Genomic DNA, 69759 nt, shown 5'->3' on the forward strand with positions numbered 1-69759 from the left:
GCCGGCCCCCTCCCCTGGCCTGCCCCACCCACTGGGGCATCAGCCACTCCCTGGAGAGGAGGGAGGAGGGAGAGGGGAGGGAGGGAGGGAAGGAGGAAGGGAGCCTCAAAGGCCAAGGCCAGCCAGGACACCCCCCGGGATCACATTGAGCTCGTCACATCCCCAAAGCAGCTGAACCCTCCGCACCAACCAGCCCAGGTCAGTCTCAGCCCCCTAAGAGCCCCCCAGCAAGGCAGACCCTGGGCCTGCTGCCCCTTACTTCAAGGCTACTCCCCAAGCCTGCTCTAGGCTCCCCAACCCACCACTGGTCCCCAAAGTGTCTACCACCCTGAATCCCCTGACAGCTCTTCCAGACCACCTCTATCTTTCTAACCCCCATCTGTACCCCAAATCTGCCCCCTAAACCCAATTCTCTCTGCCCTGACTCCCATCCACTGCTTCCAAGATATTTATGCTCTCCTGCTCCCTTAACTCTGCCCACCATACTCCCATCTCTGACCCGAAATATGCTTTCATCCCACCAAATCCTAACCTCTGCCCCAAATATGACTTTCACTAACCCAAACTTGTCCCTGAATTCACCACAAAGGCTCACTTTTGTGCCCCCCACCACACACACCTATTTCTGCTCTGAAGCCCCTGCCTACTCCACAACACCCCTGTCTCTGCCCCCAATTCTCTCTCTAACCTCCCAAACCTGTCTCTGGATTGCCAAACCCTAGCTCCATGCTCTTGACCCATCGCTGCCTCTCAAATCCCATACTTGTTCCCTGTAACTTCTCTCTGATGCCCTAAAACCATTTCTCTCTCTCAACTCCTTGCCTATGCTCAAAAATGTCTTCATCATTCCAAACACCAAGTCCACCCCTTCAATCTGTTCTGTCACATGAATCCTCCTGTCTGCCTTCTCTAAACCCCATCTTAGCTTCCCAATATTTCTCTGTCCCTCTAGGTGCCCTCTCTGGCCCCCAATCTTTATTCACTCCAATTGTATCTCTATTCTCAAACTCTTCCTGTGCTCCCATAAGCCATCTCTAGTCATCAGACACACCTCTGCCTGCCTATCATAACTCCATCTCTGCTCCAGCAAAACCGTTGGACCCTCACACTTTTCCATGACTCTCAGAATCCACCCCGAGCCCTAAACTATAGCTCCAACTTCTCAACTTTCTCTCTCTCTCTCAAACTTTGCTTCTGATCCCCAACCCTGTTTCTGCCTTCCCAACTTATTTCTGATCCCAAAATGTGACTTTTCAAGCAAACCTTTCACTGCTTCTTAAACTCGCATTTGTTTACCCCAAACTCCACAGTTGTTCCCCAAACCCCTGACTCCTTAACCCCATATCTAATCCTCAAACTCCATCTCAGACTCTCCCAAGATTCATCTGCCCCCAGATCCCATCTGTACTCCCTTCAGTCCCAAGGGACCCTCCCTTGAGGGCTGGGGTGGGGATGTTACCTGGGGTGAGGGGCTGGACTGAGGGAAAGCTGAGGGCCAGCCAGCTGCCTGCCACCCGTTGGGGCAGCACTTACTCTAGTGGGGCAGCTGATAAGGAGTTTTCATATCCCCCAGCCTCGAGATAAACTTTATCTCTGTCCAGAGAGTGATAACTGGGAGTTGGGCCCCCTGCCACAGAGGGGTGGACAGTCTTGGACCTGCCAAGGTACAAGGTGTAGGGACGGGGCAGTGGGGTTGGAAGGAGACTGGGGGGGTGCTTGTGAGGACAGAATGAGGGGATAAAAGAACAGTGGTTAACAGAGACAAAAAGAGTAAGAAACAAATCGAGACAGAGAAAAAGGAGGAAAAAAAAAACAAAGAGAGATGGAGAGGGAGAAAAGGAGCAAAATACAGAGACATGAAGAGAAAGAAGAAAAAGAGAGACTCAAAGGAAGAGTAAGAGAGACGGAGAGACAGGAAAGAGGGAGAGACTCAGGAGCAGAAAAGGAGAGTAAGACAGAAATGCAGAGAGACTCACAGATAGAATCATGGCGAGACAGACAGGAAAGAGATGGAGTTGGAGATGAGGAGGCAAGACACTGTCCCCAGAGAAGACAGAATGTGCCCCAGGGCCTAGAGAAGGTTGATGGTGGGTACACTGACAGGCCCGTCTCTTTCCCAGCACAACCCCAACCCAGGGCCTAGCTGTGAGCCTGTCTACGTAGGCAATACAATGGGTCGCTTAGGCAGGGGAAGGTGGTCTTCTTTATCTCTGTCACTTCACCCTACAGACAGGGAGACCAAGGCCTTCAGATTCACAGGGCAAGTCAAGTAAGGGGGTAGGTTTCCTGACTCCTCAACTGGGGTTGTGTGCAGAAGGGTATGATCAGGGGTGTGGGAACACTGAGAAAGACATTAGGCCAGAGGACCCAGAGAGAAACACGAAGGAAGAGACAAACAAGCAGAAAGTGACAGAGCGGGAGAGATATACAGACATTCAAAGAGATGAGTGGAGAGGGAAAAAGAGAAACAGAAAAATATAGAGAGAGCAAAGAAAGATAAAAGAGAGATAAAGATGGAAAGAGAATCAGAGACATGGGAAGACAGACAAGGGAAGGAGGAAAAACAGACATTTATAAAAGCACAGAGAGAGCATAGAAAATGGGAGGGAAATACAGAGAGCCAGACTTGACAAGAAGCAGGGTAGGGGAAAAGAGACACAAGAAGACAAGAGATACGCACAGAGAAGAATAGAAGCAAAGGGGCAAGGACCCCTGTCACCACCTTCTATCCAGCAGACGGGGAAACTAAGGCCTGAGGATGGTGGGGACTGAAGGAGCTGGAAAGCAGAACTATGGCAGACCTCTCCAGAGGGCACGGTACAGGCTGAGGGAACACCTCCCACCTGTCCCCCTCCTCAGAGGAAGCCACAGGCCTTGGGGTGATTTCAAAAGTTGGGCGGGGATGGCAGAGATAAGCAGTGGGGGTACTGACCCCCCCATGAAACAGGGAGGAACTGAGGGGGCCCTCTGTCTGCACACCCAACGGAGGTGGAGGAGGGGAGAGTCAAGCCGGAAACCATGGGGTTTCTGAGAAAGTCAGAAGGCAAGATGCAACAGATAGGGATGAAGTTGGGGAGACAGGAGGCTGAACCCCAAGGTCTGGGGAATGACCAAGGAGTTCAAGGGACTCTGGTTCTGCAGCTCAGCCCACCCCACCTACAAACTCCTAGGAGGGTGAGGGGGTGGAGGTAGAGGGAGAAGAGAAAGTGGAGGAGGAGGAGAGGAGAAAATGAGAAGGAGAAAGAGATGAGCAGAAAGGGGGGCAAAGGAGAATGATGAAGACAAAAGAAGGGAGGGGAGGACAAAGGAGGAGAAGGAAAGAGGAGTGAAGCAGTTGTTGAATGGGGAAGGGGGGAAAGCTAAGAAAAGGGGAGGGAGAGGAGGAAGAGACAGAAGGAGAAAAGAGATAGGGGACCAGGGAGAAAAGACAGACAGGGAGAGGAAGAGGAAGAAGGGAAAAAGAGAGCAGGGAGGAAGGAAGGCGGAGGAAGAGTAGAAAGTGAAGGAAGAGGGGGAGAGGAAGAGAAAGAAGAGATGGGGAGAGAAAATGAAGAGGAGACAAAACAGAAGAGGAGTAAAAGGGGGGTGTGGAGGAGAGAAAAGGAGGAGAGGAAAGATAAGAGGAAGAAGGGAAAAGGGGCAGGATAGGGAGTAAGAGAACTGAATGGAAGATAAGGGAAGATGAGGGTGGACAGAGGAGGCAAGAGGAGGGTACTAGGGAGGTGGAAAAGCGGGGTAAGAGGATTGAGGGAATGGAGTGGGAGGAGGGAGAAGGGAGGAAGAGAGGGGAGGGGGGGTTCTGTGTCTGAGGACCCCTCCTGTCCTCACAGGTCAAACCCCAGAGGCCCCATGGAGTTCCCTGGCCTCGGGGCCTTGGGGACCTCTGAGCCCCTACCCCAGTTTATGGACCCTGCCTTGGTATCTTCACCACCAGAATCGGGGGTCTTCTTTCCCCCCGGGTCTGAGGGCTTGGATACAGCAGCCTCCTCCACTGCAGCCAGCACCGCCACGGCTGCAGCTGCCGCACTGGCCTACTACAGGGATGCGGAGGCCTACAGACACTCCCCAGGTAACTTCTTTGGGTGGCTATCTTGGCACTGGCTCTGTGCTGTCAAGGTTGCCATGGAGACCCAGAATCCTTCAAAGAGTCAATTCTGGAAAATGGGATAAGGCTTCACATCTCTGTGCTGACTCCTAGTCAAGTCCAGAACTGGGAATGCCATTGCTCCCCAACCTGTCCTCTTGGGGTAGCCATACTGGGAAGCAATGATGGAAGTAGACAGTGGCTGGAGTTGCCAGGTAATATATGGGGCTCCAAATCCCAACAAGTCATCCTCAAAGCTCATTTGGAAATGTTGGAGGTCAGGGGACAGAGCAACCACTAGGGCTCAGAACACTGGAGTCACTCAAATGCCAGCAGTTCTTCTGGTCACCAGTTCAAAGCACGGAAACTTGGTCACCATACTGGGGCTCTTGGGCATCATTAGACCCTGAAAGTAAGATGAATTTAGACTGATTGTTTCTCTTCTTTCCTCTTTCTTTACCATACCCCCATAGTCTTTCAGGTGTACCCACTGATCAACTGTATGGAGGGGATCCCCGGGGGCTCACCATATGCTAGCTGGGCCTATGGCAAGACCGGGCTCTACCCTGCCTCAACTGTGTGCCCCACCCGTGAGGACTCCTCTCCCCAGGCCTCAGAAGATCTGGATGGGAAAGGGGGAAGCAGCTTCCTGGAGACCTTAAAGACGGAGCGGATGAGTCCAGACCTCTTGACACTGGGGACTGCACCACCTTCATCAATTCCAGTCCCTAGCAGTGCCTACGGGGGTCCTGACTTTTCTAGTACCTACTTTTCTCCCACTGGGAGCCCCCTCAATCCAGCACCTTATTCCTCCCCAAAGCTTCGTGGAACTCTGCCCCTAACCCCCTGCGGTGAGGTTCTCAAAAAGGGACTGGGAGGTTGAGGTTGGTGGGGGTGACCAAGGGAGAGCTGGTCTGAGACTAACTCCTTCTTCCCCTCTGTCTACTCCACCAGAGGCCAGAGAATGCGTGAACTGTGGAGCAACGGCGACACCATTGTGGCGGCGGGACAGGACAGGCCACTACCTGTGCAATGCCTGTGGCCTCTATCACAAGATGAATGGGCAGAACAGGCCCCTCATCCGGCCCAAGAAGCGCCTGGTAACACCAAGCCCTCCCATCCCTGCTGTTCTCAACCTTCACAGAAATCCCAGTCCTGATGATCTATAAGAACCCACACGTTCCGCTCCTTCCCCATCCACCCAGGAAACCAGCTGTGTACAGTATCTCTTATCCTTGACCAAACAACATAGGTGCCAGCAGGAATTCTATTCTCTCCCTGCACTTTTCTTCCTTTGTGTCACACTGGGATCACCTTGGGGCACTTTGAAGCACTAGGGATTGATTGAGACCCTCCTCAGATGTGTTGGTTGAACTGGCTGGAATGTGGGGGAATCATGATTACTTCTAATTCCCATAATGATTTCAGTGGATGGCCAAAGTTACATGCAAATTGTGTAGTGCCCTATAAAACACCCCAAATGCCTATCCTGGCAGGGAGGCCCTGTCCTCACCCACACAGAAACCCTAGCCCTCGTCCTGAAGCAAACCCTGCCCTCAACCTGACCCTCACCTCTTTGGTCCTCCACCCAGCAGCGTGTCCATACTTACTTGCTCTCTCCCCTAGATTGTCAGCAAAAGGGCAGGGACCCAGTGTACCAACTGCCAGACAACCACCACGACACTGTGGCGGAGAAACGCCAGCGGGGACCCTGTGTGCAACGCCTGCGGCCTCTACTACAAACTACACCAGGTGACCCGGGGCTCGTGGAGCCTCCCTCCTCTCCTTCCTCCCATTTCCCTTCCTTCCCCTCCACCCTTCCCCCTTCCTTTATCCACTAGCTATTTTCTTCCTTCCTTCTCCTTCACCCTTCCTCCACCCCCCCATTCCCTCTCACCCCTCCACCCTCTCTCCTGATTCCCACCTGTCACCTCCTCCCTAGGCCATCAGCTAATTTCCACTCCCCTGCCCTGCCCTAGACCAGGGGCAGCTCCCATCAACCTGAGAGGCTTTCCCAAACGCACAGCCTGAAAACTTCAGGATTCTTGTCATATCAGGGGCACATTCCCTAATCCTTGAATAAGTTCTCTATTCTTAAAAGTGGCGTGAATTGGTCATCCCTGGAGGAGTCATAGAGCAAGATGTGGAGCTGGGAAACAGCCATGGCCTCCCTCTTGGCAGGTGAACCGACCACTGACCATGAGGAAGGATGGTATCCAGACTCGAAACCGCAAGGCATCTGGGAAAGGGAAAAAGAAACGGGGATCCAGCCTAGGAGCTACAGGAGCAGCAGAAGGACCATCTGGCGGCTTCATGGTGGTGGCTGGGGGCAGCAGTAGCGGGAATTGCGGGGAGGTGACCTCAGGCTTGACATTGGGCCCACCTGGTACTGCCCATGTCTACCAAGGCCTGGGGCCCGTAGTGCTGTCAGGGCCTGTTAGCCATATCATGCCATTTCCAGGACCCCTGTTGGGCTCACCCACAGGCTCCTTCCCCACAGGCCCTGTGCCTCCCACCACCACCACCACTGTGGTGGCCCCACTCAGCTCATGAGGGTACCGAGCACGGCCTCAGGGCAGGGTCTGGTGTTCCCTCCCCATTTCTAGCCAGCAGTGTGTCCCACCCAACCTCCTGGGACCCAGAAAAACCTTGGGCTGGACCTTCAAAGCTTCCGTAAAATAAAACCACCAGAGTCCTGAAAATGGAGGTGTGAGTCTATGTGGGACTGGGGTGTGTGTATGTATCTGTGTCCATGATTATTTCATGACACTGTGAGCTGCCATGTGTGACCATGGGAGATAGCACATGGGGTTTCACAATTGTAATGGTACATGTGAAACCAAGTGTGACAGCGTCCAGGTGGAATGAGATAGCATGTGCACTGACACATCATGGTGGGAGCCAGTGTGCAACAGGCAATAGGGATGAGGCTGTGTGACATGACGTGCGTGACTCCAGGTTCCCCTGAAAGGCTGGGCAGGGGTGAATGTGTGAAGTATGTGGAAGTGTGTCAGCGGCAGCATGTGCTGAGTAAATGTGTGGGGTTGTGCACCAGTGGGGTGATCTTTGAGACAGCACGACGGCACGTGCACTGGGCACAGAAGTGGATCCAGACACATTTTGGAACATTGAACAAGAACTGTTATATGATGGTGTGTGAGGCACAGCAGTGGGACCGTGAGGGTCTGAGTCTTAGAATGTCTTTAAGGGTCTGGTGACAACAGTATTTCTGTGCAAGTCTGTATGTGTGTGAGCATATCATGTGGTGTGGCCCATGTCCCAGTGTCTCCGAGTGGTTGACAATGTTTGTTAGTTGTTCAGCTGTGTCTGACTCTTTGCGGCCCCATGGACTGTAGCCCGCCAGGCTCCTCTGTCCATGGAATTCTCCAGGAAAGAATACTGGAGTGGGTTGCCATTTCTTTCTCCAGGGGATCTTCCCAACCCAGGGGTTGAACCCGGCTGTCCTGCATTGCAGGCAGATTCTTTACCGTCTGAGCCACCAGTTTCAGTTGGTGTAAGCTAGGAACCCTATTCTAAGGGACATCAGACATCTGAGGACAGGAAAGGGAGGAAGGGGGGGGAATAGTAGCCATCAAGTAGGTCAAAAGGCCAGTGGAGGACTGTGAGGCTGTCTATGGGCCTTTCTGTCACTTATCTCTTACCTCTCTCAACCCAGATAGGCCTGCAGCCCTGTGGGAAATGGTAGAGAATGAGCGGGGGAGATTAGGAAGACAAAGTGCCCTCTGGGAGTGATATTTAGACCCTGAAGGTCGGGGAGCTCCCCACAGTACTAGCTCCCGCCCCAACACACCTACCTACTCAACAGGGTGAACTGCTTCCCCGAACGTGGAACCTGTACTTCCATTTAACAAACCCTTACACAGGAGCAGTCAGGTGACATCCTAAACCAGACAGGTTAAGTGGCTCGCCACAGCTGGCCGAGGCTTTCCAGCAGCTCTTAACAGCAAGCAGCACCTTTAACTGAGTGCTCACTGTGGGTCAGCAACAGCTGAGAGACTTCAGCTGCCTTAGTTCATGAACACCTGAAAAAAAAAAAAACCTGAGGAAACTGTATTCATGCTCATTTGACTAATGAAAAGCTAGGGTCAGAACTCGCCCTGACCACACTGAGTTTAAGGAGTGGATTTTAGATGGGTGACCCCTCACCATAGTGAGTCTTCAGTTCAGTTCACTCACTCAGTCATGTCCGACTCTGCCACCCCATGAATCGCAGCACGCCAGGCCTCCCTGTCCATCACCAACTCCCAGAGTTCACTCAAACTCATGTCCATCGAGTCGGTGATGCCATCCAGCCATCTCATCCTCTGTCGTTCCCCTTCTCCTCCTGCCCCCCAATCCCTCCCAGCATCAGAGTCTTTTCCAATGAGTCAACTCTTCGCATGAGGTGGCCAAAGTACTGGAGTTTCAGCTTCAGCATCAGTCCTTTCAAAGAACACCCAGGACTGATCTCTTTTAGAATGAACTGGTTGGACCTCCTTGCAGTCCAAGGGACTCTCAAGAGTCTTCTCCAACACCACAGTTCAAAAGCATCAATTCTTCGGCGCTTAGCTTTCTTCACAGTCCAACTCTCACATCCATACATGACTACTGGAAAAACCATAGCCTTGACTACATGGACCTTTGTTGGCAAAGTAATGTCTCTGCTTTTGAATATGCTATCTAGGTTGGTCATAACTTTCCTTCCAAGAAGTAAGCGTCTTTTAATTTCATGGCTGCAATCACCATCTGCAGTGATTTTGGAGCCCAAAAACCTCACACTTAATTGGTCTGGTTCTCTGTACAGCTTCTCCCCTGGAGCCCCAAGGTGAGGACTGTGGGCCCACATATCTTGAACACAGCAGGGGTGAGTAGCTGTTCTGAACAGAGCAGCATCCCTTCAGAGCAGTCACCACACTAGCCCATGTGAGAATCATGGTGGTCCACACACTCCTTACAGGAACTGTCCACAAGGGCCCTGGCCCTGTAAAAGCCTGGTTGTCCCCACAGGACCCCAGCCCTCTCAGCCTAGAGGAGGCCTAGTCTTCATCTTGAACAGAAACCCCTCTCAGAACCTGTGTGGAAATGTGCCTGGCCCCACATTGCTCAGGAATCTGGGTCTACACCTGGTATAAGAATGGCTGCCCAAGCCCAGTACAGAAACCTAGTTCTGGGACTCTAAGGGAATCCCTTTTTCTAATTATCAACAGGAAAACCAGCCTGACTCTGGACAGGAACACGAGCCCTCACCTTGCACTGGAGGAACCCCTGGCCTCCCATGGCACAAGAACCTCTGCCTTACTCCTGCTGGCAATCTGGAACTCCCACTGAAAGAAAGTCCCTGTACCACCCCTAACAGAAATGCCTGTCCTGACCCTCTTCCCAAGCCTCACTCTCTTTATAGGAATCCTATCTTGCCCTTGGACAGGACACCTCTGTCCTCACAATGTACTGGAGCCCTGCCCTTCAGGTAGCATTTTCAAAATACCTCACTCACTAGAAAATCTAGTGAGTTCAGAAAATCCAGACTGAGTTTAGAAGCCCTTGCCTCCATGATGGACAACAACTCCTGACGTCACTCTGCACAACAAGCCTGATTTCACAACCCACCACGCAGAGCATGCAGGAACTCATGCTCTAACTCTCAACAAGAACTTCATTCTTGAGCTTACACAGGAAGCCCTGCGTTAGGGACACCTGTCCTAACCCTCAACTTTAAGCCCATATCTCATCCTATGCAGCCACCTATGGTCTCACTTGGCACAGGATCCCCCTCCCAGACACTGTACAGGGCTTCCCCTCCTCACCCCATGTTTGCACCAGGGCCACGACTCTCTTACAGGAGGCCTTGACTATAACTGTCCTGGAACTTCTAACCAGACTTTAAGCAGAAAACCTTTATCCTGACTCTCCACAGAAATCCTTAACTTGACTCATTTATAGGAAACTCTGACCTGATCCTTTACAGGAACTCCTAACCTTCCCCCATGGAAACACCCCCGTGACCCTGCACAGGAAGCCCTGTGACACTCTACAACAGCCCCTTCCCCGGCCTTGTCCCAGAAGCCCCACTTTTGCCCTTTACAGGAGCCACTGTCCTGACCCAACAGAAGAAACCCTCACCTGAATCTGTGAAGGTGACTATGTCCTACCTCTGCACAGGATCCCTGTCCTAATGCTGTGTGGGACCACCCTGAGTCCTTCAGGAACTTGTGTCCTGAGCTGGTACAGAAAACCCTGCTCTCATACTCAAAGGGAACCTCTGACTTGAGAGACATCCAAGAAATGAACCAGTATAAAAACATCTATCCTGCACAGGAACTTCTGCTCTGACCTTGTTAAACAATCCAGAATCTGAATCACCATGATCACCTGTCCTGAGTCTGTACAAGAACCCTGGCCTCCTGGAGTAGAAAATGGCAAGTCACTCCAGTATTCTTGCCTGCAAAATCCAATGGACAGTGGAGCCTGGTGGGCAACAGTCCACTTGGTCACAAACAGTCGGACAACACTGAAGTGACTTACCATGCACACTGCTACATTTAAAATGGATGACCATCAAGGACGTACTGTAGCACGGAGAATTCTGTTCAGTGTCATATGGCAACTTGGATGGGAGGGGTGTTGGGAGGAGAATGGATACGTGTATATGTATGGGTGAGTCCCTTTGCTGTTCACCTGAAACTATCATAATATTGTCTGTTAATTGGCTATACCCCCAACAAAATGAAAAACAAGCAAGCAAACAAACAAACCCTGGCCTAACCCCTAAAAGAGTCTCGATCTGCGTCTCTGATTCTCCAGGCAAGAACACTGGAGTGGGTTGCCATTTCCTTCTCCAATGCATGAAAGTGAAAAGTGAAAGTGAAGTCACTGAGTCGTGTCTGACTCTTAGCGACCCCATGGACTGCAGCCTACCAGGCTCCTCCATCCATGGGATTTTCCAGGCAAGAGTACTGGAGTGGGGTGCCATTGCCTTCTCCGAGAGAAACCTCTACAGGTGGAGAAACCTCCACCTCCACCCTTGTCCTGATACATTAAAGAGAATTCTTAATAGCAGTGCTGTCCAAAAGAAATACAATTCTAGTCACATGTGTAATTTTAAATTTTCATGCAGCTGCATTAAAAAGAGAGAAAAACAGGTGATGTTAATTTAAATGATAGATTTTATACTTTACCCACTATAATTGAGTACAGTTGACACTTTAACAACAAGGGGGGAGAGGCACTGACACCTCCGAGCAGTGAAAATCATGTATAACTTTATTAGTCAGTCCTCTATATTTGGTTTCTCCACATCAGCAGTTTCACATCTGTAGACTCGCAAAGAGTCACACAAGACTGAGTGACTAAGCACAGATTCGACCAACCTCAGATCATGTAGCAGTAATATGTATTGAAAAAAAAGTTGCATACAAGTGAACCCACAAATTGAAATCCATTTTGTTCAAGGACCAACAGTATTTCATTTCAATATGTAATCGATATGGTGGCTTCCCTGGTGGCCCAGTGGTAAAGAACCCACCTGACAATGCAGGAGACATGGGTTCAATCTCTGATCCAGGACGATCCCACATGCTGCGGAGCAACTGAACCCGAGCACCACAACCATTAAGCCTGTGCTCTAGAGCCCAGGAACCATAACTACTGGGCCCATGCACCCTAGAGCCTGTGCTTTGCAACAAGAGAAGCCACTGCAATGAGAAGCCCAAGCACCACAACTAGAGTTACTCCTGCTCTCCACAATAAGAGGAATGCCCACACAGCAATGAAGACTGAGCACAGTCAGGAATAAATAAAATTATTTTAATCAATTTAAAAGTTACTGCTGGGACTTCCCTGGCGGTCCAGTGGTTAGAACTCCACACTTCCACTATAGGGGGCCTTCCCCCATAGTTTTGTCGGTAAAGTATGTGCCTGCACCGCAGGAAACCCAGGTTCGATCCCTGGGTCAGGATGATCCCCTGGCAAAGGAAATGGTAACCCACTCCAGTATCCTTTCCTGAAATATCCCACGGACAGAGGAGCCTGGTGGGCTGCAGTACATTGGATGGCAAAGAATCGGGCACGACTGAGTGACTAACTCTTTCTCCACATTATGGGTCTCAGGTTTGATCCCTGATCAGGGAATTAATCGGAGAAGGCAATGACGCCCCACTCCAGTACTCTCACCTGGAAAATCCCATGGACGGAGGAGCCTGGAAGGCTGCAGTCCAAGGGGGTCACTGAGGGTCGGACACAACTGAGCGACTTCACTTTCACTTTTCACTTTCATGCATTGGAGAAGGAAATGGCAACCCACTCCAGTGTTCTTGCCTGGAGAATCCCAGGGACAGGGGAGCCTGTGGGCTGCCGTCTATGGGATCACACAGAGTCGGACACGACTAAAGTGACTTAGCAGTAGCAGCAGGGAACTAATATCCCCCATGACACAGCTCACTCCCCCAAAAATATTATTGATATATTTATTTATACCAATTCAAAAACAAAAAAAAACAAAAACTCAGTGTGTATTCTACACTTACAGTACGTCTCAAGTTGGACTAGTCACATTTCATGGGCTCAGTGTGAGGCTAGGAACTACCACATTGGACAGCATAGCCCTGTGGAGTCTATAGAATCCTGTGTGTAGGTTCTGAAATCTGTTCCTTTTCTTCCTAGGCTCACCCACTTTTCCCACCTCCCTTATAATTAGATATGGGCATGTGACAGAGCTCTGACCAATGGAATGTGGGCAGATTGACATACTACACTTTCAGACCTCTTCCATAAAATTCTCTCATAGAATCTTCGACTCTCTCTTTCCCCATCTACTAGCTGAATAGTGAGGACTCCAAGGGCTCAGAGGAGAGCAGAGCTGCAAAATGGAAGTTGCCTCGGTCCATGAATGACCAGTAATAAATATTGGCAATGGATTTTATATGAGTAAGAAATAAACATGCATCTGTGAAGCCTCTGAGATTCTGGGTTTTACAGCAGCTAACATAATTTAGCACAATTAATAATAATCTAGACTGAATCTGGACATGAACACCTAATCCTAAATTTGTATGAACACGGCTCTGAACCTTTACAGAAACACCTGTGCTGACCCTAAATTGGGCTACATAATCTCTTTTTGAGGAGAAGGCAGTGGCACCCCCACTCCAGTACTCTTGCCTGGAAAATCCCATGGATGGAGGAGCCTGGTGGGCTGTAGTCCATGGCGTCGCTAAGGGTCAGACACAACTAGCAACTTCACTTTCACTTTTCACTTTCATGCATTGGAAAAGGAAATGACAACCCACTCCAGTGTTCTTGCCTGGAGAATCCCAGGGATGGGAGACCTGGTGGGTTGCCGTCTATGGGGTCACACAGAGTCGGACATGATTGGGGCGACTTAGCAGCAGCAGCAATCTCTTTCTGGGGTTCCCTGGTGGCTCAGCAGTAAAGAATCCACCTGGAATGCAGGAAACCAGGGTTCGATCCCTGGGTTGGGAAGATCCCCTGGAGGAGGACATGGCAACCCACTTCAGTATTCTTGCCTGGAGAATTCCATGGACAGAGTTGCCTGGTGGGCTACAGTCCATATGGTCACACAGAGTCAGACACGAGTGAAGCAACTAAGCAGCAGCAGCAGCAGGGGAAGATCCCCTGGAGAATGAAATGGCAAGCCACTCCAGTATTCTTTTCTGGGAAATCCCATGGACAGAGGAGCCTGGTGGGCTATAGTCCATGGGGCTGCAAGAGTTGGACACAACTTTGCAACTAAACAACCACAACCACCTCTTTATAGGAACCTGTCATAATGCAGTCTATGGAGCCTCATCCTGAATTTGTATGGGAATGCATAGCCTGGAGTTCCCTAGAAACAACTGGTTATTTCCTGTATAGAAACCCCTGCCTAGTTCCGTAGAAGAACACCACTACAGAAACTATAGGAATCCCTATCCCCATTCTGTCCAGGAACATTTGCTTGACCCAATACAAGAACACCAGAAATAACCTGACCTTTTCTATGAATCCCTATCCTCACACCTCACACAAAAGGAATACCACTCTTCAGGAAACATGGAACCTCCTGTAAACATGGAACTCATCCTGTAAAAGAATCCCAGCCAGATAAAGGAAACCGAAGACTGACACTGTACAGCAGGGATCCACAAACCGTGACCGTCAGGCCAAAGCCAGACTGCAACCTGTTTTTACACTTTTAAAGAGACAAAAAGAACATAAAGGAGAGAAAAGGAGGGGAAGGGACGAAGAGAAGAAGGAAAAGAAAGAAAGGGAACCAAAAGAAAGGAAAAGGAAGGAAGAGAGGGAAGGAGAACAGGAAGGAAGACAATGCCACAGTGGCCATATGTGACCTGCAAAGCCTAAAATATTTGTTATCAGGCCCTTTATAGAGAAAGTTTGCCAACGTCAGCTCTAGAGAAATCTCTCTTTTTACTATTCAGAAAAATATGGGCCTTGGCCTTTACAAGACTCCTACTCTTTTACCCTGCATAACAGTCTCAAAATGTTCCTCAGGGTGTATCACTGTCTTCATGCTTTCTTTGGTCTATGCAGAGGTTTAAAGGTCTTAAAGCTGTAACCCTCTTCCACTGGGACAAAAGACATGGTCAGGTAGGAAAAGACTGTAAGGGACAAGAAGGCTTGAACCGGGGTTTGCAAGGTCAGAGGACCCAGCTACTGGGCAATGGGGCTGTCAATCTGTTTGTTAGTAAGTGATGTTGAACCCCAGACCGCTTATCTCTCCCACCCCAGCCTACAGCCCAGTAGGAAATGGTGAAGAATGAGACAGGGAGATTAGGACAAACCGGCTTACTGTGGGGCTGACATTTAGACACGTGATGTGAGGTAGCTGGGGATGGGGTGCACAGGGGCAACTTCCCCTACCTGCTAGGCACACACTTTGTATTACAGCATGGGAGCAGAAGTGACCCTGTGGAGGGCCACCGCCCAAATAAAAACTCCCCTCCTGAGGTCCATTCTGTCTCTGGGCATTATCGTTATCACAATTTTCCAGATGAGGAAACTGAAGCACAGAGATGTTCAGGAACTTGCCCAAGGTCACATGCTTAAGTCACGTAACCTTAGTTTCCTCATCTGCAAAGCAGCCTCAAGGAACTACCTCATAGTATTTTGTCTTACGACAATGCCTGTCACACAATACTTGCTATTATCACCATTATTTGCCCCTACCAAGACTCATTCCGCTCCACCATTTTCGTGGCAGAATATTAATATCTAACATTTGGTGAATGTTTCTTGTGTACTACCTTAGTGAACATGAACTCAGAAAATCCCCACATTTATCATCATCACCACTCCCATTTTGGCCGCCACCAGCCTTGTCCAGGTTCCAACGCTCTCCAGGCACAACCACCAGCCCGCCTGGGCTACGTCATTACGGCGCGTCGCGCGGGAAGCCACGGGGAGGTGAGAAAGGGCCCCTTCCTAACGCCCTTGTTTGCTTGCTTCCACTCTTGAGTCATCGCACGGTAAGGTGGCGCGGGTCTGGAGGGGCCCTAAGGTAAATGGACAGGGAATAAGGGACGGCGGCCATGGCCGATAGGACGACAGCTGTGGTGGTTGGGAGAGGGTCGGGCTTGAGCCCGGGCGCTTGGTCGCGCCTCCGGCACGCGCCTCACGCAGGCGCAGTACGGCCAGCGTCGCGCGCAGAGAAGAGGAGTAGCCGTTAGAGAATCCACGGGAGGTGTGGCCCGCACTACGGGTGTGGCCCGCACTACGGGCGCGGCGGCGCGGCACGGTCCCCTGTGTGGGCGGAATCGGGGCGGTCTATAGAGAGACTCGGCCCAATGTAAAAGGGGGGATCACGCACCTGCGGTCGTCAGGAATTTGGAGGCTCCAGACAAGGGCGGAGTTTGAGAAAGGGGCTGCACCCGGTGAGTGGCGCGGAAGGGATTGGTCCGTGCCAATGGCGGGGTGAGAAGGAGGAGGGGCCAGCCGAAGGCGGCTCGAACTGGCTGAAGGGGCTTGGTGAAGCGCTAGGGGTTGGACTTGGGTAGGGGGTGGGGCCTGTTGGAGGGAAAGAGGCAGTCCCCTGAGGAGCCGGGCTTGTCGAAACGTTAGGGTCAGGATCTAGCCAAGTGGAAGGTGCTGGGCTGGCCCGATAAGGGGTGGAGTTAAGTGGATCGTTAAGGGTGGAGTCGGGGCCGGGGCCGGGGCTGGGTCTGGCTGAGTGAAAGGGTGGCTGATTATCTTGGGAGATTGGCTGGAAGGGGCAGGTTTGCGAAGGGGTGGGGTCTGCGCGAGGCTTTGAGGAATGAAAGGGTTGATAGAGCGGAAGGGGCGGTGAGAACGGATTGAGCTTGGGGGTTAACTGCTCTGTTAAAGGGCAAGACTTTGAAAGGAGAAATAATAGTATTAAAGGGATGGAGCCTAGTGGAATGGGCGGGACCAGGTAGGATGGACACCCGGTTGGAGGGAGAGCGCCTTGAGAGGCGGAGTTTAAAAGGCGGTGGGCAAGAGCCAGCATAAGGGAAGGAGACTACCCTAGGGGGCGGGGTCTGGAAGGGGCTGGTATGTGGGGTCTTCAGGGCGTTCGGGCCCCTTCACCGTCACCTCCACCCCACCCCCCAGGACCGCGTCAGGGGTGAAGTCTCCCCAGCCATGACCTCCACCGGTCAGGATTCCACCACACCCAAGGAGCGAAGGAGTAGGCACAATCCCCACTCTCCCACCCACGACTCCAGCATCACCTCGGTGAGGCCCCCCAACCGGCGATGAGGGGGAGGGGGAGCAGCGGGCTGTGCATTGGACTCTGACCCTTCTCTCTGTTTGGCAGAAGCGAGGTGTTAAAAAGAGTGCCATACTCCGCTCCAGCCCCAGTCTAGCGGAGGTAAAGAAGAAAGGCAGAATGAAGAAGCTTAGCCAAACAGCCGAGCAAGACCTAATCATGGGGCTACAAGGGCTGGTGAGAGGCTCCTGGGACAATCAAAACCCTAAGGTTCTCCATCCTGGACAGTGTGGAATGTTCCTTCTGATTCAGGCCCTCAATCCATTAGTGTCTCCCATTTTTTTCCTCGCAGAATCTGAACCTGGAGTCCAGGACACTGTCTGGCACTGGCTTGGTGTTCGATGAACAGCTAAATGAATTCCACTGCCTCTGGGATGACAGGTGAGGCTGGCTTCTCCAGGCCATACCCAAACCATACAAATATATGCACTTAGAGCCCATTAGCAAGAATGAACCCTTTCTTACTCTAGACTAGAGACTGGAAGCAAATGATTTAGGGAGATGGGGATCAGGCTCGAATGGATTCTTTTCATTTAGCCAACGAACATTTATTGAGTGCCTACTGTGTGCCAGAAATGATACAAATGAGTCAGACAAGACAGACAGGGAGCTGACAGGTAAGTAGAAGAACAGGTCGCTAAATAGCCATCAGCAACGTGAGGTGTTTAATGAAGGAGGACCTAAGACCAGGGCTTTCAATAGTGTTTACTAGAGGATCTTAGACTAGTAACCAGGGTTCTCAGGAGGCTTCCTTGAAGAAGGGACCTTTGTGCTGAAATGGAAGAATAACACTTCCCATTCAGTCACATGTTGCAATCCATCAGCAAATTCTTCTGGCTCTGTTTGAAATGTATTCAGAATCTGACCTCTCCTTGCTGCCTCCACTGCCACCACCATTATGACTCACCTAGACTTGCAGAGGCCTCCTTGCTTCCACCCTTACTCCTACTGCCTGTTCTCCATACAACAGCCTAAAAGAATACATACAATGATGTTCTCTCTCTTAAAGTCCTTCAAGGACAGACTGTTTCCCTGAAGGTAAAGTTTAAATTCTTCATCCTGGCCTTCAGCGTTCCATGTGACCTGGTTCCATATCGCCTCCATGACCTCGTCAGCCAGTCCTACCCCTCATTTGCTTCGCTTCACTTCATGCACACTGATCCCCTTGCTGTTCTTCCAACATGCCTGGCATTCTCTCATCTCAGCCTCCTCTCCCAGTTAACATTCAGATCTCAAGGAAACCCTTGGAGAGGTCTGGCCTGGCCACTCCCCTTTCCCCACACCTGAGATATGTCATTGTTTTGTCCATTATTATTCTTATGTGGAGAATGAAATGGCAACCCACTCCAGTATTCTTGCCTGGGAAATCCCATGGACAGAGGAGCCTGGTGGGCTACAGTCTATGGAGTCGCAGAGTCGGACATGACTTAGCGACTAAAAACAACACGCTTAAGTGTTTACCAGTTTAATTTCTATTGCCCCTCTTCCAGTGGAAGACAAAGATGGCAAAAGGCTTCATTACGGAATACATATCTATCTCCTGAGGCACTAGGGACAGGCAGTAGACAAAACAAACAAAACTCCTGCCTTTGTGGAGATTACATTGTAGAGGAGAAAGTGAAGTCGCTCAGTCGTGACCGACTCTTTGCGACCCCATGGACTGTAGCCTACCAGGCTTCTCTGTTCATGGGATTTTCCAGGCAAGAATACTGGAGTGGGTTGCCATTTCCTTCTCCAGGAGATCTTCCCGACCCAGGGATTGAACTCGGGTCTCTCGCATTGTAGGCAGATGCTTTACCGTCTGAGCCACCAGGGAGGGAGAAACAGTAAACAAACAAAAAACAAGGGATAAAGTGTGTTAGAAGGAGAAGTGCTATGGAGAAATGCTAAAGCAGGAGGAAGAGTAGCAGAAAGTGCAGTGGCGGGGACTCTTCAGTTTTAAATATGATGATCAGGTAAGGCCTCACTATCTGAGCGGAGATCTGAAGGAGGTCAGGGAGTGAACTAGAAAGACATCTGGGAGAAGGTTGTCCTGGGCAGGAAGGAAAGCAAGTGGAAACGTACTTGGTTTGATTAAGGAATAGGGAGGAGCCCAGTGTAGAAGCAAGCAGTAGGAGATGGGGGTCAGAGAGGTGATGGAAGCAGGTGGTCACAGGACTTCTGGGGCGTGGGGAGGACTTTGGCTTTTACCCTGAATGAAATGGGAGCCAGGAGAAGGTTTTGAGTAGAGGAAGGACGTGACCTGATTTGAGTTTTAACCAATGTCTAGGCTGCTGTGCCAGAGAAGGCAATGGCACCCCACTCCAGTACTCTCACCTGGAAAATCCTATGAACGGGGGAGCCTGGTAGGCTGCAGTCCACGGGGTCGCTGGGAGTCGGATACGACTGAGCGACTTCACTTTCAGTTTTCACTTTCATGCATTGAAGAAGGAAATGGCAACCCACTCCAGTGTTCTTGCCTGGAGAATCCCAGGGATGGAAGAGCCTGGTGGGCTGCCGTCTATGGGGTCGCACAGAGTCGGACATGACTGAAGTGACTTAGCAGCAGCAGGCTGCTGTGCAGAGAAAGGACTGCTGGGGGAGCAAAGGCAGAAGCCAGGAGGCCAGCTGAGTTCAATAACCCAGGCCAGAGGTTGTGGTAGCAGCAGTGGAGGTGATAGGAGAGGGTCAGGCTCTGAATATGTTGTGAGAACAGAGCCACCAGGTGCCGGAGGTGACTCCCAAGTTTCACGCATCAGCAGCCATGGAAGGGCAGATGGGGCAGATGTGGTGCTCACCAGTGTCATATGTCTGTATCTCTGTTAACCCAGCTTCCCGGAACGCCCAGAGCGGCTCCATGCCATCAAGGAACAACTGATCCAGGAGGGCCTCCTGGACCGCTGCGTATCCTTTCAGGTGAGTCCCCCAGCCAACATCCTGAGCAGAAGGCAGTGGCTGAGGGAGAGACCCAGGCACAGCCAGAGCAGAGCCTTAGCCCTTTGTCTCTCTCTTGTCTCACCAGGCCCGATTCGCTGAAAAGGAGGAGCTGATGTTGGTTCACAGGTGAAGGTTTAGGAGCCTTGTAGGGGATGGGGAGGAGGCTGCCCCTGGGCCAATGCTTTGAGAAGGAATGTCACTTGGGCAAGTCACTGAGCCTCTCTGAATCTCAGTGTCATGCCTGTAACCTGAGAGCTAGTAAACATAAGGAGGATGTGATATGTACTTAGAATGGTGCCTGGCATATCATCAGTCCCTGGTGAGCTCTTTTTCTTACTATAATCTGATGTATAAACAGACAATGGATATATGGATGGAATGATCAGAGGGTTCCCCCAGCGGGGCTGAAGGAACCCAGAATAAGAGGCCTGTTGTGGTATGTCTCAAGGAAAGTTAGCTTGTCAGAGGGAGTATCAGAGCTGAAAAGAGAAAAAGAATGAGTCCAATGAAGAAGGCTGAGGAGAGGAAGGTCCAGACAGCTGGGACAGTCTGGCCAAAGACCTGGAGGTAGGATCTGCTATGGCCAGAGCAGAAGACAAAGGATATTACTAGAAATGAGGCAGACTGGGGAAGGAGCACGGAAGGTGTCCTCTACCCCAGCTATCCCCCACGTTGACAGGTGAGGAGGCCTGATTTGTCCAGGGGTTTGATGCATGGAGGACTCAGTTGGGGAGGGTATGGGGCCCCGGTTCAGGGCCAGGGAGGGAGGCGGACCCCTGCATCCCATCCTCCATCTACGTACCCAGCCTAGAATATATTGATCTGATGGAAACGACCCAGTACATGAACGAGGAGGAGCTCCACGTCCTAGCAGATACCTATGACTCAGTTTATCTGCATCCGGTATGGATGGGAACTGTGGGCAGAGGGTGGTGGCCATCCTGGGATTCCCCATTCCCACATCCATACCACTCTGGAGGGAGTAGCTGAGTGGACATGGCCACTCTCATCCCTCTCTCCCTCATTCCCCTCTCTGACTCCCCACTGTCTTCTCCAGAACTCATACACCTGTGCCTGCCTGGCCTCAGGCTCTGTCCTCAGGCTGGTAGATGCAGTCCTGGAGGCTGAGATCCGGAATGGCATGGCCATCATCAGGTAGGGTCCACTGGCATTTGGCTTTTTACATTTTAAAAAAAATTCCTTTCTCAAATGTGAAAGGTAGTGATATGGATAGTATATTTACATGGTTCAAAATCAAATGTTAAAAAAGTTGGCAGTCAGGTACAAGTGAAAGTCCTCCCTACCCCTCACCCCATCTCTAGACCCCTGCTTCCTCTCCTGGAGGTAATCACTGTAACCAATGACTCATGTGTCCTCCTGGAAACAGTCTGTGCCTATTTGTGGGATAAATGCCATATTTTGTTGATTCTAAGATGTATATTATTTCATATTTGTAACATCTTGAAATTCAGATGCATCTTAGAAACGGTAATGCCTCAGAATTCCTTTGGCATCATTTCCTGCTTTGTTGTTGGCATGTGAAAAAAATGACAGTCCATCTTATCATCCTTGGCACCCCAGAAGTGATGAAATGCAGAAGATGTAGCTTTTTTCCTCCCTCCCCTTTGGTTTTAGTTGCTCGGTTGTGCCCAACTCTTACGACCCCATGCCCTGTAGCCCGCCAGACTCCTCTGTCCATGGGATTCTCTAGGCAAGAATACTAGAGTGGGTTGCCATTCCCTTCTCCAGGGGATCTTCCCGATCCAGGAATTAAACCCAGTCTCCTGCATTGCAGGCGGATTCTTTACCTACTGAGCTACGAGGGAAGCCCCCCTCCCCTTTATTAGCCACAAATTATGGTAGCATTCAACACATTCCCTGTACCATGCGTTTTTCACTTTTATATCTTGGAAAGCTTTTCTCTTTAACGGTGTATAGGCTAGACCTATGTAGAACACCATTATACAAACATGCAGTAAGTTAACCAGCCCCTACCACTGGGCGTTTTAGTTCTCTCCAATCAATTGCTATTTCCAAAAAATGCTGCAGCAAATATCATCCAATTATAAACATGTTATTTCACCCTTTTTGTTATATAGGTTGTGGACTAAGTCCCCAGGAACAGGACTGGGTATGAGGGTGTATGCATTGATCATTTTAATAAGCATTTTCAAATTTCCTTCAAAGAGAGAAGAGTAGACTAGGGGTGAGGGTCTGAGGGCTCCAAGTACTCAGTTCCTGGCAGCTGTGCAGGCATCAGCACTGAGGGAGTTGGTGGTCCAGGAGTAGAGAGCAGGAAGAGTCCATCTCTGCCGAGGAGAACCCCACCACCAGCAATTTGTGGCCTTCCCTGCCCTGCCCAGGCCTCCTGGACACCACGCCCAGCACAGTCTCATGGATGGATATTGCATGTTCAACCACGTGGCCGTGGCTGCCCGTTACGCTCAACAGAAGCATGATATTCAGAGGTCAGCAGCAAGCAGCAGGGCGGGTGTAATGAGGGTGATATGAGGTGGGGTGTCCTGGTCTGGGCACTTCTTCCCAGTGTTCCTTGATCTTCTTACATAGTGGCCCCCCTTCTCTCCCACTCACAGGGTCCTTATTGTGGATTGGGATGTGCACCATGGTCAGGGAATACAGTTCGCCTTTGACCAAGATCCTAGGTATGCCGCGATACTAGTGTACTACCCCAAATGCTAGACTCCCAAACACCCCCTACCTTTACAGGCAGCCAGAAGGGGCCCCAGAGGGAAGGGAAGGCATTCATATTTGTTGGTTGGACCTGTCCTGGGAACAGGCTCAGTGCTGCCCTCCGCGTGTCTGCTGTCTCTCTCAGAATTTCACTCTGAGGCAGGGGCTATTGGGGTCCCCATTTTACAGATCAGGGAACTGAGGCTTACAGGTTAAGAGGTCATACAGAGAAGTTGAAGAGACAAGATTTGAGCCCACAAATCTCGGAGAGCTCATTCACCAAGTTACCCAGGAGCTGAAGTGAACCTCAAAATATTACTTTATTTTCCAGTTATTTGTTAAAAAATTGAAGGGAGTTAGTTCCCTGGTCACCTAGTGGTTAGGATTCTGGGCTTTCACTGCCACAGCTGGGGTTCAGTCCCTGGTCAGGGAACTGAGATCCCATAAGCTGTATGGCACAGCCAAAAAGAAAGTAAATAATATCAAAATGTCTAAAGCAGTGACTCTACTATAATTCCCATCACCTCAAAAGTAACTGAATCTTTCCTGTAGATGTACAAATATTCATCATTATCACTACTATTATTAACATACTACCACTAACTACTACATTTTCTTCAGCAACTTGCTTTTAACAGTATGGTGTGGGCACCTTTCCGTTAGAACCTCTGAAAAGCATCTCAATTCTTTGTAAGGCTCTACCATGTTCCATGGTATGGCTGTAACTTTGGTCATTTAATCTTAGGACATTTATAATGTTTCCCAGTCTTTGCTATTACGAACAATTCTACAGTGAAGTCTGGTAAATAATTTTATACTTCTCTGAGCATATCTGTAGGATGTTTTATCTGGGCTTTTATTGAATTGACTGCATAAATTGTACTTTCTCCCTTGTAAAAGGGCTCTTACGCTCCTGGAGCACTTTATCTAATCTAGTGGTGGTTCTCCAGACATTGCTTTGTTTATTTTCCACCATTCAGTGCTGCTGGCACATGTTCAGATATCAGTCTGATTTCATTCCTTTCCAATATATTTTCCTTTCTGGATGGTTTTAGGTTCTTCCTGGTGCCCTAAATTTTCACTTCGCCAGTGATTCTACTTACCAGTGGTAGACATTTTACATCAGAATATTCACACCTTTCTTAAATCCTCAGAAGTTTTCTGTTAGATTGTTGATGATTTCTTCTACTGTGTCCTCTCTGGTCTCTCTTGTTAGTCAGATGTTAGACTTCCTGGGTTGATCCTCTGTATCTCTTATTTTTTATCTCATATCTTCTGTCTCTTTTTCCTTTTGCTCTGTGTCCTGGGAGATTTACTCAACTTTACTTTCTAATTCAACAGTCCTTCTGTTGAATTGTGTTTATGAATTCTTTTAATCTCCAAGGACACTTTCTTGCTCTCTGTGTCTATGCTCTACTAAGCTTTAGTTTACTTATTTTCTTTGTCTTCATAAAAATGTTTTAAGAACTATCCTCCTGATGGAGTTGAGAGATAAGGAAGCTGGATGATTGAAGGTCACGGATAGATTTATTTTTCGCTTATACATTCTTATTCATAAGGAAGAATGTACTGAATATATTCATAGTTCTTCATACCTATACATATAGTCAGTCATATATCCACAGAAGAATACAGCTGTTGCCTCCAAGGCATTTATTACAGAGAATGACGAATCATATTAAGGAAATCTTATTATAATGCCTGAGAAAATTAACAAGAATTCCTTTAATAAACTAAAACTTAGTAGTTAAAAGGAAAAAATAAATTTAGTGAGTTTGTCATTCAGTGACAGAAATGATTTTGAGTGCATTGACCTACATCTGTGCTTGACTTCTCCAGAAGGGAAACTTCAAACTGTCTTGGGTATCCTCCCAACATGTTCAGTATGAGAGAGGGCTCACTGGGGCCCTGGACCCTCAGACAACTTTCCAGGGATTTGTTGAAGTCTCTAATTGTCTGACATCCTTTCTCCCACTGTTTTCTTGCGTTGATTCTTGTTTAAAATATCTTTACTATCTTTTGAAAGGATTGTAGGGGAGTGAGGAGGTAAACTTGTGCTATTAATCTACCATTCTTTTACTGGAAGTTGATTGAACTTATTTATTTACTTATTTTTAGCCATGCATCAGCTTGTGGGATCTTAGTTCCCTGACCAGGGATGGAACCCAGACCCTTGGCAATGAAAGCACAGAGTCCTAACCACTGGACCATTAGGGAATTCCCAGCTGAACTTATTTTATCTCCTTCTGTTTGTTTTATAAACTTGGACTTTCTTTATATCTTTTCTTTATTCCTTTCTTTCCCTGATCATAATCTTTATGTTCTACTATATATTTATCTATCAGAGTCAAAAGTGAAACAATCACCCCCTCATCTGCTCAAGACCAGAGTTTTCACATGGACTTCATCCCCCAATTCCAAGATAGTTTTCTTAGATTTCAGAAATTCTTTTATACCAGTTTGCATTTAATTTCACAACTACAATATCAACATTTATTAAAATGTGACTGTTAAGTTTGCCTAGATTCATTGCTTACCACTATTTCTTGCCTTTTCCTAAAATAGAAAAAAAAAATGCTGCCTTAAATCATTTTTGGAACAAGGCAGGAAGTGAATGAACAAATGGATAGAAGGATGGATGAGAGATATTCATTTTGATCGCCTCAGTCAGAATCAAGCCCTCCTACTGGGCTTACTATCAGAACATATACCATTGTGACTTCAGTATCTGTTCTGTGTCAGTCTTCCTCACTGCTCTGAGTGCTCAGTTTCTCTAGAAAACAGAAGTGATAGATGTGGCCTGTAAGGTATTGGAGAGAAGGAATTGCCCCCTCACTGGCCTCATGGAACCCCAGCCAGCCCCACTACAGCCCCACATAGCTCCTGAGTCTCCCCACTTCCTTCAGTGAAAATACTAAGCTCCCTAGCCTTGCCTGGCATTCTTTTCAGCCTTACCTGGTGCCCACTAACTAAGAGCCACATGCCCCTATGGGCCTCCATTGTCACAGTGTTCTGTGGTCACTACCATGGTAACAGAGGCAGGTGGGTAAGCAGGCATGATCTGGAATCCCCCATGGGGTCAGGAGCCCTTGGGGGTGGAATAGACCTAATAGCTCTTGGGGTCTCAGAGGTAGAACTGTATGGGCACTGAAAGGGGCAGCAGTGTTTGCTGTGGGAGGAATTACAGTAAGAGACCAAATGAATGAGTGAGTGAGGTAATGGGTAAATAAATGGAAGAATTAATGGATGGGAGGATGAATAATTTGGCAACTGAATGGAAGAATGAATATATGAATTTAAAAATTCATGGGGAAATTAATGAGAGAATGAATGAGTGGTTAAGTCAACTGTGGTAGCTGTGGGTTGGAGGTTTCTGGGGAATACTGACTGAACCCCCCACCTCTTTTTTTTTCTCTGCCTCCAGTGTCCTCTATTTCTCCATCCACCGCTATGAGCAGGGTCGGTTCTGGCCCCATCTTAAGGCCTCTAATTGGTCCACCACAGGTTTAGGCCAAGGCCAGGGATACACCATCAATGTGCCTTGGAACCAGGTCAGTGTCTGCCCACCCTTCACCCCCCAAAGTGAGACCCACTCCTGCCCTTCAGAGCAGATGGCAGCATGTCCCCATCATACCTCCCTGTCTGCAGGTGGGGATGCAAGATGCTGACTACATCGCCGCTTTCCTTCACGTCCTCCTGCCAGTCGCATTTGAGGTCCTGGGGCTCTGGGGTGTGCTGGGGCAGAGGTGATGTTGAGGGATGGACCATGATAGCAGGTGGCCTCATGTGATTCCTCCCTCCTTCAGTTCCAGCCCCAGCTGGTCCTGGTAGCTGCTGGATTTGATGCCCTCCAAGGGGACCCCAAGGTAAGGCAGGTACTCAGGGATGGCGGGAGGGCAGAAGGAGGCCCTGTGGAGCCAGGCTGACCCTCCGTGTCCTCACCCAGGGTGAGATGGCCGCCACTCCAGCAGGGTTCGCCCAGCTCACCCATCTGCTCATGGGTCTGGCAGAAGGCAAGCTGATCCTCTCACTGGAGGTGAGTACCTCACTTCCACTTCAGCCCATGGATCCTGGAAGACAGAAGAACAACATTAAAATCTGGCAGAAGTTCCTGTCCCAGCATTTCCACTTACTAGCTGGACAACCTCACCTAAGTCCCTCAACCTCCCTATGCCTCTGCTTCCCTTATGTCAGAGGTGCATCATAATAGTGGTAACCACCTCAGACTATTTGCTCAGCAAATGAAATCACCCTTCAAATGCCTTGACATGCAGCCAGTACCACCCCAGTGTCATTCATACTCTTCTCTGGTAAAAATCTGGCTCTTTCCTGCTCTCCCTCTCCCAGGGTGGCTATAATCTCCACTCTCTGGCTGAAGGTGTCAGCGCCACCCTCCACACCCTTCTGGGTGACCCTTGTCCTGTGTTAGAGTCTCCTGGTGCCCCCTGCCCAAGGTAAGCCCAGGTGGAAGAGGGGAGAAGCAGGCCCCTCACTGCTCTTTCAGGAGCCTGCTGGTCACATTTCACCCTCACTTGACCAGTGCCCAGGCATCACTCTCCTGTACTCTGGAAGCCCTGGAACCCTTCTGGGAGAGCCTTGTGAGATCAGGTAGGTGGCAGGGAGTGTGTTGGGTCAGGGGTTGGGTAAGGAATGAGCTGTGGGAGAAGTTTCTCTTCAGACCACACTCTGACCTTCCGGAAGCCACCTTGCTGGGGGGAGGGGGGAGTCAGGCCCTCTCTCACTGGGCCCTGATTTCAGGCCTCCCACCCCTTTTTAGGTTTGGGTAAACCTCGTTCCAGAGTATTACAGGGATCTAGGTTGGGGGTGGCGTAAGGGAGTAGGGTGAATGTGGCCTCCCCTTACAGTTGAGAGCCTGGAAGAAAAGGACACTGTGGAGAAGGATGATGTGGAAGAGAAGGAGGAAGAGAGACTGCCACAGTCCCCTGAGCTCTCCGTTCCGATATGGCCAGTGCTGCAGGCTCGCACGGGGTTGGTCTATGACCAGCAGATGATGGACCATCACAACTTGTGGGATAAGTAAGCAGTCAGAGAGCCAGGCTAAGTGGGAGGTGGGGAAGGACCCCCACTTTCAGTAGTAAGCCCTGCCTCTGTTGCCCCACTCCTAGCTACCACCCTGAGATGCCCCAGCGGATCCACTTTATCATGCATCACCTGGATGAACTGGGCCTTGCCAAGCGCTGCCACTCCCTACCCGCAAGGCCCGCTACAGATGCTGAGCTGCTCACCTGCCACAGGTCAGACCCACATGGCCAGGGTAGGATGGGCCTCAGAGGGTGGAGCCTGGGCTTGCCTCTCTGATACATGGAGCTGTTACAAGACACGGGGTGGGGAGGGATGTGGAGGGAACAGAAGTACCTGGCTGTCTTCTCAAGTGCCCCCTCTGTACCTCCAGTGCTGAGCACTTGGAACGTCTACGGGCCACGGAGAAGATGAAGACCCGGGAGCTGCGCCGCGAGGGTGCCAACTATGACTCCATCTACATCTGCTCCAGCACTTTTGCCTGCGCACAGCTGGCTGCAGGCGCCGCCTGTCGCCTGGTGGAGGCAGTACTGGCAGGAGAGGTGCCTGCGCTTTGGGGAGGGGACCTTGGGCTCTTGGCAAGGAAGTCCTGGGGGCAAGGGGGGGGCAGGAAAGAGGCGGCTCTGAGAGTTGGGCCAGGCCTGAGGAAAGGGGACTTGGGGAGCAGTCCGCAGTGGAAGGGGACTACAGCCCCAGCTTGCCAGAGGCCTTACTCACAGGGAAGTGCACCCAGGGGGATGGGGCCTACAGGGCGGTGGGGAGGAGGCCTTAGCAGCTGGTGGAGTAGTAGGGGGACTAGAGACAGGGAAGAAGAGAGAAAAGGGGAGGGAAAGCAGTGAGGGTGGGTGGTCTAATCTTTGCTTCCTGCCCCTCCCCCAGGTTTTAAATGGTGTTGCTGTAGTGCGACCTCCTGGCCACCATGCAGAGCCGGATGCAGCTTGTGGTTTCTGTTTTTTTAATTCTGTGGCTGTGGCTGCTCGCCATGCCCAGGCCATCAGTGGGCATGCTCTGCGGTAAGTCTCCCTGCCCCCATTGCCCAGTGCTTACTCAGCAGGCCCTGTAATGCAGCCCCCAAAGTTACCCAGAACCACTCCAGGGTCCAGTTGCCCAGCACTTCGAGAAAAGGACCAAGGAGGATTTAGCTTTTGGGGCCTGACCCAAATGGGATCCCCAGATTGTGGCATGCAGGTGCTTATCAAACAGAATCCAGGGTCCCCTGCCCCAGAATTTCTGGCCCTTGATGACTATCCTAACAGAACCCAAGAGGCCAGTCTCTGGTGCTTACTTCAAAAGGCCCATGGCACTTATCCACATGGGGCCCAGGATCTGGCCCTGAGCACTTGCTCTGGCCCACAGTGAAGCCCTTAGGACTCTGATAGGACCCACCAGCCTGCCAGCCAGTGCTTTCCCCAGGGACTCAGGGTCCTGCCACCCGCAGTAAATGTCCCGGCACACAGACTCCAGGGGTATAGCCCCTGCCCTCCCCCAGGGAACCAGTGTTGCCAGGTAACTAAGGTGCTGTCCCCTCCTCAGGATCCTGATCGTGGACTGGGACATCCATCATGGTAATGGAACTCAGCACATATTTGAGGAGGACCCCAGGTGAGGGGCTGGGGCAGGGGCTGGAGTGTGGTCAGGGAGATGGGCAGGCCATGCCTCAGGGGCACCTTGCTAACCAGCTGTGTCCCCCCGCCCCTTCCTACCCTGTCCCCACAGTGTGCTGTACATTTCCCTGCACCGCTATGATCATGGTACCTTCTTTCCCATGGGGAACGAGGGTGCCTGTACCCGGATAGGTAAAGCTACAGGCACAGGATTCACTGTCAATGTGGCCTGGAATGGACCCCGCATGGGTGATGCTGACTACCTGGCTGCCTGGCACCGTCTGGTGCTTCCTGTTGCTTACGAGGTATGATTCGGGGTGCACGTGATGAGACTCTGTATGTGGTAGTGAGTGTGCGTGTGTCCAACTTACAGGTGACTGATCCTGTGAGAGGGCCTGTGGGTGACAGTAGTGATGGCTTTGGGTGAAGGGATGTGACTGTGTGATGGCTTTTGGGTATGTCTGTGCAGTATCTGTCTGTGACTGCCCTCTGTGTGTAACTGTGAGGACTTCTGGGTGTGTGAGAGTAATCTTGCCTGGAAGTGTGCCTGGTTGTGAACATGTCCCATGTGTACACCATCACTAGTGCTGGTCTGTGTGTGATGGTGGCCCCATGTGACTGCCATCTCTATGGAACTGCATGGTGTTGAGGGGTTTGAGTATGTGTGAGACTCTACGGGTAGCTATTTGTCACTACCATTGCTCTGTGTGATGGCTATGATATTGTGCATCACTGCACATTGCTCTCTCTCTGACAGTCATCTCTCCAAGTGTCTGCTATGGTCTATATATTAATATATATTTGCCTGACACTGAGTGGCTGTAGGTAACTCTCTTCTCCATGTGTAAACCATGAATGTCTGTGGCAAATCATGTATGCATGACTTACTCTGAGGGTTGATGAATGTGAGTGCCATTTTTGTGACCTCTGTGCAGACATGCATGTTCAGATGTGTATGTATGTCTGTGCACAGTGGCTGTGACTACCATCTATGTTTGTGTAACTCTGAAATAGTATGTGTGTGACTGTGTGCAAGTGTCCATCTCCTGTGGGTGCAACAGCATGTATGACTATTTTGCCTTTGGTGGTGACGTGTATAATTGTGTTGGTGCAGGAGTAGCTGAGGATTACTGTTCCCTCTGAGAAATTATGTATGTGTGTGTATGTGTGACTAATACCATGAATAGTCCAGTCTGTATGAGACTGTTTGATTGTGTGTGGCTGTATGTGACCATCTTCTGTGTGTGGTACTTTTGTTGTCATCTTCTATGATGGAAGCATGTGTGTACCTCTTTTTAGCACTGTGTATAAACCCTGTGTTGTGCACATGTGTCCCATGTTTGATCCAGGGAGGGGAGCGTTTGCCTCTTGGTCTCAGCCTTGGGGGTGTATGTGAGAACATAATCTCTCTGTTTCATGTCACTGTCTCTTGACATGAGTCTCCACAGCTTACAATTCTGCTTCATGTTCCCATCCATCCATTTCTCACATCTGCATCTCTCTGTATCTTGTGTCTCAAAATCTGTGTCTGATGTATCCATGTCTCCAAGTCTCTCTTATGTCTCCATGTCCTGCCCTCCCTATTTTCAGGGCTCTGGGCTTGTGTCTCCTGGGCTCCGGGTCCCATGTCTCCATCCCTCTGACTTGCATCACCCTGTTTTCATTTGTCCTTGTCTCCATGTCTCTGGGTCTCCCTGAGCTACTAAGTCCCCATGCCCCCTCCTTCACGCTCAGTGTGTTTCTTCTCTCTCTGCCTCAGTTTAACCCAGAACTCGTGCTGGTCTCAGCTGGCTTCGACGCTGCTCGGGGGGATCCTCTGGGCGGCTGCCAGGTGTCGCCTGAGGGCTATGCCCACCTCACCCACCAGCTGATGGGCTTGGCCAATGGCCATATCATCCTAATCCTAGAGGTAACTCTCTCAGTCCCTCTTCCCATGGTCGGAGGATGGTCGGGAAGACTTGGGTGTCCCCACCTGGGGTTGTGAGCATACACTGGGCATTAATAACACCAGCATGAGCAGCTTTAATTGAGTACTCACTATGTGCAGGACACTTCTCTCAGCACTTAACATGCGTAACTAATGTGTTTACTTAAAGCAGTCTTGTGAGGTAAGGTCTGCTGACCTTATCATTTTCCTCTCTCAAGATCAGGGAAGCCGAAACACAGAGAGCTGTAGTGACTAGCCAGAGATCACACATTTAATAATGGCAGAGCCAGGCTTGGACCCAAGCAGCCTGGCACCAAAGCCTGGTGCTTTTTACCTCTGCTTGAGCTGCATCCAACAAAATCCCAGGACAAAGGAAGTTCACTGACCTTTTGTAAATTACTCAGTGCCCCTGCCCCTTGTACCTCAGTATCCTCGTCTGTAAGGTGTGGCTGGCTAATCATGGAGGGGTGCCTGGAACATCATAAGCCTTGTACAAGAGCTGTAGCTTATTGTTATGCATTGTTCATATGTTAGTTTTACCCTCTCAGCAACCTTCTGTGCTGTTATTATTGCTCCTTTACAGATGAGGACAAAAAGTCACAGAAAGATTAATTGACTAGCAAGATGTCCCACCATGTGCCCAGGCCTGCTTGTGGCAGGGCAGAGTGGTGGACTCTTTCCTCAGGTAGCCCGGGTTTCAACCTCAATGCTACTTCTTACCATCTGTTAGGATCTCAGACAAGTCATCTAATCACTCGGAGCCAAAGTTTCTTTATCTGGAAAAAGAGCAGAGACTGGGGTTCCTATAGAGTGTGAGAAACAGGGTATCCCTTACCAGATCAGGACAGAGGTTCATGTAGAGAGAAAGATCAGTTGTTCCTATACCAGGGCAGGGCAGGGGCTTCTGGGTGGGTGGGGCCAGGGGTTCCCATTACTGTGGAGGCAGGTTCCTGTACCAGTTCGGTCTATGTGGCTGTGAGGATTCAGTGCTTAGAATAGGGTCTAGGACTTCCCTGGTGGTCCAGCGGTTAAGACTCTGTGCTTCCACTGCAGGGAAGGGGTTCAATCCCTGGTTAGGGAACTAAGATCCCACATGCTGCAAGGCTTGGCCAAAAAAACGTAGGGTCTAGCACATAGCAAGCACTTGATGAACATTAGTTCTTACTATTGTTGCCATCAGTGCTGTTGTTGTTGTGGTTAATATTATCTTGCACATTACATCACAAGTTTATCACCCTCACAACTGTCTCACACAGTAGGTACTGCTCATCTGACACATGTGGGTCCTACTTACTTGTTCCCAGTACCCACCCTCCAGACTTTCAGGGCCCCAAGGGGAGATTGGGAGGCAAGACATTGTGTCTCCTGAATTCCCTGAGGACTACCCCATCATACCTTTCCCTCCTCTTTTCCTTAACAAAGGGTGGTTATAACCTGACGTCCATCTCAGAGTCCATGGCTGCCTGCACTCGCTCCCTTCTTGGGGATCCACTGCCCCTGCTCACCCGGCTGCGGCCCCCACTATCTGGAGCCCAGGCTTCTATCACTAAAACCATCCAAGTCCATCGAAGATACTGGCGCAGTTTGCGGGTCATGAGTGAGTGGGCACAGGGCACTGGGGGCAATGGGGGCTCAGGGGAGGGCAGGGATCAGAGGCGAGAGAAAGGATAGCACCCACATTCAAGGATCTCCCTCCCATGGTTCCAGAGCGCAAAAACAAAGAGGAACTCTCCAGTTCTAAGTTGATCACCAAGAAGCCATCCCAACCAGCCAGTCCTGGGTTAGCCAATGTGACGACCACAGTGGAAGGGAACATCCTGGAGGCAGGCATGGGACAGGCCGCCTCAGAAGCATCTGTGAAAGAGTCCACTCCAGATCAGACTGAGTCAGCGACAGCTCCAGTAGAACTTACTCAGGGCCAGTCCTCAGACACAGCCACACAAGGAGCTGCACTGGACCAGACCATCTCAGAGGGGGCCACAGGGGGAGCTGAACTGATCCAAAACCCTCCAGCCTCATGCATCAACAACAGGATTCCTCCTGCCTTACCCGTGCAAGGAGCCACAGCCCAGACATCCCCTAGTAAGCTGATGGCAAACCTCAGAATACTGGACCTAGATAGCACGACTCAGGTAAGGCCCACCACACCCAGGTAAGGGGAAAAGGGGATGAGGATCAGGCCTCCTAGATAAATCTTTCCTCTCCATGTGTACAGGAGCCCTCAGAAGAGGAAGGACTACTAGGAGAGGCAGCTGGAGGTCAGGACACAAATGAGTCAGTGCCAGTGCAGGTCTTTGGAGATCATGCTGACACTGACGAGGTGAGCTCAGGGAGAGGCTAGAACGGTGGCTTCCTTCTCACACCCATTTGTGCCTCAACCGAGGAGTATGTGCTATAAGAACATATAATGGGGAGATAGAGTCCCTAGCTTACTCAGTTTTACCCACCCCAGGTCATGTTTTATGCCGTGAGACCACTGCTTTGGTGTCCTCATTTGGCGGCAATATGCCCCATACCTGAGACAGGGCTGAATGTGACCCAACCTTGTCAGGACTGTGGAACACTCCAGGAGAACTGGGTGTGTCTGTCTTGCTATCAGGTATGCTGCTGAAGAAGAGTGTGGGGTGGAGGTTGACCCAGGAGCAAACCCTATATGGGTCTAATCTCCACCCAACACTCGTTCCCCAACCTCAGGTCTACTGCGGTCGTTACATCAACGCTCATATGCTCCAGCACCATGAAGGTTCAGGACACCCACTAGTACTCAGCTATGCCGACCTGTCTGCCTGGTGTTACCACTGTCAGGCCTATGTCCACCACAAGGTGGGCCCTGGGCAGACCCTCTAATGTGTGCATACTCACTCACTCCCTCCCCTACACACACACCTTTTGTGATTGGGTAAGGGACAAATGGAAACCCTTCTGCATGTGTGATAGGCCAAGAGACAGTGTGGTTGAGGGCTGGAGTTGGGGCAGCCTCCTAGCTGAGGTAGAGGGGTGCTCACTTTACCTCCCCTCTCTTGCCTCCTCCTCAGGATCTCCTAGCAGTGAAGAACATCGCCCACCAGAACAAGTTTGGGGAAGACATACCCCATTCAGACTAAATCCCAGGATGTGCTCCTTTACCTTCAGAGTCCCAAGATAGACCAGCTTTAGTTCATCCCATCCTGAAGACCCTTTCCAACTCCCACAGGGTGCTGATTTAAGTGTACGTACTTATATGAAGACTGTGGTCATCGATTGTATATCTCTCCCTGCCCACTGCCTGCTCAAGGGACTCTATCTACTCTGCCCCAAAAGGAAAGGGGAGCACATCTCAGTGACCCCAAAGGGGCCTGATATAAACCTACTTTGGAGGGCAGAAGAATCAACTGAAGTATGGCAGGGTTGCATATGCAATAAAGTACAAACTGTTACCACCACCTGGAGAAAGCTTTTAACCTTGAGTGGGTAAAGAAGCCCACCCTTCTGGCCAACAGAACTGATGAGTGATGAAGGAGTGAAGGTGTGGGTCTTTATGGGTCTCTATCAGGTCAACCCCCTGTTCAACCAGTGCCCCCCCCAAAATTAACTGACAATAGAGCAAGCAGCTTAACTGGCTCCATAAGAGATTAAATGGTGAACTCTGTGAGACAAGGAGCACCTGCCTTAGAAATAGAAGGCTCACAGCCAGTCCCAGCTACACCCTGGGCTGGGAAGGTGAGAAAAATGATCATAAAGTGTCCTCATTAGGCCTCAGCCTTCCCATATGTCTTTTTGTCTTGGTTGTGGGGGTGGGGAGAGGGGAACAATGTCCAGGTTTACCATGCTTAGATGTGGTGGTCATGGGTAGCTTTCTTGGGGGAAGGAGTATCTACTACTGACCAAGGGTGGGGAATTGGAGGATAATTGGGGGCGGGGGGGTTATTTCCCCTACATAATGAGAATTGCTTTGGCTACTCAAAGGAGTCCAGGCTGATGTTTCCTGGACTTGTTTTCATGGCCACCCTCGTGCTCCCAGAATGAGTATCAGAGCCTCACCCAATCAAGAAAAGATAATAGGGAAAGGGGCTGCTGGTCAGCTCAGTCATCCCCTTTAAAGGAGCATTCTGGTTGCCCCACCTCCACAACTCTTGCTTACACTTCATTGGTCAGAATTGTGTCACATGACAGCCATAGCTGCAAGGGAGTCTGGGAAATGTAGCTTGGCACATATCTATCTCAAATCAGGTTCTTTAGACCTTTACAGAATAACACCTGCTTTGCAACTTTCTCCTCCCTTCAGGACCGGATGCAACTCTCTCCCATGCTACCAAAACGCCTGCTTGAGGCAGCGCAAGCTCCCAGGCCTCAGAGAGGCCCTCACAAAACATTTCGCAAAGACGGGACACTCAGGTCAAAAATGTGACAACCGCCCCATACACTAAACACACAAAATCACGTCCCAGGTGGGGGCAAGGTAAAGAGGTACAGCAGGATGCACGAGGTACACAGGGTAGTCAGCGGTACACAGGGTAGTCAGCGCTTACAGCACACCTCAAGAATACCTCAGGGCGCACTCACCTAGGAGCGCTGACAGGGGTGCGCCAGCAGAGGGGCCTGAGGGCAGCCTGATGCGCATGTGCACTCCCATCTTCCCCTTCCCCATCCCGTCACTGGGACCTGAGGGAGCGTCTCCTCTGTCAGAGCGGCGGTTGGGGTCGCCACCGGCCTTCCTGGAACTGAGGTGAGCTGGGGCGCCAGGCCTCCCCCTGCGCCCCGCCCCCACACCGATCTGGGCGGTCCTTCTACTTAAGGCTGTGGGGGTGTGGCCGAGGTCAGGTGTGAGGGCAGTTTCCCCTGTTTGCCTCCTCTCCTCAGAGACCAGCAACCTGCAGCCGCCTTTGTGAGGCCGTGAGTATGGACTTGGGTGAGGGCGTAGGCCCCAAGCGGGGAGCGGGGAGTCGGGAGTTGGGCGGGAAGGTGCAGGCCGAGCGCGGCTTTGGGGTGAAACCGGGTGTGCCCCCCCTCCCAGCCCCACACCGGGCCAGCCTCCTGGGCTTTAGTCAGGGGATGCCTGACAGGTGGTGCGGAGCCTAGGCCACCTTGGAAGGAGATGGAGGGGACTGTCGTTGGGTGGACATGCCCCTCCCTCCTTGGGTCAGGGAGACGACAGCGGTTCATGCCTGGGGGAGGGGTCCCCGACCACCTTACACTGGCAGTTGGCACCGTTGCTTCCCCATTCCCCCGCCACCCTGCAATGGTCTGTGTGACCTCGGGTCAGTCATCGCCACTCACTCCCAAGCCTCGCTGTTCCAGTTCCTCATTGCATGGCAGCCTCAGCCCCGGTGACCCCCGCCCAGAGCGAAGGCCCCTCGCACCCGGCCCTGTCTCAGGTGACAGCGGCCACCTCTCCGGCCGCCTGCACCCCGTCCCCTGCCTCCAAACCCTCAGCAAAAACCCTGTCAGGCAGGCCTTCGGAACATCCCAAATCCCGCTCTGCTCTCATACAGGTCCCCTACGGCCTGCATTGCTGCCCTGGCTCCTGGCTGGCCCCCTCTCCTCAGCCCATCCTCATGATCTGATCTCTCTGTTTCTGCCCCCAATCGGGGTGGGGGGACCACCAGAGCTCCGTCTTCTATCAGGTCCCCCTTCCTGGTGGGAGAGCACATTCCACAGCTCTTTTCAGGGATCCTCTCAGGGCTGAGGCCCCACAGCTGGATCTCCTCCTGGGACCTTCCCCCCTACCCCAACTCTGACGCAGGGATCCCAAATGCCACAGAATTCCTCCATCCCGCCTAGCTGCCACTGCCCTGGGGCTTCTGGGGAGACTTGGGGCCTCAACCATTATGATGCATATCCTGAGGCCACACACCAAACCATGATCGGGGATGTGTATTGAAAGGGTTAATGGTGACATTCTATTAATAGTGGACGCTAATTGAGCACCTGCTGTGTCTTCTAACTGCATGGTAATTTACTTGCTTATCTTGTTTATTGTCTCTTTTTCACTTCCAGAATCCTCCCAAGGGCTGGGACTTTATTTTGTTCTCAGCCACTTCACCACCCCCACACCTCCTGCCCCCAACCCTACCTCCCATCTCCACACCCATCACAATGCCTGGCATGCAGGAAGGTCCCCGAATTAGTGAATGAAAATTAAATTATAATAGAAATGCCTAACATTAACTAAGCACCTTCTCCCTGCTTATCACCTATTATTGAAGCATTCTTACTGATTTATCTTTGTTGTCTGTTTTCCTGACTAGAAAGTCACATTCAGGAGGGCCAGGGTTTATTAATCTCTTTTTTCCCCCACCTCTTTGTCCTTGCCACACAGTAGGTTCTCAATAGCTATATGTTGAATAAGTAATAAAGACTAAATTCCAATGATTATAATTAACAGACTTCATAATTAGCTTAATTCTTTGGTTTATTGTTATCATCTTTTTAAAATTTATTTTTAATTGGAGGATAATTACTATATTGTGTTGGTTTCTTCAATACATCAACATGGATGAGCCATAGGTATTCATATATTCCCTCCCTCTTGGTGTTTCCTTCTTTTAGAACATAAACTCCTGGGGGCAGGAATGTTGCTCACCACAAACTGTGTCTGGCAGTGTGCTGGGCTGGGGTCTAACAGGGACATGATCTGAAATCGAAACTGATGAAATTCCTGCCGTCCCTCCAGAATGGAGAGGAACTGCTACTGGGCAGGGGCTATCTTTTCCAGGTGACTGGAAATGTTCTAAAATTAGATTACGGTGATGGTCACACAACTCCGTGAATGAATTTAAAAAACAATTATACACTTTAGGTTAACTTTACGGTATATAAGTTAATCAAGGTGTTTTAAAAAACCCTGCCTTCACAGAGTTTATGTTGTAAAGGGGAATAAGAGAGAATAGACAACATGAATAATGTATATACTATATTAGGTGATTGGTACACACTAGGCACTTAATAAATGTTGATTCAATGACACCTGGCTGTCCCCCTGTCCCTAAATGGTCTCACCTAATCCCCGAACCCCCTACCCCCCTATTGTCTTTCTTCTCTTCCCATCTGCAGGGCCTGCTGTCCACATCTCTTCCCTGAGCTGCCCGCTTGGAGCCATGGCACAGCCAACAAAGCCTGACATGTTTGATTTGGGCCTGGGCACCTGGAGCCCTAGATCCCGGGAGCAGAGCCACAGGGCTTGGGGGTCACCCTCCAAGGGTGTAGGCAAGAAGCTGCCTGAGTACAAGGCAGTGGTGGTGGGCGCAAGTGGTGTGGGAAAGAGTGCACTGACCATCCAGCTGAACAACCAGTGCTTTGTGGAAGACCACGACCCCACCATCCAGGATTCCTACTGGAAGGAGATGGCCCTAGACCACGGAGGCTGCATTCTGAACGTGCTGGACACAGCGGGACAGGCCACTCATCAGGCCCTGCGTGACCAGTGTGTGGCGATTGGCGATGGTGTGCTGGGTGTCTTCGCCCTCGATGACCCCTCATCTCTAGCCCAGCTGCAGCAGATGCGGGCCACCTGGGGCCCACACCACACCCAGCCCCTTGTCCTTGTGGGCAACAAATGTGACCTTGTGACCACTACTGGAGATGCTCGTGCCGCTGCTGCAGCCCTCGCAAAAAGCTGGGGGGCCCCTTTCGTAGAGACCTCAGCCAAGACACGCCAGGGTGTGGTAGAGGCCTTTTCCCTACTCATCCAGGAGATCCAAAGGGTCCGGGAAGCCATGGCAAAGGAGGCCACGACAGGGCCAGGTGGGGATAAAGGCCGGCACCAGAAAGCCATGTGCCACTGTGGCTGCTCTGTGGCCTGAAGGTCTTAAGTCTAGAAAAGTGGACCCTCCCCCAGACCAGGGTGATGGTTCCTTCACATGAGCCCCCGCCTACCAGCAAGTAGCTGTGTGGAACACTGTTGGTGTCTCTCTCCTGGGGAGGTTTTCTTTTGGTGATGGGCTTTTTGGCAGTGTGGGACATAGTGTTGGTTGTGTTATGTCAAGTTGAGAGATTCTGTGCAAAATTAAATAAATTGTGTTCTTAGGTTTTAAAACTGCCTCCATGCCAAGTGTTATGTGGGTGGGAATGAGACTGGGTGGGGAGAATGTTACTGAGTTGTGAGAATTCTTCCATTCAAGACGTGGGGAAAACCCCTATATGCCAGGCCCTGCTTTGGGTACAGAAGATGTAGAGGCAAAACACTGAAAACCCCTGCCCTTGTAGATAGGACATGAGGCTATGTAGTAAAGGCAGGTGGAGGAATAGAGTGACATGGAGGTCAAGGAAAGCCTTAGTAGGTGATATTTGAGCAAAATCTTGTGGAAAACTAGGGGCAGAGGGAATAGCCAGTGCGCACCAGTTACCACCACACTGACTCCCAATATCTTTAGGGCTGGGGTAACAGTACAGTAAGAGTGGCCTCTATACTATTAATATCTAATTAGATATTTAAACATTACATATCAAGCTAACAATTCATCCTATCCTCCTAATTTGATGAATACATTTTCTCAATGATCTGAAAGCCCAGAAAGTTCCATGCCAGAAGGTGACAGCATTGGGAGGGCTGACCCCTGGCCAGCAGCCCATTCCCTTTCTCTTCCCTCAGGTAGCCCCTCCCCATGTCAGGGAGTTCATGTGTGCAAGTGGACATCCCAGCACCATCCAAGCTCTATTCACCTGCCTCACAAACAGCTTGGTCCTTGGGATGGACTCTGAGAAGGTGCTGCTGAAAGTGGCCCTCAAAAATTTCTGGGCTCCCCATTCCCAACTGAGGCCTAGAAATGGGGCACAAAATCTGGTAGGCACTGCCATTGCCCACATGGAGGTCTCCCCAGGGAGGAGGCAGAGACTGCAGGGAGGGGGTTGTCTTAAAAGTGCTGGGCCGAGGGCTGGGGCTCCTCTTCCTTTGTCTAAGAAGGGCCATCACCACTTAGTCCACAGGCCCCTTAGACACTGTCACTCACACAAACAAGTACACAGCTGCTTCAGATTATATTTATTGTGGGGTTGGGTGGGGATCCTGGGGTTCCAGGGCAGCAACTGTGGCTGGCGGGAGCTGGCAGGGTGTCCTGGACAGGAGGGTACACGGGATCCAGGCGGTGCTCAGGGCAGGAGGCGGCGCGCCGGCGCTTGGGGTGCGGGGGTCTCCAGACGCTTCACACGCAGCAGGGCCCCCAGCACACCCTCAGGGGGTAGCTCAGGGCCAGTATCCTGGTCGGCGGCGCGGCGGAGGCGACGCGGGGCAGCGACGGCTTCGGTGTCGGCGATTCCCGTTAGGATCCGCCCCAACAAATACCTGCAGTGAGGAGGTGTCCGTGAGTCAACGCCTCGGCCCTAGGACCTGGAGGCCGCCGGTACCTCTAACCTCTCCGGGACCCGGCAGCCTCCTCCTACTCAGGCGTCCAACCGCTTTCTGGAGACAGGTGTCCCTGCCTTCCACTCCAGCCATTCGGACGAAGGGAGCCAGCCAGGCACCTCTGCCCCGACCTAGGGTCCCAGGACCTAGGTGTTCGCACCTCCACCCTGTAAAGAAGGCCCTCCGCCGCTCCTCGCCCCCTTCCTCCCAGGATGATGGCGCCCGCCCCCCGACCACCCTTCGTGGAGGTACCTCAGCAGCTCGGGGTCCAGGTCTGGCGTCTCGTCGCCGGCGTCCTCGCCATCGGGGCCCGTGGGGCCATCGTCGTAGACTGGGGGCCGGAGTCTGAGCGCCGCGGCGGGGGCAGGGGCGGGGACAAGCTGGGCTGCCAGGGCCGCCGGGTCCAGGCGGGCGCGGAGCAGGGCGCGGGCGAGCTGCGCGGCGGGCGCGTCGGGGTCGTTCTCCAGGCCCAGGGCTGGGTCACTGGTGCGGGGTGCGCCCCAGATGCGCCGGAGCTGCGCCAGGACGCGCGCCTGCTGATCCTCGGCTTCCTGCGCCTCAGCCCGCGCCCGCTCCTGCCGTTCGGCCTCCAGCAGGTGCGCCAGCGCCCGCGCCAGCTCCTGCACAGCCCCCGCAGCCTCTCCCCTCGGCGCCGCCCGCCGGAAGCGGCGGTGACCGCTGGCCTCAGCCAAGGGCGGCGAGGCTGCGCCCAGGCTGCGGGGCTCCTGCGGGAAGACAGGTTGGAGCGGGGAGGTCTTCAGCATTCGCCCGGCCAGGGACTCCCAACCCGCAGGACTCCGCGGACCTCAAATATCCCTAGATGCCACCAAAGGTGCCATGGGCCCTCGAATATGAGTAGACACCCCTAAGGCCAATGGAGACCCACAAATATCTCTGGTCACACTTAAGGCCACCAAAGACCCCTAGATTCAACTCCCCGCCGCCCCCCCCCCCCCCATCGCGAACGATTTCCTAGTGACTCAGACCTTGCCCCGCCCGGGGCTGCTGAAGACCAGGTTTCTTTATAGGAATAGAGATGGTAGATATGACAGCAATGTATTTCTCTATATTAATGTTGTGGACAATAGGAACTTATATTTGCATTTTACAGATTCCTACTGTCCATTTGTTTTACCCAAAAGGTAGCAGACTGTTCTATGCCTTGTTTTTTGGAATCTATGTCTAGATCCTACCCTAAAAGCATCCTTTCTCTCTTCGATCCTTCCTTTCTTCTGCTTTGAATCCCTCTCCTATGGATGTACAATAGTTTATTTAACCAATCCAACTGATGAACATTGGGAATGTTTCCAATCTTTTTCTATTCTTATAAATAATGTCGGAATGAAAAACTGTGTTCATATATCATTTATATATCTTTTGTATACATATATTACAAGTCTATCTGTAAAATAAATTACCCAATGACTAATGTTCAGTTCAGGCAGTTTTTAAGCAATTTCAGTAAGTTTAAAGAAATAAAAGATATCAAAAGTATGAGAAAGGAACAAAAGACCATTAAATGGCCATAAAGGTTTGAAAAAGAGACATACAGAACATTTAGAAAAATAAATGACATTAAAAATTGAATGGGCAAGTTAAACCACAGATTCAGTGCAGTGGAAGAAATAGGATTGAACAGAACTTGGAAACAGATGCACACACACTGACACTTGCTATGACAGAGGGGACACTGCAGAGCTATGAGGGACAGGAACAACTTCAGTAAATTGTGCAGGAAAAATAAGTGATCCAAATTTGGGAACAATGGAAAGGGAAAAAATTAATTTGACTACATTCAAGCTAAGAATTTCTTTTTATCCCAAGACACCATAAAAAGAATGAAAAGTAAAATCAGAGTAGGAGAATATGCTTGTAACACAAATAATCAATAAAGGAACAATGTCCAATATACCAAAAATTCCTAAAAAGCAGTAAGAGAAAAGCAAATTAATATAAAAATGGGCAAAACTGATGATCAAGTATTTCACAAAAAAGGAACCAAAAACAGTTACTAAGCAAATGAAAACTAGTGAACCTCATTAGTAATCAGGAAAATGCAAATTAAAACACCAGTGAGATACACTATGCAGGGGGAGTGCAAAAGACTGCCAAAATTAAAGTCTGACTATGTCAAATGTTGATGTCGACGTAGAAAAAATGGAGGCTTTTATACATTGCTGCTGGGAACTCAACTGTCAAAATAGCGCTGAGGAACAATTTGGCAACGTCTTGAAAGATGCACATATCATATGCCCCACTCCCGGGGTGTTACACTCCAGAGTAGCTTTTGTGCATATACTACTGGACAAGGGTTCATGAAAAATTACAGCAGCACTATTCATAACAGCATAAAAGTGAAGGAAGGAAAAAAGAAACACCTAGAAACAACCCAAATGTTGTTGCTAGCATATTGAAAATGCATCTATAAATCATGATATACACATACACTCATGATATACTCATAGTGTAAAATATTATGCAGTAATAAAAATAAATTAATTATAGCCACATACTTCAATGTGGATGAATCTCACAATGTGTAAAAAAAATCAAGTTCCAGAATTCCACTGCAGACTGCCTGTTACAACCAGACACCCTGATGACTTCCTAGTGACCCCTAGTGACTACCAGGAGCCAGACACCCAGTATGATTCCATCTCTGTGAGGAAAAACTAAACAAGATATTGTTTAGAGATACAGACATAGATGATAAGCTACAAACAAAAGTAAGGGTTAACAGAAAATACAGGATAATGATTATGGAAGAGAGAGACTGCTGTGGTGAGAGGCACCCAAGGGCTTCTAACTATTGGTCATGTTTGATTTAAGCTGAGTAATGGGCACACAAAGGGATTATTTTATCATTATTTCTTACACTGTATATATACATATCTTTAGATATATTCTCATATATAAAGAATACTTTTAAAAAACCATCCTTGATGCAGACAGCCTTTAACTCTACATTATAGAAGGATGTGCTCCAAATGCCCTTGATGGCCACCACCCCTGAGACCCCCCAGGGAATCACACACGTCAATCGTGCCCTTACACACACTACTTGGACTGACAAGCCTTGAGATGTCAAATATGCAACCCAACACTGCCACATCCACACTCGGGGGGCTGCACACATTCACACTAACCAATGCTATGCAGTTACAATCGCCAAGCCATCTAGATGCAAGAACACGCACCACCCTTAAAGACATAATGCCGCACAGAGAGCAACATCATGGCTCCTCTCTCCACAATGACACAGCTCCACAAAGAAACAGTCTCATCAACACATATACAAAATCCTAGTCTCTCAGTTCAACAGAACCGAAATGGGGTGTGCACCTAGGGGATGCAAAGACCACTCCCTCCCAAACAAAAAGACAATCACACAGACACACACCCAAACACAGACACACCCATAAGTCACACCATCACCACAGGAATCACAAACACACCGATGTCACACTGAGAAAACTCACACACAGAAGCTTCACACACAATGCACACCCGGACCCACAAAGGCACCTTTGTATGGATGCTCGTAAGCACTTACATCAAAAGAAACACACAGAGACAGCACACACTCATATCCCTGTCATCACATCTTGTGGACACAGACCGAGGCCCGCATCCCCCGTCTTACAGTGTGCTACGCCCGTGGACAGCGCCACAGGAGGCGGGCGGGGCGAGGCCAGGCCCAGCGCCTAGTGCGGAGGGATGCGCAGGGCGCGGCGGCCAGACGACCCCCAGACACTGCCACCCACACACCCAAGAGACGGAGGCTGGCATGGCCTGGGCGCAGACTGGAGGCTGGACCCCAGGCCCCCACGGCCGATCTCTCCACAGGTCCCGAGAACTGGGGCCAGCGAGGATAAGGGGCCAGTGGCCAGGCACCGACCCTCGCCTGTAGCATCCTCCCCCCACCCCCACCCAGCGCCCGACCCGGGTCGCACCTTTACCGGCCTTGCGCAGAGAGTGCGGGGTGGCCCAAGTAAGCCCAAGAGCAGCAGCACCAAAAGGCCGACGCCCCCGGCCCGCGGCCCGTGGAGCAGTGGCGACCCCGCCATGCTGCCCCAGCGAGCCGGGCTCCGGACGGGCGGACTGACTGGCAAGTGCGCAGCGCCTGAGCTACCCTGCACCGCTGCGGTGCTTTGCGGCTGCGCACGCTGAGGAATCTTGCCCTTCCCTGCCCATCCCATCCTGTCTACGCAGGCGCAGCCTTTAGCTCCCGCAGCCTCTGCATCCTGCCCGTTTCCAAGGAGATGCCCGAGGGGCAAGGTGATGAGCTGGAGCCTTTGATGGCGGTTGCCATGGCAGTCGGAGGCCAGTAGCCAGAGCAACAGACTTGGCTGTCGCCTCAGCAGACAGGCAGGAAAAATGACTCAGTGGAGTGGAATGGGGGTCTGGTCCCCTCTGCCGCCCCACTTCTTGGGGAGGAGATATACGATTTTGTTCATTGGATAAACAGTTACGGATGGCCTATGGACCATGGCCTTTATAGAGTGATGAGTTCAATTAGTTCACCATTCTAAGGTGCTGTCCCTTACCTGCATAAAGCGGTTACTAGTAACTGTCTCCCAGAGTGGCTTTGAAGGTTTAATAAGAATGGTATTTAGAGGACTTCCCTGGTGGTCCTGTGGTTGAGACTTCACCTTCCAATGCAGGGAGCAATGGATTCAATCCCTCATCAGGAAGCTAAGATCCTACATGCCTCCTAGCAGAAAACCAAAACATAAAACAAAGTAATGTCATAACATATTCAATTAAAAAAAAAAAAACTTTTAAAAAATGGCATTTAGTAGGAGCTCAATAAAAGTTCCTTTCTATCCTTTCCTTGTCTCTTTCCCAGTATCTTCATCTCTCCATTGCTCTGTTTCTCTTTCTGACCTTATATGCCCATAGGTCTCTCTGTCTTCCCCTCCCATCTATCTCTTCCTGCCTCTGATTCTTTCTCTCCCTTCATCTCTGCAACCTTCCTCCTGTCTCTGTCTTTATTTTGTTGTCTCTATCTACTTGTCTTCCATAGATACGTAGATCGATTTCACTCATAAATTGTTCCAAAAGGATTTTAAGCCATGTAAAATGATACAGCAAACAAAACAAAACTTTGATAAAATTTCTGTATCTATAGGGGGAAAAATAACAGGAAGGGCATATCAGTGGTTATTGTGGGTGCAGGGGGAGATGACAGATGCTTTGTCACATTCTCCTTTACATTTTTCTCTGTTATCTGAAAAAAAGTTTCAATGAATATGTATTATTATTATAACCAGATTTTTAAAAGGTATTTTCATTTTGGTTGGAATTTAAAAAGTGTGGTAACGTGACACAAATCAAAAGTGAATAAAAGAAAGATCCATTTGTGTTGCTGTGAGTATATCTAATCCATTCTAACTGCTTCTACTGTGCGTGCTCAGTCGTGTCCAACTCTTGCTCGGTGAGAATACTGGAGTGGGGACCAAGGAGCACCTCACACCCGTGGCAAAGAAGGAGGCGACATGCGGCGGGATGGAGGCTACCTTAGAGCAGCACTTGGAGGACACAATGAAGAATCCATCCATTTTCGGAATCCTGTGCACAGATTCACAGGGACTCAATCTAGGTTGCTGCGGAACCCTGTCAGATGAGCATGCTGGGGTGATATCTGTTCTAGCCCAGCAAGCAGCTAAGCTAACCTCGGACCCCACTGATATTCTTGTGGTGTATCTAGAATCAAATAATGGGAACATTATGATCCAGAAACACGATGGCATCACAGTGGCAGTTCACAAAATGGCCTCCTGACAACTCGTATCAGTTCTCCAGCAGCCTGTCACAGGGACTCATTCATACCTTATGTTAATTATCTTATAGAACTATTAGACCATTCATGTAATATGTATTGAGCACTTTTCTATTAATTTTAGAGTAGGCTGCATTTTGACACTCTGTGGATCGACTTATCAAAATACTAGTTAAGGAAAGTATCATGTTTTGAAGCAACATATTTAGGTCACCTTGTATATAGAATTTTGTTAAGTTTAATAAACCTGGTTGGAGGAAAAAGGAGAATACTGGAGTGGGTTGCCAGGGGATCTTCCCGACCCAGGGATCTCCTGTGGCTCCTGCATTGGCAGGTGGATTCTTTACCACTTGAGCCACCTGGGAAGCCCCAAAATCCTTATACACATCCACTTATGAACCTGAAGATTATATGCTCAGGGATGATGTAATGGACACACAATTAAGATGGCCCCCATGATCCTTGTCTCCTTGTATTCTCATCCTTGGGTAATCCCCTCCCTTTGAGTATGTGTGTGTCCAAAGGTGATCAGATGTATGTGATTACATGTAGATAATCATGTTAAAAATGAGGTGGAAATGATCAACTTGTGAGGCAACTCCCATTCCCTTTCATGAAACAATTGACCACTTTGGAGAACCTCACATGGCAAGAAATAGAGGGTGGCCTTTAGGAGCTAAGAGTGACCCCAGCTGACAGCCAGCAAGAAATCGAAGCCTTCTGTCCTATGACTGCAAGGAACTGAATTCTGCCAACAACCTGAGTGAGCTTGAAAACAGATCCTTCCCCAGACGAGCATCAGATGAGACTATAGCCCTGGTCAACACCTTCATTTCAACTTTGTGAGACCCTAAGCAAAGAACCCAATTAAACCATACCCTGACTCCTGACCCACAGATACTGTTAGTTAATGTTTTAAGCTGAGAAGTTTATGGTAATATTGTTACACAAAAGATAATCTGAATAAAAGAAGACATGTTTCATTCTCTTGGATGAGACTATTTCATATTATAACTATTTCAGTTACATCCAAATTACTATATAATTTCTATATAACCTTAATTTAAATCCCAGCTGAACATTTTAAGGAAAATCAATAAATCTTATTCAATAAAGTATATAAAGAGTCCACACAAAACTTTTACATGCATGTTCAAAGCAGCATTTTTCATAATAGCCCCCAAATAGAAACAACTCAAATATCTGTCAACTGATGACTGGATAGACAAAATGAGGTATATCCATAAAATGGAATATTACTCATCCATAAAAAGAAACAAAGTACTGATACATGTTGCAATATGGATGAAACCTGAAAATATGCAGAGTGAAAAGGAGCCAGACACAAAAAGTCACATAATTTGTGATTCCATTTATGTGAAATGCTCAGAATAAGCAAATTCATAGAGATAGTTGATTAGTAGTTGCCAGGGGCTGAGGGGAGAAGAGAAGGGAACAGGGGTGGCTGCAAATAAGTACAGGGTTTCTTTTTGAGGTGATGAAAATGTTCTGGTGTTAGATAACGGTGATGGGTGACCAACTTAGTGAATATACTAAAAACCATTGAATTGTACACTTTAAAATGATGAATCTCGTGTATGTGGATTATATCTCAATAAATAAATATCTATAAAAAAGAATAAAGATTTGTGAAGTGCTAAATCATTTCTGAAAAAGATAAAAAAGTAGACTTGACTTATCAGGTATTAGGATGTGTTCTAAGGCCAGAAAGGTAAGATGGTGTATGGAAAACTGAAAGAAAATAAGCTGGAGTCCTACCTCACACCATATACAAACAATAGCTCTGGACAGGTTAAAGATTTTCATGTAAAAGAAAACACTATACGTTAATAGAAAAATATGCCATGTGACCTAGGGATGGGGACGGACTTCCTGAACAAAACTTCAAAAGCACAAACCACAAGGAAGAATGTTAATGACGATGTACATATCAAAATTTACAGTTTCTGTTTAATAAAAGACCCTATACACAAAGTTAACAGATGAAACAGCAAATATCTATTTGCTGTAGCTGAAATCACCAGAGATTAAACATCCAGAATATAAAAGTGACTTTGAGAAACAGCAAGAAAAAAACAAGAGCCTCAAAGAAAAATGGGCAAAGGATAGGAATAGAAAGCTCACACAAGAGGAAACCCATGAGGTTATCAAGCATGTGAAGACATACTCAATTTTACTAATCATTAGAGAAGTGCAATTTTTTTAATTGAACAAATTTTTCCATTTTTAATAGAAAAAATGTTAGGCAATATGACTTCTACACTGTAGACTTGTTCCTGCTTGAGCTGCTCACTGCTCAAAAGCCAATAAAATGAAATATTATTTTATATCCATCACACTGGAAAAAATTAGAAAACTGAATCACATGATTTGGCAGTCTTATGGAGATACAGGGACCTTCATGTACTGTTGGTGAGAGTCTGGGCTTAAGCAGTCATTTTGGGCAATTGTCTGGCAGTACTCAACCAAATTTAGCCTGTACACCAGAGTTGTCAAGTACCCAGTATAAGAGGGTCTACCACCCATAGTGGGGGAGGGGGCTGGGAAAATTCCCCCTGAGAAAGGGTATCTATGCTGAGATCTAAAGATCCAGGAGGAGTTACCCAGGGAGATGGGTATAGGGGGAAAGCATTTCAGGTGAGGGAATTGCACAAGAAAAGGATCTAAGCTGAGAAGCAGCATGGCATGTTCAAGGAAGTGAAGTAAGGCTGGTGAGCCTGAAGCACAGCGGGACATGTTTTAATTCGCTGTATTTTGAAGCCTTCTGAGAGAGTGTGGCAAAATGGTCTAATGAGCAGACACATCTACCTCCCTTCCTTCCCCCAAATTCCCCCAAAGCAATCCCCCAAAATACCTTGAGTGGTGCTTTTCAAGGGAGTCATCAGGGGACCAATTATTCTGAGGCATTCTTTAGGAGACAGATTGCAGATGGAGTCAAGCCATGCAGGGTGATGGGGTGGGCGGCGGGGGGCGGGGAGAGCTAAGAATCAACCCCCAATTACAACGGATGGGGATAGACTTTTGCAGAAGTAAAAACATAAAAACAAGTCCATTGGCTCTCTGTGGTTGTCATTCCTGCTGTTTGCTAGGATTTTCATTTTTTCTCCCTTTCAGGACCATGGAAGGTGGGATGATTGTACTTCCTCATGACTGAGTGGAAACAGCCAGTGTGGCCTCAGGCTGGAGCACTTGATTGCCAGTATGAGCTCCTCCAGAGCTCTGTCACTCTAATTCTTTTTATTTTGTTTTATTTTAAAAAATTTATTTGGCTGCATCTGGTCTCAGCTGTTGGCACACGGGCTCTCTAGTTGTGGTGTAGGGGCTTAGTTGCCTCAAAGCATGTGGAATCCTAGTTCCCTGACCAGGGGATGGAACCCATGTCCCCAGCACTGCAAGGTGGACTCTCAACCACTGGACCACCAGGGAAGTCCCAGTCTGATTCTTCAAAAATAGCCTGTATTTACTGTTACTCCCAAATTCATATCTCTAGCCCGGGCTTCTTGGGATTCAAACTCCAAAAGCCTCCTCAACATTTCTACTTGGGTAGAAAGAAGCATTTCAATGTTAACTTCCCCAAACTCCAACTGTTGATTTACTGTCTTCCAAGGCCTGCTCTTCCACTATAAAGACAAAAACAAAACAAAAACTCTATTCTTCTCTCAGTCTCCCCCATCTCCATAAGTGGTCCATCATTCACCCAGCTTCTCAGATCAAAAACCATAAAGCATCCTTTAAAAAAAAATTATTGTAGTATAATTGATTTACAATGTTTTATTAGTTTCAGGTGTACAACAAAGTGAATGTATATGTCTATTTTCTTTCAGAAATATTGAATAGAGTTCCCTGTGCTATGCAGAAGGTCCTTGTTAGTTGTCTATTTTATATATAGTAACACGTGCATGTAGAGCTTCCCCAGTGGTTCAGCAAAAAATAACCCATCTGCCAATGCAGGAGACGCAGGAGACACAGGTTCGATCCTTGGATCAGGAAGATCCTCTGGAGGAGCAAGCCACTCCAATATTCTTGCCTGGAGAATGCCATGGACAGAGGAGCCTGGTGGATTACAGTCCATACGGTCCCAAAGAGCTGGATACAACGAGCGACTGAAAACACACACACACAATTTGTGTATGTTAATCCCAATCTCCTAATTTACCACCTTCCCCCATATATCCCCTTTGGTAATTATAAGTTTGATTTTGAGATCTGAGCTTGTTTCTGTTTTGTAAAAAATTCATTTGTATCATTTTCTATAAGATTCCACATATAAACGATGTTATATGATATTTGTCTTTCTCTGACTTACTTTACTTAGTATGATAATCTCTAGGTAAATCCATGTTGTGGCAAATGGCATTATTTCATTCTTTTAAAAACCATAAAACACCCTTGATACCTCTCTTTTTCTCACCTCCACATCCAGTCTATGAGCAAATCCTTTAAAATAGATCCATAATCCAACCCCTTCTCTTCGCCTCCACTGCCAGCACTACCATGTGTCATTTGGACCCTTGCAGTAGCCACCTCACCAGTCTCCCTGCTTCTTTCCTTGCCCCCTGATAGTTTCTTTTCCTCATAGCAGCCAGAGGGACCCTATTCTAATTAATGTTCCTATGTACTCAGCATTCCTTCCCAGCTCCCATCAGAATAAAAGCTGAAGTCCATGTACCCACATAAAGCCTATGGTCCATGAGGTCCTGTGAGATCTTGCCCATGTTACCTCTCTGACCTCCCATCCTACCACTGTCCCCCTCATTTTCTCTGTACCTGCACTGGTCTCCTTTCTGTTCTTCATACATGCCGAGCATGTTCCCAACCTCAGTGTCTCTGCATTTGCTATTCATTTTGCATGTGGCTTGTTCCTTTGTTTCATCCTGGTCTCTTTGGGTATCACCCCTTCACAGAGGCCTTCCTTGATCTTTCTACCTCATTCTCTGTGTCTAGGTCTGCTTTATTTTCCACTGTAGCACTTATCAATTTCTTTCATCATATTTCCTCTATAATGCTTTATATACTATCTCCCCAATTACAGTGTAAGTTTCACGGGGACAGTCTTCAATCTCTTCACCACTGCATCCCCAAACCTATAGTATAATAGGAGTTCGATAAGTATGTATAAAGCATTGAGTTAATTAATTTAAGAATAACCAATGGGACAAAACAGAAAGAGTAAGAACAAATGGAATAGGGGGAAAAATGAGAGGAAACAAAAGTAATCAAAGGAATATGGAAACTTCTTATATATTGCTAATACTACACTCAAAAATAAGAACAGGTCTAGGACTTCCCTAGCTGTCCAGTGGTTAAGATTCACACTTTCAATGCAGTGGGGTTTGGGTTTGATCCCTTGTAGGGGAACTAAGATCCTGCATGTGAAAGTGAAAGTGACAGTTGCTGAGTCATGTCTGAGTGCGAGAGGCCAGAATTCTCCAGGCCAGAATACTGGAGTGGATAGCCTTTTCCCTTTTCCAGGGGATCTTCCCAACCCAGCGATCGAACCCAGGTTTCCCACATTGCAGGCAGATTCTTTACCAGCTGAGCCACAAGGGAAGCCCAAGATCCTGCATGACACATGGCAAAAAAGGACACCAAATTAATAACTCAAATTCACATGAAGAAACAAAGAAACTTGCTAAAGGTAACTTCAGAGGTAAATATTAGGTTGGTACAAAAGTAATTGTGGTTTCAGATCGTGAATTTTAAGTCATTATGCTGCTGCTGCTGCTGCTGCTGCTGCGTCACTTCAGTCGTGTCCGACTCTGTGCGACCCCATAGATGGCAGCCCACTTTTCAACAGGCATTAACAGAACTCTGGGAGACGACTCCTGATCCAGCCTCTGAGTCAAGCAAGCCTCTATTTGAGCCAGGAACAGAGGTCCTCATAAAAACATTGGGATCTGGGGGCCCATCCCTCGAGCCCCTCTGGGAAGGCCCTTACCAGGTTATTCTTTCTTCTCCCACATCTGTCAAAGTGCCAGGAATTGATCCGTGGGTACATCATACTCGAGTTAAGAGGTGGCACCCTGACCAGAACCAAGTGACTTCATTTTAAGTCTTTACTTTCTATGCTCTGACTTTGTACTTTTCAGATGGGCCTGATAATCTATCTGAGCTTACTTCTGCTGACTCTAAAAATCCTGAGTCTGCCGTTTGATCCTCAAGACAGTGCCTTCCTGTCCTGGGCTCCCTCCTGTGCTGCATTCCACAATGGGTCTAACTGCTGGGTCTGCAGAGTGCTCCCCTCTTCATCAGTAGAAGGCTTCCCGTGGTGGACATCTCCACTTCAAGGAAAAGACTTTCTCCAAGTCTGTGAATACCTTCTACAACAATCATATGTGATGCCTCTTCTTCACCTGATGACATCTAACAACCGTAAAATGGACTGGTGCAACACATTGCACTTTATGGACATAACGTGACTTTTAATTTTGATTTTAAGTTGTTTTAATGACTATTTTGCCTTGCACCTGGAACTGTGTAACTGGATTTGTTTCTAGTCGCATGAAAGCTTTTAAGTTACAAATGGTTGCTCAAACTCCTGCTACTGCTGCAGCTTCCTCCAACTACTATTTGGGGCCCCTGGATCAGATATCCTCAATATGAGGATTAAGAGAATATGTTGTCTCACCAATTTAGGGACAATGCCCTTTGTCAGCTCTGAAGCAGTTATGGAACAAAAACGATGCCCCTTTTCCCTAGACAACATAATTCTCCTAAAAGAAAAGGGGGGAATGAGAGGGTAACAGGCAGGAAGGCCAGGGGTCTCCAAACGGAGACAATAGCCTGCAAGTGTCAGACATATTTATCTCTCTTAAGCAGCAGGAGGAAACAAACTAGTGATATTTTTTTCTTCTCTTTACAAATTTAAAAGGAGGTATCTCTTAAAATACTGTGTTGCCATAATGACACCTGGTTTCACCTGAAGTTAACTATTCTCAAACCTTGAGATAACCAATGCATTTTTCTTATGGAAATGTTTGTCTTAAGCTATGTTAATGTACTATGCATTCACCCCAAACTCTGTCTTCAAGTTGGTTCTGCCTAATGGCTCAGAACCTACTTGTTATCTGAACCTACTGGCTCAGAACCAGTACGTTATACTCAGACATTGTTCCCCAAATCTATGTAAATGAAACTATTTGTATGGTAATCTGCCCTTCTACAAGATTCAAGTCAATCGTTTTATGGCCCGGGATGAACATTTTGGTGCCAAGATTATCCCAAAATGCATCTTATGGGTGAGGGGCCTGGTGGCATTCTGAGTTTTAAGACATTCCTTTCTTTCATTAACAGACTGTTAGTGACTATATAACATCCAGCTGAAGACTAACAGAGGGGTACTCTTTCTGCCCCCTTCTGATGCCTATGTCAGAAGCTTTCTCTATCTCCTTCATATTTTAATAAAACTTTACTACACAAAAGGTCTGAGTGATCAAGCCTCGTCTCTGGCCCTGGATTGAATTCTTCTCCTCCAGAGGCCAAAAATCCTGGCGTCTTTTCATTCAACAACAAACTTTCACCACCAGGCTCCCCTGTACCTGGGATTCTCCAGGCAAGAACACTGGAGTGGGTTGCCATTTCCTTCTCCAATGCATGAAAGTGAAAAGTGAAAGTGAAGTCACTCAGTCGTGTCCGACTCTTAGCGATCCCATGGACTGCAGCCCACCATATAACTAGGCTCAATCACATCTGTATTAATCAAAATAGGAACCATTACAATCAACACATCTTTGCCAGTGAGAAGTAAGTTTGCTTATTCTTGTAGCAGACTTCCCTGTAGCTCAAATGGTAAAGAATATCCTAGGATGCAGGAGACCAGGGTTTGATCCCTGGGTCAGGAAGATCCTCTGGAGAAGGGAATGGCAATCCACTCCAGTATTCTTGCCTGGAGAATCCCAAGGACATAAAAGCCTGGCACGCTACAGTCCGTGGGGTCGAAAAGAGTCAGCAATGACTGAGTTACTAACACACACATTCTTGTAGCATAAAAATCCTTGTTTCAAGATTTGACATACTCTTAGAAAGCATTTTTCCTGCAAAAAGTTGTCCTGATGCTTGAGGAAGTGGTAGCCAGTTGGCAAAAGGTCAGGTGAATGAAGTGGATGAAGCAAAACTCCATAGCCCAATTCGTTCAACTTTTGAAGTGTTGGTTATGCAACGTGCCATCAGGCGTTGTCATGGAGAAGAATTGGGCCTTCTCTGTTGACCAAAGCCGGTTGCAGGTGTCACAGTTTTCAGTGCATCTCATTAATTTGCTGAGCATTATTTCTCAGATGTAATGGTTTTTCTGGGGTTCAGAAAGCTGTAATGAATCAGACCAGCAGCAGATCACCAGTGACCATGACCTTTTTTTGGTGCAAGTTTGGCTTTGGGAATTGCTTTGGAGCTTCTTCTCTGTGCAACCACTGAGCTGGTCATCACCAGTGGTCATATAAAATACACTATTTGTCGCACATCACAAGCTGATCAAGAAATGGTTCATTGTCATTGCACAGAATAAGAGAAGATGACACTTCAAAACAATGTTTTTTTATTTGCAGTCAGCTATGAGGCAGGCTTCCCAGGTGGCTCAGGGAATAAAGAATCGCTTTCAATGCAGGAGACTCAGGTGACTCGGGTCCAAAATAGGAAGATTCCCTGGAGGAAGGCATGGCAACCCATTTCAGTATTCTTGCCTGGAGAAACCTATGGACAGAGGAGCCTGGCGGGCTACTGTCCATAGGGTCACAAAGAGTCAGACACAACTAAAGTGGCAGAGCACACATGCACAGTGGGGAGGCACCCACATATCAAGCTTTTTCACTTTTCTAATTTGCTTCAAAGGCTGAACAACCATAGAATGGTCGACAAGTTCTTCAGCAACTTCTCATGTAGTTGTAAGAGGATCAATGCTCTCAGTTGGTCATTGTCAACTACCAATGGCCGGCCACTACACTCCTCATCTTCAAGACTCTAATTTGCAAAACTTCTTGAACCACTGCACTGTATGTTCATTAGCAGTTCCTGAGTCAAATGCATTATTGATGTTGTCAGTTGTCTCCACTGCTTCATGACCCATTTTGAACTCAAATTAAAAAATTGCTCAAATTTGCTTTTTGTCTAACATCACTTCTATAGTCTAAAATAAATATAAAATAAGCAGCAAGTAATAAGTCATTAGCAAAAAACATAAAGTGAGAAATGTACATTAAAATGATGTATGATGTAACCACATTTATTTAAGAATGTATTCCAATATCAAACATGAAATTTCAACATTACAAAACAGCAATTACTTTTGCACCGACCTAATCACGACTGAGCGACTGATCTGATCTGATCTGAATATAAGACAGTAAAAGTATATATTTTGTAACTCTTTTCTTCTGTTAATTTGATTTAGAAGACAACTACATAGAGCAATAATTATAAAACTCTTGATGGACTTATAATATATAAAGATGTAATTTGCTTAATGATAATAGGGCAAATGAGGAGAGAAGGAACAGAGCTATACTAGAGCAAAGTGAAGTGAAGTGAAAGTTGCTCAGTCATGTCTGACTCTTTGAGACCCCCATGGACTGTACAATCCATGGAATTCTCCAGGCCAGAATACTGGAGTGGGTAGCCTTTCCCTTCTCCAGGTGATCTTCCCAACCCAGGGATCGAACCCAGGTCTCCCACATTGCAGGCAGATTCTTTACCAGCTGAGCCATAAGGGAAGCCCAGAGCAAAGTCTCTGTATGTTATTGAAATTAATGAACAATAATTTAAGTTAATTATTAATCAATAATTTGAAAACTTCCCACAGAGATGCCCAGATCAAGATGACTTCACTGGCGAATTCTACCAAGCATTTAAAGGAAAATTACTAACAATTCTTCACAAACTCTTCCCCGAAATTGAAAAGAACATTCTTCAACTCATTCTAATGAGGCCAAAAGCAAAACCAGATAAAGTCGACACTATGCAAATACAGATGAATATCTCTTATTAATGTAGACTCAAAAATCCTCTTCAAAATTCTAGCAGACTAAAGCCAATCACATATAAAAAGGAGTATACAACTAGAAAAGACTCTTGAGAATCCCTTGGACACCAAGGAGATCAAACCAGTCAATCCTAAAGGAAATCAGTCCTGAATATTCATTGGAAGGATTGATGCTGAAGCTGAAGCTCCAATACTTTGGCCACCTGATGCAAAGAGCTGACTCACTGGAAAAGACCCAGGTGCTAGAAAAGATTGAGTGCAGGAGGAGAAAGGAACGATAGAGGATGAGATGGTTGGATAGCATCACCGACTCAATGGACATGAGTTTGAGCAAATTCCGAGAGATAGTGAAGGACAGGGAAGCCTGGTGTGCTGCAGTCCATGGGGTCGCAAAGAGTCAGACATGAATTAGTGAGTGAACAACAACAAACACACTATGACAAAGTGGGATTTATCCCAGGAATATAAGGTTGCTTGACATGTGAAATCAATTAATGTAATAGACCATAACAATAAAATAAAGTACAAGAACCACATGATCATCTCAACAGAAGCAGGAAAAGCATTTGACAAAGTTCAACACCCCTTCACATCGTAAGTCAACATATCACTAACAACCTAGGAGTAGAAGAAACTTCCTCAACTTGATAAAGGAATAAAAAATTTATCCACAGCTAACATCACATTTTTTGGTCACAAGAAACTGATCTTTATTCAGCAAAGTTCTACACAAGTGGCGTCTCATGCCACCTTGGTGCCAATCCCCAGCAAAATACAGTAACAAATGGACAGACCCTGGAGGAAAAGGAAGGAGGGATGTGAGAATGAGATGAGGACTGCAGATCCAGGCCATTCAGGGTCTGCAGCCCTGGACAGGGGAAGAGGTTGAGAAGCTTAAACTTTGTTGTGCAAAAATCAACTAAAAATAAACTTTAAAATTAAATAGATTTTTTAAAAAAAAAAGAAAGAAGGAAAGACAACTAGAACCAGGTTCCCCTTCCCTGAAGGTGGTTGATGCCACCCATCCAGGATGGAAAAGGGGCTTCCAACCCCATTAGACAGCCAATCCATCCACATACCCCTCGACCTGGCAGCTGCTGCTGCTGAGTCGCTTCAGTCGTGTCCAACTCTGTGCGACCCCATAGACGGCAGCCTATCAGGCTCCTCCGTCCATGGGATTTTCCAGGCAAGAGTACTGGAATGAGCTGCCATTGCCTTCTCCATCCACCTGGCAGAGAATGCTCCAAAGAACCTAACATCATAATTAATGGTGAAGGACTGAAAGCTTTTCCCCCAAGGATCAGGAACAAGACAAGGATTTTCCCTCTACCACTTCTTTTTAACATTGTGCTGAAGGTGCTAGCCAGGGCAATTAGGCAAGAAAGAGAAATAAAAGGCATTCGTATTGGAAAGGCAGAAGTGAAATTATTTCTGTTTTCAAATGACATGATCTTGTACATGGATAATCTTAATTCACAAGAAAACCATTAGACTTAAAAAAAACCCATTAGACCTAATAAATGAGACCAGCAAGATTTCAGAATACAAGGTCAATATCACAAAATTCAATTGTATTTCCATACATTGAACAATGTACAATACTATGAACAATACAAAAATGAAATTAAATAAATAATTCCAGGACTTCCCTGGCAGGCCAGTGGTTAAGATTCTATGCTTTCACTGCAGGGGACACAGGTTCCATCTTGGGTCAGGGAACTAAAATCTCACACGCTGTACAGTGTGGCCAAGAAAAAAAAAAAATCCATCTGCCATAACATCAAAAAGAATAAAAACTCTTGAGAATAAGTGCAAGATTTATAGACAGAAAACTATAAAACCACATATGATCTCAGATCCAATAACTTTCTTTTTCTTTTTTTTTGGCCAGACACAGGGCATGTGGCATATTAGTTCCCCAACCAAGGATCGAACCCATGCCCCCTGCAGTGGGGGCATGGAGTCTTAACCACTGGACCACCAGGGAAATTCTATTTCTAATACCCCTTTTTCAGGTAGTCTATGGTTATGCATGATGTGTAGCCAATTTGCAACTAGCCAATAAAACCAACTTGGTATAACTATTGCTGTGTTCCTTGATGGTCTTTAACTGATAGGTATTTACACAAATGGAGGCTTCCTTGCAATTCAGCTGAGATCCTCAGCGTCTAGGCCTGTAACCTTCAACTCAATAGCAGTGCGTATATCTGTAACCATTTGTGCCTTTCTTCTAATTGAGTCATACCTCCTTACCAGTACCTGGGAGTAAGTTCACAGTGAATTGAAAGACATTTCAACTAGGCCTTTCTGCATTGGATTTCTTTGTTTTCCTAGGGAGGGAGAAGTTTCCCCAGGACTTTGGTTCTCTGATCAGATAAGTACTTGATAATAATGTTGTTTTTCAGCTTTCTACCACCTGTTCCTATAGTCCATCCACTTGTTTAGTATGAGTGTTATATTTAGTGACACAGTTGAGTGTTATTTTGCAATAGAAGGAAAAGTCTATAGGGAGAAAATGAGCTTATTTGTGATACTCTATTCTCGAGCTGATGCTAGGGGCTGAAGAAGTCAAAAGGTCTTCTCAGACCAGTGTCTTTTGGACAAAGCTGCTTTCCCTGCAGGTAAAGAGCAAGTTAGCCAAGATGGCATGGTCAGGATCTCTCGCCCCAAGTTTGTAAACAATGATTATGTAACTGCTGAGATCATGTACAGCACTGCACATATGCACCATGAGGTACTCACTTGGTCATGGGCTACTTTGTGTGGTATGCCTGTATAAGACTCACCTGGAAAAGCCCTGAAGGACTGTGTGCACTTATGTTGTGTTGTGTTGTGTCTGCTGCTATACGGCTGCTGCACCAGCCAGGAGAGAATAAATGTGTCTGCAGTTCCTAGGCTCCTCACATTTGCTTTCAGCCTCTTAGCTCACACCTTGCCTACAATGGGTTCAGCAAACAGTGTGCACACTGAGATACACCAAGACAATTGGTGCTGTGAACAGGATCAGCAATACAATCACCATGAGAAAACCTCATGTCAAAGCATTGTCTTGAAGAACTGTTTATACACTTCTGTTCATGGCAGTGTTATTCACAATAACTAAGTATCCAACAGTGGATGAATGAATAAGAAAATGTGGTACATACATAAGATAGAATATTACTCAGCTTTAAAAATTCTGATTCATGCTAAGACATAGATGATCCTTGAGGTTGTTATACAAACTGCTATAAGCCAGTTACAAACAAATACTATATGATTCCACTTACATGAGGTAGTAAAATTCATAGAGACAAAGTAGAATGGTGGGTGCCAGGAACTGGTGGGGAGAGGGGAATGGGGAGTTACTGTTTAAGGAGTACAGAATATCAGTATCATAAGAGGAAAAGAGTTAGGAAGATAGATGGTGGTGATAGTTGAACAACATTGTGAATGTATTTTATTTATTTATTTTATTTTGGGTTGTGCTGGGTCTTTGTTACTTCTCGTGGACTTCCTCTAGTTGTAGTGAGCTGGGTCTACTCTCTAGTTGCAGTTCATGGGCTTCTCATTGTGGTGGCTTCTCTTGTTGTGGAGCATAGTCCCAAGGGTATTCAGGTTTAGCTACCCTTCAGCGTGTGGAATCAGGGATCGAAACTGTGTGCTTTGCTTGGCAGGTGGATTCTTTTTTATTTTTGGAGTGAGAAAGTATTCATTCAATGAAACTGGACGTAACATTAACCAAGGCTCAAATCTCATGAAACATCAGGGAAATCAATTTTTTAAATAAATTATTTAATTGGAGGCTAATTAATTTACAATATTGTAGTGGTTTTTGCCATACATTGACATGAATCAGCCATGGGTGTACATGTGTTCCCCATCCTGAACCCCTGTCCCATGTCCCTCCCCATCCCACCCTTCAGGGTCATCCCAGTGCACCAGCCCTGAGCACCCCGTCTCATGCATCAAACCTGGACTGGCGATCTATTCCACATATGTTAATATGCATGTTTCAATGCTATTCTCTCAAATCATCCCACCCTTGCCTTTTCCCACAGAGTCAAAAGTCTGTTCTTTACATCTGTGTCTCTTTTGTTGTCTCGCATATAGGGTCATCATTAACATCTTTCTAAATTCCATATATATGTGTTAATATACTGTATTGGTGTTTTTCTTTCTGACTTACTTCACTCTGTATCATAGGCTCCAGTTTCATCCACTTCATTAGAACTGATTCAAATGTATCCTTTTTAATAGCTGAGTAATATTCTATTGTGTATATGTACCAAAACTTCCTTATCCATTCATCTGCCGATGGACATCTAGGTTGCTTCCATGTCCTAGCTATTGTAAACAGTGTTGCGATGAACATTGGGGTACACGTGTCTCTTTCAATTCTGGTTTCCTTGGTGTGTATGCCCAGCAGTGGGATTGCTGGGGCATATGGCAGTTCTATTTCCAGTTTTTTAAGGAATCTCCACACTGTTCTCCGTAGTGGCTGTACTAGTTTGCATTCCCACCAACAGGGTAAGAGGGTTCCCTTTTCTCTACAACCCTGTCCAGCATTTATTGCTTGTAGATTTTTGGGTAGCAGCCATTCTGACTGGTGTGAAATGGTACCTCATTGTGGTTTTGATTTGCATTTCTCTGATAATGGGTGATGTTGAGCATCTTTTCATGTGTTTGTTAGCCATCTGTATGTCTTCTTTGGAGAATTGTCTGTTTAGTTATTTGGCCCATTTTTTGATTGGGTCATTTATTTTTCTGGAATTGAGCTGCAGGAGTTGTTTGTATATTTTTGAGATTAATTATTTGTCAGTTGCTTCGTTTGCTATTATTTCCTCCCATTCTGAAAGCTGTCTTTTCACCTTGCTTATGGTTTCCTCGTTGTGCAAAAGCTTTTAAGTTTAATTAGGTCTCATTTGTTTATTTTTGCTTTTATTTCCATTACTGTGGGAGGTGGGTCATAGAGGATCCTCCTGTGATTTATGTTGGGGAGTGTTTTGCCTATGTTGTCCTCTAGGAGTTTTATAGTTTCTGGTCTTATGTTTAGATCTTTAATCCATTTTGAGTTTATTTTTGTGTGTGGTGTTAGAAAGTGTTCTAATTTCATTCTTTTACAAGTGGTTGACCAGTTTTCCCAGCACCACTTGTTAAAGAGATTGTCTTTTCTCCATTGTATATTCTTGCCTCCTTTGTCAAAGATAAGGTGTCCATAGGTGTGTGGATTTATCTCTGGGTTTTCTATTTTGTTCCATTGATCTATAGTTCTGTCTTTGCACCAGTACCATACTGTTTTGATGACTGCAGCTTTGTAGTATAGTCAGGCAGGTTGATTCCTCCAGTTCCATTCTTCTTTCTTAAGATTGTTTTGGCTATTTGAGTTTTTTTGTATTTCCATACAAATTGTGAAATTATTTATTCTAGTTCTGTGAAAAATACCGTTGGTAGCTTGATAGGGATTGTATTGACTCTATAGATTGCCTTGGGTAGTATATTCATTTTCACTATATTGATTCTTCCAATCCATGAACATGGTATCTTTCTCCATCTATTTGTGTCCTCTTTGATTTCTTTCACCAGTGTTTTATAGTTTTCTATATATAGGTCTTTTGTTTCTTTAGATAGATTTATTCCTAAGTATTTTATTCTTTTTGTTGTAATGGTGAATGGAATTGTTTCCTTAATTTCTCTTTCTGTTTTCTCATTGTAAGTGTATAGGAATGCAAGGGATTTCTCTGTGTTAATTTTATATCCTGCAACTTTACTATATTCATTGATTAGCTTTAGTAATTTTCTGGTGGAGTCTTTAGGCTTTACTCTGTAGAGGATCAGGTCATCTGCAAATAGTGAGAATTTTACTTCTTTTCCAATCTGGATTCCTTTTATTTTTCTTCTCTGATTGCTGTGGCTAAAACTTCCAAAACTATATTGAAGAGTAGTGGTGAGAGTGGGCACCCATGTCTTGTTCCTGGCAGGTGGATTCTTAACCACTGGGCCACCTGGCAAGTCCTGAATGTATTTTTTAAAATTATTTATTTATGTTTGGCTGTATTGGGTCTTAGTTGTGGCTTGCAGGCTCTCTAGTTTAGGCACTCAGGCTCAGTAGTTGTAGTGTGTAGGCTTAGTTGCCCTGTGGCCTATGGGATCCTAGTCCCATGATCAGGGATTGAACCCACATCCCTGGCATTAGAAGGCAGATTCTTAACCACTGACCCACCAGGGACATTCCTATGAATGCATTTAATACCACCAAACTGTACGTTTAAAAATGGTTGAGGTAAATTTCATGTAATGTGTATTTACCACTAAAAATAAATTGGGGAAAAAAACTACCTTATGTGAACTTTCCTCAGTCTTGTCTTTGTGTCCCTGGGAATTGCTTTGTTTAGTTTCATCCGCCCAGAATCAGGAGGGTATTTATTCCTGGTCCATGATCAGTGATGATTGGGTTTTGGCCAAAATCTGGAGACATCAAGTCACACAACCACCACCTTTATGGAACACTGCATTTCTCAGGAAATGTTCTCAGTCTGAAACTGTGCCTCTTTCAGGCCAAGCACTTGCTTCCTTCATGTTTTCTCACTGTAATGTCAACACATATGTTTATCTCTCTAAGTAGCATAGTTTCACCAGGAAAATTTTGAGATTGAAGTAGCCACCTTGAGAAATTTTGTTATGCACAAGATCATCAATTTGAGAGATTCCTTAGGAAAAAAGGCCAGAAATCACATAAAGAGCTTGCTTGTTTTATCTACCTAAAGGAGAGAGATCATTTTATTTAACAAAGGAAACACCCTCTTCATTTCTGTATTTGAGGATTAAGAAGTGCTGACTTTTTAAAAAAGTGTTTTATTTTATTTATTGGACACACAGCATGTGGGATCTTAGTTTCCCAACCAGGGATCAAACCCATGCTCCCTCCATTGGGAGCTCAGAGTATTAACCACTGGACCACCAGGGAATCCCCCAAGAAGTGCTGACTTTTTAATAGCATGCTATGATAAAATTTTCAAGGGCCTGAGTTATTGTTTAAATCAGCTGTGGAGCATATTATGTCAAACTGCATTTTCCTGCAGACAAAATTCTTCCCCTCTCCTTTCATAGGGAAATGTAACTAGCCTTTCACAGTGATAATTTCATATTCACTACACAACCCTTACACTACACAACCCTTCTCAAAATGGACAACAAATGAAGGAATTTCTATATAGCTTTCCATTACTTGTGTAAATAAAGAATGTAGCCCACAATTCAAATTTTACAAGGCTCAAATAATTAGCCACTGCAGTCACTGATGGAGAAGGCAATGGCACTCCACTCCAGTACTCTTGCCTGGAAAATCCCATGGCTGGAGGAGCCTGGTAGGCTGCAGCCCATGGGGTCGCTAAGAGTTGGGCACGACTGAGTGACTTCACTTTCACTTTTCACTTTCATGCACTGGAGAAGGAAATAGCAACCCACTCCAGTGTTCTTGCCTGGAGAATCCCAGGGACAGAGGAGCCTAGTGGGCTGCCGTCTATGGGGTCACAGAGTCGGACGTGACTGAAGCCACTTAGCAGCAGCAGCAGCAGCAGTCACTGACTTACAAGTACACCCTGAAAGGGGTTCAGGGGGAAAACATTCTTTGTTTTGTATATATATGGGCCCCTAGATAACTAAGATGCATATCTAGGGAAGAATTTCAATGACACCAGATTCTTGCATCTTCCCATAGATAAGCACTAAAACACTTAACTAAGATATGGTGGGGTTGTGTGTGTGTGTGATTAGCAGCAATCTTTTACCAAGGTGCGTGTGTGACTACATGTATTTTCCAGCCAAAAAATTTATACATTTACTGGCTCCCCACCACCTGCCTCTTTGAAACAGTTCCCAGTTCTCTAAGTCACTGAATAAAACTCAACTCACTGCAGGAGACCTGGGTTCAATACCTGGGTTGGGAATATCCCCTGGAAAAGGAAAAGGTTACCCACTCCAGTATTCTGGCCTAGAGAATTCCACGGACTGCATAGTCCATGGGGTTGCAAAGAGTCGGACATGACTGAGTGACTTTCACTTTCACTACTTTTATGTTGTGTGTTTTTTTCTCCGGTTGACACCTGAGATCACCATAAGAGTGGAGGTTAGCAAAAATGCTTCATAATAGCCTTGACACTGGACCAACATTGATGGGGTAAACTTGAGGGTCTTGCTGAGATGTTTCCCTTGAACGTCACAGCTCTTAACAAGCATTAAGCTCTTAAAGACCGAAAATGTAAGGTGTGGATAGGAACCAACAGCCCGAGGCCCTTTTGGTGGCACTAGTGGTAAAGGACCCACCTGCCAATGCAGGAGATGTAAGAGACACTGGATCAGGAAGATCCCCTGCAGGAGGGCATGGCAACCCACTCCAGTTTTCTTGCCTTGAGAATCCCATCGACAGAGGAGCCTGGTGGGCTACAGTCCATAGGGTCGCAAAGAGACAGACATGACTTAACTGACTTAGCACACATACAAAGGGCTATGAGCAAGATCTGGTTGTAGTTTATTTTCCAGGTAAACTGCACTTTCCCTACTGGCCAGAGACTTTTTGCTGTAAGGATAGGGAAATAGATTGCCTTTGTAATTCCAGCTCAACTTATCTCTTCAGTAGCAGGGACAGGCATTACACCTAAATAACGTATTTTAAAACTCCATAAAGTTTTTTAAAATATAACTTAATTGCAGTTTAGTTGCTTTACAATGTTGTGTTAGAAAAACCCTGAAGTTTACCCCATCAATGTTGGTCCAGTGTCAAGGCTATTATGAAGCATTTTTGCTAACCTCCACTCTTATGGTGATCTCAGGTGTCAACCGGAGAAAAAAACACACAACATAAAAGTAGTGAAAGTGAAAGTCACTCAGTCATGTCTGACTCTTTGCAACCCCATGGACTATGCAGTCCGTGGAATTCTCTAGGCCAGAATACTGGAGTGGGTAACCTTTTCCTTTTCCAGGGGATATTCCCAACCCAGGTATTGAACCCAGGTCTCCTGCAGGAAGTTTTAACTTCCCTGGAAACTCTATAGCCATTATCACATATAATCTTCAGAAAAAGTGGAGAGACCTAATGGAATTTGGAAAGTAAAATCAACAAACTTCTAACCCTAACCCTCAAACTTCCGAGGACTAAAGTATTACCATTAGTCTTAATGGCAATGAGCTCTAACCCCTCTGGGGACCACCTCTAGTTAGCTACTTCTGTGTTAATAACAGACTGCCCCACTCTGTTTTGTCATTTCGCCTCAAATCCTATCCTCTTACAGGCCAGTGTGACTCCATACTACTAAAGACTCATGTGATACCTCTAGATGTCTCCATGAAAGGTTCAAGCTGCATTTTCAAAATATCCACCTCAACAAAGTCTGCATGATCAAAGGGAAACTTCCCTTGAGTCGCAGTGGAAAAGACCTTATTAATAGGCTTCAAACGGAGGATTTTTAGGAATTCTTTGGAAACTGACGATTGCAGAGGTGGACAGCTTCTGCTGCACTTTATATAAATACTATAGGTCAATAGAACAATTTCTGATGAGGGTAAAAGAAAAAAGGCACTGGGCTGTCTACAAGAGACCAGCTGGGCCATAAGACATTTTTCCATGGCCCAGGTTGGGTCATCTAGGATACTATGTCCAGGGTCTATTACAAGGACGAATGATCATCATCTTGTTTTTGGTAACTGCCTGTGGCACTTTTGGCCGACGGAGCCTGTCCAGTCTTAAATGCCACTAAGCAGCCCTTGTCACATCACAAAAGTCAACACAAACATATCTAACACACACTCAAATCTTGTAATGACTTTTCTAACTCCCTTAACTGAAATGCCCCATGGTTCTCTGTGATGTGTAGTCTCCCTCAGTGTGATGAGCTAATAAACCCAACTTTAACTATTGGTAAGTTCTGATGGTCTTTGGTTGAAGCCCACTGATGTTATTAGAAAATTCAAGAGAATCACCTAAAAAGCTTTACACCTAATAGGAGAAGTGAGCTAGTTGACCAGAAGCAAGACCTACTATGAAATTAAATAGCCTTCCTTGACAGACACTTAAAATAATTTTTAAAATTTATTTTATTCATTTTTGGCTGTGCTCAGGCTTTCTCTAGTTGCAGCAAGTGGGGCTATTCTTTACTGCAGTGCACCAGCTTCTCAGTGTGGTGGCTTCTCTCCTTGTGGAGCACAGGCTATAGGTGCACAGGCTTCAGTAGTTGGAGCTTGCAGGCTCAGTAGTTCAGGCTCACGAGCTCTAGAGCACGGGCTCGGTAGTTGCAGTGCATGGGTTTAGTTGTTCTGAGGCATGTGGAATCCTCCTGGACCAGGGATCCAAATTGTGTCTCCTCCATTGGCAGGTGGATTCTTATCCATTGTCAGTTCAGTTCAGTTCAGTCGCTCAGTCGTGTCCGATTCTTTGCGACCCCATGAATCGCAGCACGCCAGGCCTCCCTGTCCATCACCAACTCCCGGAGTTCACTCAGATTCACGTCCATCGAGTCAGTGATGCCATGCAGCCATCTCATCCTCTGTCGTCCCCTTCTCCTCCTGCCCCCAATCCCTCCCAGCATCAGAGTCTTTTCCAATGAGTCAACTCTTCGCATGAGGTGGCCAAAGTACTGGAGTTTCAGCTTTAACATCATTCCTTCCAAAGAAATCCCAGGGCTGATAGCCTTCAGAATGGACTGGTTGGATCTCCTTGCAGTCCAAGGGAATCTCAAGAGTCTTCTCCAACACCACAGTTCAAAAGCATCAATTCTTCGGTGCTCAGCCTTCTTCACAGTCCAACTCTCACATCCATACATGACCACAGGAAAAACCATAGCCTTGACTAGACAGACCATTGTTGGCAAAGTAATGTCTCTGCTTTTGAATATGCTATCTAGGTTGGTCATAACTTTCCTTCCAAGGAGTAAGCAAGCGTCTTTTAATTTCATGGCTGCAGTCACCATTGTACCACCAGACAAATCCAAAGCTGCTATATTCTTGTACATGTCTTTGGCTAACATTTGTGCACATTTCTTTTAGGTGTACACCTAGAAATGGCAGCACAAGTAGATACAGCACAAGTAGATATATGCAGCTCTAGTAGATACTGTCAAATAGCTTTCCAAAATGATTGGTGTACCCATTACATTCCTATGAACTATGAATGAGACCCATTGTTTCCAGAAATCTTTAGGAACACATAGTACTCTTGGATTTTAAGGGTGTTTTTTTTTTTTTTTTTTTTTTGCCTGTTTGAGTGATGAAATAATATTTTGCTATTTTAAGACACAGCTCTCTGATTTACCATGAGCATATGTTCATATGTTATTGGCTACTTGGGTTTCCTCTTTTGTAAAATGTTTTTCTACATCCTTTGCTTGCTTGCTTTTCTATTTCTATTGGATTGTTTGTTAATCTTTTGTCAATTACTGTGTTTTGAAGCTACCTTTTGGGGTAGACATGTCTGTATGTTATTCTAGCAGGTGGGGCTCACAAAGTCATCAAGCTCCCATTAAGGCTGGAAAGAGCAATTAATATTTCCTATTGCCTGGGAGGGGGACACAGATTTATTCAGGAGATTTAGATCTGGAGGAGCCTGAGAGCCAATTTGAGGGATAAGGCAAGAGCATCAGGCATGGATCAACAGCTGAGGACCTCAGGATCTGGCACATCTCAGAAGATGCCTGTGTGAAGACTTTCCCTCCAAGGACAGCCCACTCTCCCCATGTACTCTCTAAGCACCCAGAGATTCAGACTACAACCTGTGGGAAATGAGGGGTGTGGGCTGAAATTACTAATAGGGTTTGGTGTGGCACATCAGAATGGAAATTTCCTTTTGTATTAGGAAACACAAAGTTTCCTTTTGTTTATTATTTCACTGAAAAATTTAAAAACTCCTCTTTGGCCCTATCCTTTGTATTTTGCAATAAAAATTCAGCTTCATGGTCTTGTTTATCCTTTCTTCGTTTTGTTTTGTTTTGTTTTGTTTTGCCACACCTCACTGCATGAGGGATCTTAGTTCCCCAACCAGGAATATCGAACCCGCGCTCTCTGCCAGGGAAGCACGGTCTTAAGCACTGGCCTGCCAGGGAAGTCTTGTTTTTTCTTTCTAATGCTCACTGAGCAAACTCCCAGAGACCAGCCTGAGAATTACCTTTATAATTAACTAAAGGAATCTAAGAAGGAATGGAGATGCTCTCCTGTCCTTTGGCTGTGAAGGAAGAGCTTCCATTCTGCATCATAGAAACAGTTCGCAACATGTGATATGGTGAGGTGCTCAGTTGGGAAACTTTGTCTTGAATCCCCGTACCAAAGCACAGCCCTTTGAGAATGCCCAGGATTGTTGACAACTTAATCTCCATTGAGATAAGGCTGTCCTTGAAATTATTATTATAACAGAGGGTGTTCAGAAATTGTTGCTATGGCCTGTGAAAACCTTCAAATGACACCAGTAATTATGCCAGATAAGGAGTTGTCCTGGAAATTGTGTTGCAAATGACCTCTCTGAAACTCTACACCTTCTAAAGAAGACTATAAATCCCAGCGGTGGGAAGATCCCCTGGAGAAGGGAAAGGCTACCCACTCTAGTATTCTGCCTGGAAAACTCCATGGACTGTATAGTCCATAGGGTCACAAAGAGTTGGACACGACTGAGTGACTTTCACTTTCACTTTCTTTTTGCCACTTTCAGGCTGTATAAGCTCGGCAAGTTGCTTTACTTTTTCTGTACTTTCAGTTTCCTCATATGCATAATGGGGGTAAGGAAAGGAAGGCTCCATTGTCACCACTGAAGTGATCACTGGCACATCCTTCCTCCTCTACAGACTTGTAGGTAATCCGATGACACTGCAGTTCACCTGGAAATGGAGCCCATTAGTCAGCTCCCTAAATTGGCCCTAAATGGGCTTCTTGAGATGGTCCCCAGGTTCCAACATCGGAGCACAGATCTCGGAAGGTGTATCCCTGGGGAAAGCAGCTCTCCCACCCACCTCTGGGCCCTGGGACCAGTGTGGGTAGAGCTTGTAGGGCTGTCCTGCCCATCCAGGCCACATTTTCCAATGGCCACTAAAAGAACAGAGGAAATGAGAATACTCAGACCAAGCAACTCCCAGACTCTGGGTAAGGGTGCACCCAATTCTCCCGTCTTCCTTTTCTCTCACTCTCTAGGTTCTTATTCCACTTCTCTGTCTTGTTCTGACTTTCTCTGCCCCTCAGTTTCTCTCTTTTTTTTTTCCTGCTGTCTCTGTCTCTCCCCAGAGAAGGCAATGGCACCCCACTCCAGTACTCTTGCCTGGAAAATCCCATGGACAGAGGAGCCTGGTAGGCTGCAGTCCATGGGGTCGCTGAGGGTCGGACACGACTGAGTGACTTCACTTTCACTTTTCACTTTCATGCATTGGAGAAGGAAATGGCAACCCACTCCAGTGTCCTTGCCTGGAGAATCCCAGGGATGGGGGAGTCTGGTGGGCTGCCATCTATGGGGTCGCACAGAGTCAGACACGACTGAAGCGACTTAGCAGCAGCAGCAGCTGTCTCTACCAATCTCTATCTCCTCACTTTCACTTCCTCTTTTCCTTCTTTTTTTTAACATGTACTACTTTTGTTTCTTCTCTTTCTTGGACTCTCCTTCTCTGCATCTCCATCTCTCCTTCAATGGCTCTGTAAACTGGGCTTCTCTTTCGCTTGG

General features: G+C 47.4%; 4 protein-coding genes and 1 pseudogene across 14 annotated transcripts; 4 read left to right on the forward strand and 1 right to left on the reverse strand.

The window, feature by feature from the left end:
• Positions 1-125: 125 nt before the first annotated feature.
• GATA1 (GATA binding protein 1) lies at positions 126-6709 on the forward strand. The gene is made up of 6 exons (XM_005887669.2): positions 126-198; positions 3831-4069; positions 4558-4935; positions 5039-5184; positions 5711-5836; positions 6266-6709. The coding sequence occupies exons 2-6, from the start codon at positions 3850-3852 to the stop codon at positions 6635-6637; spliced, it is 1242 nt and encodes a 413-aa protein (XP_005887731.1). The 5' UTR covers positions 126-198; positions 3831-3849; the 3' UTR covers positions 6638-6709.
• An 8746-nt stretch (positions 6710-15455) lies between these two features.
• Positions 15456-34423, forward strand: HDAC6 (histone deacetylase 6). Of its 9 annotated transcripts, none has more exons than XM_005887670.2 (29): positions 15457-15564; positions 16667-16789; positions 16872-17000; positions 17116-17204; positions 19634-19718; positions 19825-19865; positions 20546-20642; positions 20797-20894; positions 22103-22207; positions 22334-22402; positions 25855-25981; positions 26079-26144; positions 26237-26296; positions 26377-26466; positions 26778-26884; positions 26971-27038; positions 27296-27467; positions 27557-27685; positions 27844-28012; positions 28350-28483; positions 29004-29072; positions 29187-29379; positions 30834-30983; positions 32424-32598; positions 32709-33133; positions 33217-33321; positions 33454-33600; positions 33696-33824; positions 34037-34423. In XM_005887670.2, the coding sequence occupies exons 2-29, from the start codon at positions 16697-16699 to the stop codon at positions 34103-34105; spliced, it is 3390 nt and encodes a 1129-aa protein (XP_005887732.1). In that variant the 5' UTR covers positions 15457-15564; positions 16667-16696; the 3' UTR covers positions 34106-34423. The 9 variants fall into 9 exon arrangements, with proteins under 9 accessions (XP_070221610.1, XP_005887732.1, XP_070221604.1 ...); XM_070365503.1 differs by having other exon boundaries at positions 15484-15502; XM_070365504.1 differs by lacking the exon at positions 15457-15564 and adding an exon at positions 15747-15969.
• A 147-nt stretch (positions 34424-34570) lies between these two features.
• On the forward strand, positions 34571-38993 carry ERAS (ES cell expressed Ras). 3 transcript variants are annotated; one of them, XM_070365512.1, is made up of 3 exons: positions 34723-35706; positions 35841-35873; positions 38034-38993. In XM_070365512.1, the coding sequence occupies exon 3, from the start codon at positions 38078-38080 to the stop codon at positions 38780-38782; it is 705 nt and encodes a 234-aa protein (XP_070221613.1). In that variant the 5' UTR covers positions 34723-35706; positions 35841-35873; positions 38034-38077; the 3' UTR covers positions 38783-38993. The 3 variants fall into 3 exon arrangements, with proteins under 3 accessions (XP_005887730.2, XP_070221613.1, XP_070221612.1); XM_005887668.3 differs by lacking the exons at positions 34723-35706; positions 35841-35873 and adding an exon at positions 34571-34700; XM_070365511.1 differs by having other exon boundaries at positions 34723-35873.
• Positions 38994-39943: 950 nt separating this feature from the next.
• PCSK1N (proprotein convertase subtilisin/kexin type 1 inhibitor) lies at positions 39944-44488 on the reverse strand. Its single transcript, XM_070365465.1, has 3 exons — positions 44274-44488; positions 40573-41045; positions 39944-40260 (listed from the first exon to the last, which is right to left on the reverse strand). The coding sequence occupies exons 1-3, from the start codon at positions 44385-44387 to the stop codon at positions 40068-40070; spliced, it is 780 nt and encodes a 259-aa protein (XP_070221566.1). The 5' UTR covers positions 44388-44488; the 3' UTR covers positions 39944-40067.
• A 1340-nt stretch (positions 44489-45828) lies between these two features.
• Positions 45829-46104, forward strand: LOC138986445 (ragulator complex protein LAMTOR5 pseudogene; annotated as a pseudogene).
• The last annotated feature ends 23655 nt before the right edge of the window (positions 46105-69759 follow it).

The sequence above is a fragment of the Bos mutus genome, chromosome X, assembly GCF_027580195.1.
Source record: "Bos mutus isolate GX-2022 chromosome X, NWIPB_WYAK_1.1, whole genome shotgun sequence".
In the NCBI taxonomy this organism is placed as follows: Eukaryota; Metazoa; Chordata; class Mammalia; order Artiodactyla; family Bovidae; genus Bos; species Bos mutus.

Coding starts and splice junctions, on each gene's coding strand:
- GATA1 (XM_005887669.2), top strand. CDS start 3,850: ATGGAGTTCCCTGGCCTCGGGGCCTTGGGGACCTCTGAGCCCCTACCC. Junction 4,070..4,557: donor GGCCTACAGACACTCCCCAG/GTAACTTCTTTG, acceptor ATACCCCCATAG/TCTTTCAGGTGTACCCACTG. Junction 5,837..6,265: donor TCTACTACAAACTACACCAG/GTGACCCGGGGC, acceptor CCCTCTTGGCAG/GTGAACCGACCACTGACCAT.
- HDAC6 (XM_005887670.2), top strand. CDS start 16,697: ATGACCTCCACCGGTCAGGATTCCACCACACCCAAGGAGCGAAGGAGT. Junction 17,001..17,115: donor TCATGGGGCTACAAGGGCTG/GTGAGAGGCTCC, acceptor TTTTCCTCGCAG/AATCTGAACCTGGAGTCCAG. Junction 17,205..19,633: donor CACTGCCTCTGGGATGACAG/GTGAGGCTGGCT, acceptor CTGTTAACCCAG/CTTCCCGGAACGCCCAGAGC.
- ERAS (XM_005887668.3), top strand. CDS start 38,078: ATGGCACAGCCAACAAAGCCTGACATGTTTGATTTGGGCCTGGGCACC.
- PCSK1N (XM_070365465.1), bottom strand. CDS start 44,387: ATGGCGGGGTCGCCACTGCTCCACGGGCCGCGGGCCGGGGGCGTCGGC. Junction 41,046..44,273: donor TCTGCGCAAGGCCGGTAAAG/GTGCGACCCGGG, acceptor GTCTTCCCGCAG/GAGCCCCGCAGCCTGGGCGC. Junction 40,261..40,572: donor CTGGACCCCGAGCTGCTGAG/GTACCTCCACGA, acceptor TCCTCACTGCAG/GTATTTGTTGGGGCGGATCC.